Raw genomic sequence first — 72,089 nt, 5'->3', positions numbered from 1 at the left:
TATCGTTGTCACTATTTAAAGATTGGAGCAGAAGCTGTGTTCCACTCACCAGCAGTCTCTAAATCCTGCGGCGGGGGTCGTGGGTAGCTGACGGTACCCCGGTGCTGGTCCAGCCGGAAGAGGCCTGTGGTCCTACTCAGGCCGTTTTTCTGCTTCCCTAACTAATGCAGTCTCTGGTCCCGCGTGCAATTGGATTGGAGCAGAAGCTGTGTTCCACTCTCCAGAAGTCTTAAGATCCTGTGGTGGGTGTTGTGGGTAGCTGGTGAGTGTCAGCCGACCCTGCGCCCCAGCTGCCCCGGTGCTTTTCTGACCGGAAGAGGGTTGTGGCCCTATGTAGGCCGGATTTCTCTCTCCCCAACCAGAGCAGTCTCAGGTCCCGCGTGATTGGACTGGAGCAGAAGCTGTGTTCCACTCACCAGCAGTCCCAAAATCCTGCGGCGGGGGTCGTGGGTAGCTGGCGGGTGTCAGGCAATCCTGCGCTCCCGCTACCCTGGCGCTGATCCGGCTGGGTGAGGCCTGTGGCCCTACTCAGGCCAGTTTCTGCTTCCCTAACTAATGCAGTCTCAGGTCCCGCGCAATTGGATTGGAGCAGAAGCTGTGTTCCACTCTCCAGAAGTCTTAAGATCCTGTGGCGGGTGTTGTGGGTAGCTGGCGAGTGTCAGCAGACCCTGCGCCCCAGCTGCCCAGGTGCTTTTCTGACCGGAAGAGGGTTGTGGCCCTATGTAGGCCGGATTTCTCTCTCCCCAACCAGAGCAGTCTCAGGTCCCGCGTGATTGGACTGGAGCAGAAGCTGTGTTCCACTCACCAGCAGTCCCAAAATCCTGCGGTGGGGGTCGTGGGTAGCTGGCGGGTGTCAGGCAACCCTGCGCTCCCGCTACCCCGGCGCTGATCCAGCCGGATGAGGCCTGTGGTCCTACTCAGGCCGGTTTCTGCTTCCCTAACTAATGCAGTCTCAGGTCCCGCGCAATTGGATTGGAGCAGAAGCTGTGTTCCACTCACCAGCAGTCCCAAAATCCTGCGGCGGGGGTCGTGGGTAGCTGGCGGGTGATATTATGCCTCTTTATTTCCATGCTAAGAATCATTTTTGAGGAGTGGGTGGAAAGATTTTAAGAGCCAAAAATTTTGGATAACTATAGAAAAACAATGTTTTCAGGACACAAAAGAATGAGTGAAAATAAGATCTCATGTTAGCTATGATTGAATGCACAATCTCAAACCAGACAAAAATTCTAGCATGGAGAGAAAACAAGGGCATGAAGTTCAAAGGTGGCTTAGGATATTTTGTCAGCCAATATCTTCTATGGGAATGAAATTCAGCTTTTTTTTTTTTTTATGATGGTGTGGTTTCTCGTAGAACAACCATGCTTCAGTGGAAGCCTAAATACCTAAGTATCTATAGGTAGCACAACATAGAATTGCAAAAAAGGAATAATTGGGTATGTAGCAGAGAGAGTTATACTGAAAAGAGTTGTGAGTGAGGTTGAACACAGTAAAAATACACTGTACAAAGTTTTCAAAGTCACACCAAAATATGCAAAAAGGAAATGCAACAGAATGCGATAGCTACGAATACTGGGAGTACAAGGAGAGAGGGAGAGGTAGAGTAAGAAGAAGGTGAATAACAAAACCTCAGAGGACAGTCCCACTGTCTTGAGTAATTGTCATTGTTATATTAAGTTTTATAAAACAATATATTACTCTGAGAAAACATTTTCTTACCAAGATGACTCCTCAGAGCCCCCTTAATCTCATTATTCCTGAGGCTGTAGATGAGGGGGTTCAACATGGGAATTACCACCATATAGAACACAGACACTACCTTATTTTGGTCTGTGGAGTATCTTGACTTGGGCATTACATAAATGAATGTAATGGTTCCGTAGAACAGAGATACTGCAGTGAGGTGGGAGGTGCAGGTGGAAAAGGCTTTGTGTCGACCCTCAGTGGAGTGCATCTTCAGGATGGTGATGAGGATATAGGTGTAAGAAATGGCTATGACCAACACTGTTAGCATAGTAACTGCCAGCAGAAAATGAGGTAACAAGTACAGAGATCCTGACATCAGAACAGGAAAGCTCAATCAAAGGAGCAAAATCACAGAAAAAGTGATTGATTATGTTTGGTCCACAGAAGAACAAGAATAAAAAAGAAACTGTGGCAAAGGAAGCATTAAGAAAACCTCCTATATAAGATCCTACAACCAACTGGAAAGAGACTTGTGTGGACATTTTAGTTGAATAGAGCAGTGGGTTGCAGATTGCTACAAAGCGATCATAAGCCATGACAGCCAGAAGGAAGCATTCAAGTCCTCCAAAGAAAGCAGCTGAGCCAAACTGTATAGAACATCCAATGTAGGAGATGATATTTTGCTTTACAAGGAAGTTGACAAGCATATTGGGTGTGACAGAAGATGAGTAGCCTATGTCAGCAGAAGCCAAGTGGCTGAGAAAAAAGTACATGGGGTGATGGAGCTGGGAAGAGACTGTGATGAGAAGGATGGTGCTGAGGTTCCCAGACAGTCACCAGGTAGATGCACAGGATGATGGTGAAGAGGATGATTCTAAAGACTGGGTCATCTGTTAATCCCAATAAAATGAACTCTGTCACTGCAGTGTGGTTCCCATCCTCAAGGAAAGCCATGGGACAATGTAGCTGCTGCTAGATTGAGGCTGTTATGGATACATTACAGGGAGAGATTTATAATAGGTTATGTCATTTCATATGATACACACTTGGAGAATAATACAAGTGAACATATTATCCAAAAATTGGAGCAACAATCAATGTTATATTCAAGATTTTCATTTTTTGAATATTAAGTTCTTGAAATTACTCAATCCAAAAAAATCTAGAAATATGGTACAAATGATAAATAACTTTAATTTAAATTTATATGATAAAACATACTTAGTTGTTATTAAAGTTAAATATTTAAAGTCAGGATATATTTGGGTAGGATGAGTTGGCATTCTTTCTACCAAGCCTGACCTCTGAAAACCAGAGTTTTATTCCTGGAACTCACAACATGGGTGAAGGGAAGTAACTATTAGTTGTTGTTCTTTAGCACTCATGGGTTTTCCTGCATCGTTCTCCTCAGAAAAAAAATGAATAAATAAATGAATAAAAAATTATATGAGTCCTTTGAAAATAATATGTATTTATTATAACAAAGGAATGATGTGTAAAATCATAGAATTGTGTAACATAGACAAATAACTACTAAATTTATTTAATGCTTATGGAAGCTCCAGCATTGAATTAAAAAACTTGTATTTATTTATAATTCATATTTTTATTTCCATTAAATATCGGTTAGTTGTTTTTTGTGTTGTTGATATTTTTTTCTCAAGATAGGGTATACCTGTGTAATCCTGGCTCTCTCACTATGTAGGACAGGCTGGCCTTGAACACAGACATACACACACATACACACACACACACACACATACACACACATATATGTGTGTGTATATGTATGTGTACATATATATGCAAAATATGTGTGTATATATGTGTGTGTATATATACACATACATATACACATCTAATAAACACACATATACACACATGTATATATGAAGTAACATATTGTGAAATTCAGAGATTGTTTTTGGTATATGTGTACTGCCTGTACTTGAGGAGGATCTGTGTTTGGTTTTTAGCATCCATGTGTTTTTTCACAGCAGTCTCTTGTTATAGTTCTTGGGACCCAGTACCCTCTTCTAGGAATTTACATGGTGCCTGAATATACAGGAGGCAGCACTCATATGTACAACATAAAAATAACAAATTTTAAAAGTGTATTAGATATGAACACTAGGTAGGTTGAACTCAGTCTATTACTTTTAGTAAGCCCACTGCAAGTGAATGTTGGCAACATTGTTTAAAACATACACAAATCTTGTCAAATGCTTTTTCCGCATCTAACGAGATGACCATGTGGTTTTTGTCTTTGAGTTTGTTTATATACTGGATTACGTTGATGGATTTCCGTATATTGAACCATCCCTGCATCCCTGGGATGAAACCTACTTGGTCAGGATGGATGATTGTTTTGATGTGTTCTTGGATTCGGTTAGCAAGAACTTTATTGAGGATTTTTGCATCAATATTCATAAGGGATATTGGTCTGAAGTTTTCTATCTTTGTTGGGTCTTTTTGTGGTTTAGGTATCAGAGTAATTGTGGCTTCATAGAATGAGTTGGGTAGAGTACCTTCTGTTTCAATTTTGTGGAATAGTTTGTGAAGAACTAGGATTAGATCTTCTTTGAAGGTCTGATAGAACTCTGCACTAAACCCATCTGGTCCTGGGCTTTTTTTAGTTGGGAGACTATTAATGACTGCTTCTATTTCTTTGGGGGATATAGGGCTGTTTAGATCATTAACCTGATCTTGATTCAACTTTGGTACCTGGTATCTGTCTAGGAACTTCTCCATTTCATCCAGGTTCTCCAGTTTTGTTGAGTATAGCCTTTGGTAGAAGGATCTGATGGTGTTTTGGATGTCTTCAGGATCTGTTGTTATGTTTCCTTTTTCATTTCTGATTTTGTTAATTAGGATGCTTTCCCTGTGCCCTCTAGTGAGTCTGGCTAAGGGTTTATCTATCTTGTTGATTTTCTCAAAGAACCAGCTCCTTGATTGGTTGATTCTTTGAATAGTTTTTCTTGTTCCACTTGGTTGATTTCACCCCCTGAGATCCAACACCCATTCATGATAAAAGTCTTGGAAAGATCAGGAATTCAAGGCCCATACCTAAACATGATAAAAGCAATCTACAACAAACCAGTAGCCAACATCAAAGTAAATGGTGAGAAGCTTGAAGCAATCCCTCTAAAATCAGGGACTAGACAAGGCTGTCCACTTTCTCCATACCTATTCAACATTGTACTTGAAGTCCTAGCCAGAGCAATTCGACAACAAAAGGAGATCAAAGGGATACAAATTGGAAAAGATGAAGTCAAAATATCACTTTTTGCAGATGATATGATAGTATATATAAGTGACCCTAAAAATTCCACCAGAGAACTCCTAAGCCCGATAAACAGCTTCGGTGAAGTAGCTGGATATAAAATTAACTCAAACAAATCAATGGCCTTTCTCTACACAAAGAATAAACAGGCTGAGAAAGAAATTAGGGAAACAACACCCTTCTCAATAGTCACAAATAATATAAAATATCTTGGCGTGACTCTAACTAAGGAAGTGAAAGATCTGTATAATAAAAACTTCAAGTCTCTGAAGAAAGAAATTATAGAAGATCTCAGAAGATGGAAAGATCTCCCATGCTCATGGATTGGCAGGATCAACATTGTAAAAATGGCTATCTTGCCAAAAGCAATCTACAGATTCAATGCAATCCCCATCAAAATTCCAAATCAATTCTTCAACGAATTAGAAAGTGCAATCTGCAAATTCATCTGGAATAACAAAAAACCTAGGATAGCAAAAACTCTTCTCAAGGATAAAAGAACCTCTGGTGGAATCACCATGCCGGACCTAAAGCTCTACTACAGAGCAATTGTGATAAAAACTGCATGGTACTGGTATAGTGACAGACAAATAGACCAATGGAATAGAATTGAAGACCCAGAAATGAACCCACACACCTACGGTCACTTGATCTTCGACAAGGGAGCTAAAAACATCCAGTGGAAGAAAGACAGCATTTTCAACAAATGGTGCTGGCACAACTGGTTGTTAACATGTAGAAGAATGCGAATCGATCCATTCCTATCTCCTTGTACTAAGGTCAAGTCTAAGTGGATCAAGGAACTTCACATAAAACCAGAGACACTGAAACTTATAGAGGAGAAAAGCCTTGAAGATATGGGCACAGGGGAAAAATTCCTGAATAGAACAGTAATGGCTTGTGCTGTAAGATCGAGAATTGACAAGTGGGACCTCATGAAACTACAAAGCTTCTGCAAGGCTAAAGACACCATCAATAAGACAAAAAAACCACCAACAGATTGGGAAAGGATCTTCACCTATCCTAAATCAGATAAGGGACTAATATCCAATATATATAAAGAACTCAAGAAGGTGGACTCCAGAAAGTCAAATAACCCCATTAAAAATGGGGCTCAGAACTGAACAAAGAATTCTCACCTGAGGAATACCGAATGGCAGAGAAACACCTGAAAAAATGTTCAACATCCTTAATCATCAGGGAAATGCAACTCAAAACAACCCTGAGATTCCACCTCACACCAGTCAGAATGGCTAAGATCAAAAATTCAGGTGACAGCAGATGCTGGCGAGGATGTGGAGAAAGAGGAACACTCCTCCATTGTTGGTGGGATTGCAAGCTTGTACAACCACTCTGGAAATCAGTCTGGCGGTTCCTCAGAAAATTGGACATAGTACTACCGGAGGATCCAGCAATACCTCTCCTGGGCATATATCCAGAAGATGTCCCAACCGGTAAAAAGGACACATGCCCCACTATGTTCATAGCAGCCCTATTTATAATAGCCAGAAGCTGGAAACAACCCAGATGTCCCTCAACAGAGGAATGGATACAGAAATTATGGTACATTTACACAATGGAGTACTACTCAGCTATTAAAAAGAATGAATTTATGAAATTCCTAGCCAAATGGATGGACCTGGAGGGCATCATCTTAAGTGAAGTAACACAAACACAAAAGAACTCACACAATATGTATTCATTGATAAGTGGATATTAGCCCAAAACTTAGGATACCCAAGATATAAGATACAATTTGCTAAACGCATGAAACTCAAGAAGAATGAAGACCAAAGTGTGGACACTGTGCACCTTCTTAGAATTGGGAACAAAACACCCAGGGAAGGAGTTACAGAGACAAAGTTCGTAGCTGTGATGAAAGGATGGACCATTTAGAGACTGCTGTATCCAGGGATCCGTCCCATAATCAGCTTCTAAACGCTGACACCATTGCATACACTAGCAAGATTTTGCTGAAAGGACCCAAATATAGCTGTCTCTTGTGAGACGATGCCGGGGCCTAGCAAACACAGGAGTGGATGTTCACAGTCAGCTATTGGATGTATCACAGGGCTCCCAATGGAGAAGCTAGAGAAAGTACCCAAGGAGCTAAAGGGATCTGCAACCCTATTGTTGGAACAACATGATGTACTAACCAGAACCCCGGAGCTCTTGTCTCTTGCTGCATATGTATCGAAAGATGGCCTAGTTGGCCATCAATGGAAAGAGAGGCCCATTGGACTTGCAAACTTTATATGCCCCAATATAGGGGAATGCCAGGGCCAAAAGAATGGGAATGGGTCGGTAGTGAAGTGGGGGGCGCTATGGGGGACTTTTGGGATAGCATTGGAAATGTAATTGAGGAAAATATGTAATAAAAATATTAAAAATCAAAAAAAAACATACACAAATTAGGGGAAGACAGAAGGGTAGTATTTCAGCTTTCTCATTTTTAGTACAGAGAAAGTTGCTTTGTTGTTGATTTCAAAGTCTGTAAAACTGAATAAAGATCCCATTAAATTTACAAATTGTGTTTACTATTGTAATCATATTAGATAGTTTACATTTAAAATAATTTAAATATTTAAAATAATAGGTCAATGTTTAATGTTATTTGAAATAACAATTTTATTATCATGTAAAATATAAATATTTAACACATAATTAGTAGTTATTCGTTTAGACAGGGCAGCTCCTTACCTAGTATCACAGTGTTTCCTAAATGGAGTTTGACATAATGAATTCAACAGAGGACACTGATCACTATTCATCTTCAGAAGTTAAAAGGTTTAACAAGGCTTACTCAGCAAAGGAGAGATTCCCTGTCATCCCTCACATACCACACTTACATCCTCATTTGTCTACAGTGATGCCTGTGAGACTGTCACATTCAGTTCATAAGCAATGCTGGTCTTGCGTAGGATATCCCCTCACAGTAAGCCTCCAAAGCATTTCCAAGCTTGTGAAATTGTTAGCCTGTTGGTGAATGCTACATGTACACAGCTATGAAGGTCTGTCTTACTTATAAATGGATAAATAAGGAATCTATGAAAAGTTCCTATTATGCCTGATCATTCAGAACAGTTTGCTAATGAAATACAAGGTGATTATTTGAAGGTTTGTTTTTCTCCCTTCTGTTATTTAATTGCATAATTCCATCTGACATGTTTTAACATCATGGTTTATACATACACTACATGTCAAAGAAAAAAATCTCTGTTTACCAACAAATTCAAAAAGCTTACCTCTTGAAATCATAATTCATTTCAAATTAAGACATTCAAAGTTACTATGATTTTATAGGTGCAAGGCTGTTTCCTACTGTCATTGTTTGTCTTTGAGGATAAGTCCCTGCAGAAACTCTGGATTCCAATGTGAATACAAAGCATCAGGGATCATTACCTATTTCCCAGAAAGTGCTGAGCAGTTCATTTAACACAAGCACAATTAATTTTTAAGGAGTCCAGCAATCTCAGGCAATCTATTGCTTTTCAAATTTTGTGACTATTGGTGCACTTTCAATCAGTAATTATGGGAGGTACAGGATCACAAATTCTCTTAGGTTAAAAACCCCTGCAAGTCAATATTTGTTTTAAGTCAGGGCAAGTTAGAAAATCTTGAACTAATCATTAAAATGGACGACATTGGCTTCTTTCATTCGATCTGTATAAGTTTTCATTTTACTCTTTTTGTGCTGGTTAATAATAAAATCTATTAGGTACTTTGGTGAGTATAGGCAGGGATGAGATGTTTAGTTAAATAACAGTTACTATAGGTACTCCCATTTTATAGGCAAGATTATAAAATATTGTTGTTAAATAGAAAAGAATGAGTACAGAGTAATATGGATGATTTCCAGGTAAAAACAAACATTTTATAGCTCATACCTCAAAAAGTAGCCATTGGTGTCAGCTTATATAATATAGTGTAGAACATAAAGCATGGCTGACCTGAAGAGACAGCTCAATTCTCTTGCTAATTTTAATTCCATTAAGTTCTACATTGACATGAACATGTTCCTTTAATCTTTGTTGGTGACACCATTTCTGTTTTCATGCTATATTTGTGTATTTAATTGTTTTTACTTTTAATTTTGTAACAGATATTCTTGAACATTGTCACAAATGAATTGACTCTGCAACATCAAGAGACGTGACATACAGCATGCATTCAAGTCTGATGCCCAATGTTCCTCATCTTTTACATGGCAGAATGATGACCTTCACTGATGAGCTTATCTAGAAGGAATAAAGGGGAGGAATGCAATTAGACGTTTGTAAAAACTTGTATGAGCTTTTCATCATTTATTGTTGTACTGTACACGAAATGTAACAAAAGATGGAGGTAGATAACACAAATTTATATCAGCATACGTTTGTGTTATGTGCAAATATGACATAAGTAAAGTGGGATTGCGAAAGGAAAGCAAAGGATTAAGCATTGCATCAATTCCTGTTATTTGTCACTCGGTGGCTGTGGGATATAGGTGAAGTTGTGGACTCATATTCCACAATTTATGTTGATGTTAAATCTATATTTCTGATTTCTTGCTGCCTACCACAGCTTTCTGTGACAGTAGATTATTTTCTGTGTACTGAGGCCCTCTTCTCTGTACACTGAAATTTGCAATCAGTTGTCTAGACAGGTACGTTTATCTATATTATGGAGAGTATCCAGGATTATTACTAGGCTGCCTAACATTTCAACTTGAGGATATAAGAAGGAAAACAAGAAAACTGAGATCTATATAGGTTGAGGACCACCACTCTTTATACTTTCATCATCTCTTAAGTATTAATCAACCACATAGAGGAAGACACTTCAGTGATGTTTGAATTTTCACCATTTATTGGCAGATAAATGACTCCAGAGGTTGTTCTTCCTGCTGGCTTCAGGCTCAAATAACCAGATTTGATTTAGACCATCAACTGTGTTTGTGCAATTTGCTGTCTGACCTAAGAATTCTGCAATCTTAACTTTTATCTTGTTAGTGTTTTGTCCTTCTTTTTATACAACGACCTTCCAGGTTTGTTGATCACTGTGGAACCATAGAAGATTAATTTAGTAATCTCCTTTAGCAATCTCCTACTTGTGGTTGTACCATCCTCTCAGGACCCCAAGAGCCCCTTAGTTTTCAGCTACAGGTTGTAAATCAATATGATGCCTGACCATTGTTTTGTGAGCCATATAGAATGACAGATGAGATCTCTTGCTACCGGCGATCCTTTGGTCAGAGAAAACAGTCTTTGAAAACCAGCAAGTGGATTTGAAATCTGTGAGGGCCCTGATCTTGTCTTGCTGATGGAACCATCAGTTCTTTTTACCAGGGATGCCTGACTTATCTGTTGAAGAAATTCCTGATCCCTCTATTCTGATGTGGGTATCTAGTTGCTGAAGCTGTGTTCTGATTTGTTCATTTGATTTAGCTCTTTCACCTGTGTTTTTAAATCATTTCTTTTATTTTGATATTATAATACAATCATGTACTTTCTCCTTCTCTTATGTTCTTGCAGTTCTTCCCATATACCATTACTTGCTCTATTTCCAATTCATCGCCTCATTTTCATTACTTGTTGATATATATGTATATATATATATATATATATATATATATATATATATATATATGTGTGTGTGTGTGTGTGTGTGTGTGTGTGTGTGTGTGTGTGTGTTTGTGTGTATTTCCTATTTGCTCAATTTTTAAAACTACCTACTCAATGTTGTGTGTAATTTTAAAAATGCAGGCTTCCTCTTTTGCCTAAGGCCAAGCTCTCAGTCTATATCTGAGATCACATTCCTGCCAGCCCATGTTCTGCCAATGGCCAGCTGACACCTTTCCTGAGACAGCTGTGAGCTGCTGTCCAGGACTTCACCAGCTGTCTTCACCAAGCTGCCATCAACTACCCCTGTTGTTCTTTTTCTCCTCTAGCTTTGCAGAAGAAAAACATTAGATCACTTTATTAGCTTAATACTAGACATCTAACACAAATGCTGGGCGAAGAATCTCTTGCCCTAACCTTATCAGCTAGCCTAATTCAGTCAACTACTAATGGCAGAGGCTGCCGTTTCCAGCCACCCAAGATCTTACATGGTTGTTGTGTGTCTCCTATTCCAAAACCTGCTGAAAAGGCCTCCTCTTTCCCTTCATCCCTATTATTCCTCTGGGACCCAGAAATCCCACCTATTTTCCCCTTTCCCAGGAACTGGCTCTCACCTTCTTTATTGATCAAATCAAGAACCAATTAGGAAACCAGATTTTAATATCAGCTTCTCCACCTACATATCCAAAATGTATAAAGAACTCAAAAAGTTCTACTCCAAAAAATTAATAATACAATTTTAAAATGGGTATTGGGTTAAAACGAGAATTCTCAAAGAGGAATCTTGAATGGCTGAGAAGCACATAAAGAAATGTTTAACAGCCTTAGTCACTGGAGAAATGCAAATAAAAAAGACCCTGAGATTCCACTTTAAACCCACCAGAATGGCTAAGATCAAAAACTTAAATGACAGCGCATGTTGGCAAGGATATGGAGAAAGGGGAACCCTCCTCCATTGCTGGTGGAATTACAAACTTGTACAACCACTCTGAAAATCAATCTCGTGGTTCCTCAGAAAATTGGAAATAATTCTAACTGAAGACCCAGCTCTATTACTTCTGGGCATATATCCAAAAGTTGCTCTCCCCCCCCCCCATCACGAGGACATGTTCTTCACTATGTTGGTAACAACCTTATTCATAATAGCCAGAAGCTGGAAGGAACCAGATGAGAACACAAATTCCAGCCCAGGCTACTAAACCCAGACAAACTCTCAATTACCATAGATGGAAAAACCAAAGTATTCCACGACAAAACCAAATTCACACATTATCTTTCCACGAATCCAGCCCTTCAAAGGATAATAACAGAAAAAAACCAATACAAGGACTGAAACCACGTCCTACAAAAGCAAAAAGGTAATCCCTCAACAAACCTAAAAGAAGACAGCCACAAGAACAGAATGCCAACTTTAACAACAAAAATAATAGGAAGCAGCAATTACTTTTCCTTAATATGTCTTAATATCAATGGACTCAACTCCCCAATAAAAAGACATAGAATAACAGACTGGCTACACAAACAGGACCCAACATTTTGCTGCTTACAGGAAACTCATCTCAGAGAAAAAGATAGACACTACCTCAGAATGAAAGGCTGGAAAAAAATTTTCCAAGCCAATGGTATGAAGAAACAAGCTGGAGTAGCCATTCTAATATCGAATAAAATTGACTTCCAACCCAAAGTCATCAAAAAAGACAAGGAGGGACACTTCATACTCATCAAAGGTAAAATCCTCCAAGAGGAACTATCAATTCTGAATATCTATGCTCCAAATACAAGGGCAGCCACATTCATTAAAGACACTTTAGTAAAGCTCAAAGCACACATTGCACCTTACTCAATAATAGTGGGAGACCCAACTCTCACCAATGGACAGATCCTGGAAACAGAAACTAAACAGAAACACATGGACACTAACCAAAGTTATGAAACAAATGGATTTAACAAATATCTACAGAACATTTTATCCTAAAACAAAAGGATACACCTTCTTCTCAGCACCACGTGGTACCTCCTCCAAAATTGACCACATAATTGGTCACAAAACAGGCCTCCACAGATACAAAAATATTAAAATTATCCCATGCATCCTATCCAATCACCACAGATTAAGGCTGATCTTCAATAACAGCATAAATAATAGAAAGCCAACATTCAAGTGGAAACTGAACAACACTCTACTCAATGATACCTTGGTCAAGGATGAAATAAAGAAAGGAATTAATGACTTTTTAGAGTTTAATGAAAATGAAGCCACAACATACCCAAACTTATGGGACAGAATGAAAGCAGTCCTAAGAGGAAAACTCATAGCCCTGAGTGTCTCCAAAAAGAAACTAGAGAGAGCATACACTAGCAGCCTGACAGCACACCTAGAAGCTCTAGAACTAAGGAAGCAAATTCCCCCAAGAGGAGTAGATGTCAGGAAATAATCAAATTCAGGGCTGAAATCAACCAAGTGGATACAAAAAGAACTATTCAGAGAATCAACCAAACCAGGAGCTGGCTTTTTGAGAAAATCAACAAGATCGATAAACCCTTAGCCAGACTAACTAGCGGGCACAGGGAAAGTATCCTAATTAACAAAATCAGAAATTTAAACCGTGACATAACAACAGAACCTGAGGAATAACAAAACATCATCAGTTCCTACTATAAAAGGCTATAATGAACAAAACTGGAAAACCTGGATCAAATGGACAACTTCCCAGACAGATACCAGGTACCAAAGTTAAATGAGGATCAGATTAATGATCTTAACTGTCCCATTTCCCCTAAGAAATAGAAGCAGTCATCAATAGTCTTCCAACCAAAAAAAGACCAGGACCAGATGAGTTTAGTGCAAAGTTCTATCAGACCTTCAATGAAGACCTAACTCCAACTCTCCTCAAACTATTCCACAAAATAGAAACAGAAGGTATTCTACCCAATTCTTTCTATGAATCCACAATTACTCTGACATCTAAACCACGCAAAGATCTAACAAAGAAAAAGAACTTCAGATCAATTTCCCTTATGAATATTGATGCAAAAATACTCAATAAAATCTTCACAAACCAAATACAAGAACACATTAAAATTATCATCCATCATGACTAAGTAGGCTTCATACCAGGGATGCAGGGATGGATTAATATACAGAAATCCATCAATATAATCCACTATATAAACAAAATCAAAGACAAAGACCACATGATCATCTCGATAGATGTTGAGAAAACATTTGCAAAATCCAACACCCCTTCATGATAAAAGTCTTGGAAAGATCAGAAATTCAAGGTCCATACCTAAACTTAATAAAAGCAATACACAACAAACCATTAGCCAACATCAAACTAAAGGGAGAGAAACTCAAAGCAATCCCACTAAAATCAGGGAGTAGACAAAGCTGCCCACTTTCTCCCTACCTATTCAATATGGTTCTTGAAGTCCTATCCAGAGCACATCGACAACAAATGAGATTAATGAAGAAAAGCGAAATTGCAATCAAATTGGAAAGGAAGAAATCGAAACATCACTATTTGCAGATGATATAATAGTATATATAATTGACCCTAAAAATTCCACCAGAGAACTCCTAAACCTGATAAACAACTTCAGTACAGTAGCTGTATATAAAATTAACTCAAAGAAATAAATGGCCTTTCTCTACACAAAGGATAAACGGGCTGAGAAAGAAATTAGGGAAACAACACCCTTCACAATAGTCACAAATACTATAAATTACCTTGAAGTGACTCTAACGAAAAAATTGAAAGATCTGTATGATAAGAATTTCAAGTCTCGATCGGGGTACAAGTCCCTTCCCGTCCACTGCAGCACCGGAGTTCCTGGTCCTGGGAATCTCCGGACACCCGAAAGGACTCACACAGAATCCCCCACGGGATCCTAAGACCTCTGGTTAGTGGAACACACCTTCTGCTCCAATCCAAATTCATGGGACCTGAGACTGCATTAATTAAGGAAGCAAATAACCCAGCCTGATCAGGGGTACAAGTCCTTTCTGGTCCACTGCAGCACCGGGGTTCCTGGTCTGGGGAGTCTCTGGACACACCCAAGGTCCTCACAGGACCCTCCACGGGATCTTAAGACCTCTGCTAAGTGGAACACAACTTCTGCCAGGAGGCAGGTTCGAAAACCAGATATCTGGGCACCTTCCCTGCAAGAGGACAGCTTCCCTGCAGAGAGTACTCTGACCACTGAAATTAAGGAACGAGCTAGTCCCCCAGGTCTGCTGATAGAGGCTAACATAATCACCTGAGGAACAAGCTCTAACTAAAGACAACTATAACAACTAGCTCCAGAAATTACCAAATGGCGAAAGGCAAACATAAAAATCCTACTAACAGAAATCAAGACACTCACCATCATCAGAACGCAGCACTCCCACCCCACCTAGTCGTGGGCACCCCAACACAACTGAAAAGCTAGACCCAGATTTAAAAGCATATCTCATGATGATGGTAGAGGACATCAAGAAGGACTTTAATAACTCACATAAAGAAATACAGGAGAACACAGCTAAAGAGTTACAAGTCCTTAAATAAAAACAGGAAAACACAACTAAACAGGTAGAAGTCCTTAAAGAAAAACAGGAAAACACATCCAAACAGGTGATGGAAATGAACAAAACGATACTAGACCTAAAAAGGGAAGTAGACACAATAAAGAAAACCCAAAGTGAGGCAACGCTGAAGATAGAAACCCTAGGAAAGAAATCTGGAACCATAGATTCGAGCATCAGCAACAGAATACAAGAGATGGAAGAGAGAATCTCAAGTGCAGAAGATTCCATAGAGAACATCAGCACAACAATCAAAGAAAATGGAAAATGCAAAAAGATCCTAACTCAAAATATCCAGGAAATACAGGACACAATGAGAAGACCAAACCTACTGATAATAGGAGTTGATGAGAATGAAGATTTTCAACTTAAAGGGCAAGCAAATATCTTCAACAAAATTATAGAAGAAAACTTCACAAACCTAAAGAATGACATGCCCATGAACATACAAGAAACCTACAGAACTCCAAATAGACTGGACAAGAAAAGAAATTCCTCCTGACACATAATAATCACAACAACAAATTCACTAAATAAAGATAGATTATTAAAAGTAGTAAAGGAAAAAGGTCAAGTAACATATAGAGGCAGGCCTATCAGAATTACACCAGAATTTTCACCAGAGACTATGAAAGCCAGAAGAGCCTGGGCAGATGTTATACAGACACTAAGAGAACACAAATGCTACTATACCAGGTCAAACTCTCAGTTACCATAGATGGAGAAACCAAAGTATTTTATGACAAAACCAAATTCACACATTATCTTTCCACGAATCCAGCCCTTCAAAGGATAATAACAGAAAAAGAACAATACAAGGACGGAAATCACACCCTAGAAAAAGCAAGAAAGTAATCCCTCAAAGAACCTAAAAGAAGACAGCCACAAGAACAGAATGCAAACTCTAACAACAAAAATAAAAGGAAGCAACAATTACTTTTCCTTAATATCTCTTAATATCAATGGACTCAATTCCCCAATAAAAAGACATAGACTAACATACTGGCTTCACAAACAGGACCCAACATTCTGCTGCTTACCGGAAACTCATCTCGGGAAAAAAGACAGACACTACCTCAGAGTGAAATGCTGGAAAACAAATTAGCAAGCAAATGGTCTGAAGAAACAAGTTGGAGTAGCCATTCTAATATCGAATAAAATCGATTTCCAATCCAAAGTCATCAAAAAAGACAAGGAGGGACACTTCATACTCATCAAAGGTAAAATCCTCCAAGAGGAACTCTCAATTCTGAATATCTATGCTCCAAATGCAAGGGCAGCCACATTCATTAAAGACACTTTAGTAAAGCTCAAAGCACACACTGCACCTCACACAATAATAGTGGGAGAGTTCAACACACTACTTTCATCAATGGACAGATCGTGGAAACAGAAACTAAACAGGGAACAGTGAACCTAACAGAAGTTATGAAACAAATGGACTTTACAGATATCTACAGAACATTTTATCCTAAAACAAAAGGTTATACCTTCTTCTCAGCACCACGTGGTACCTCCTCCAAAATTGACCATATAATTGGTCACAAAACAGGCCTCCACAGATACAAAAATATTGAAATTGTCCCATGAATCCTATCAGACCACCATGGACTAAGGCTGATATTCAACAACAACATAAATAATTGAAAGCCAACATTCACATGGAAACTGAATAACACTTTTCTCAATGATACCTTGGTCAAGGAAGGAATAAAGAAAGAAATTAAAAACTTTTTAGAGTTTAATGAAAATGAAGCCACAACATACCCAAATATATGGGACACAATGAAAGCATTTCTAAGAGGGAAACTCATAGCTCTGAGTGCCTCCAAAAAGAAACTAGAGAGAGAGCACACACTAGCAGCTTGACAACACATCTAAAAGCTCGAGAAAGAAAAAGGAAGAAAATTCACCCAAGAGAAGTAGATGGCAGGAAATAATCAAATTCAGGGGCAAAATCAACCAAGTGGAAACAAGAAGAACTATTCAAAGAATTAACCAAACAAGGAGTTGGTTATTTGAGAACAATCAACAAGATAGATAAACCCTTAGCTAGACTCACTAGAGGGCACAGGGACATCATCCTAATTAACAAAATCAGAAATGAAAAGGGAGACATAACAACAGATCCTGAAGAAATCCAAAACACCATCAGATCCTTCTACAAAAGGCTATACTCAACAAAACTGGAAAACCAGGACGAAATGGACAAATTTCTAGACAGATACCAGGTACCAAAGTTAAATCAGGATCAAGTTAACGATCTAAACAGTCCCATATCCCCCAAAGAAATAGAAGCAGTCTTTAATAGTCTCCCAGCCAAAAAAAGCCCAGTAGCAGATGGGTTTAGTGCAGAGTTCTACCAGACCTTCAAAGATCTAATTACAGTTCTGCACAAACTATCCCACAAAATAGAAGTAGAAGGAACTCTACCCAACTCATTCTATGAAGCCACAATTACTCTGATACCTAAACCACAGAAAGATCCAACAAAGATAAAGAACTTCAGACCAATTTCCCTTATGAATATAGATGCAAAAATCCACAATAAAATTCTCGCTAACCGAATCCAAGAACACATTAAAGCAATCATCCATCCTAACCAAGTAGGTTTTATTCCAGGGATGCAGAGATGGTTTAATATACAGAAATCCATCAACATAATCCATTATATAAACAAACTCAAAGACAAAAACCACATGATCATCTCGTTACATGCGGAATAAGCATTCAACAAGATCCAACACCCTTCATGATAAGAGTCTTGGAAAGGTCAGGAATTCAAGGCCCATACCTATACATGATAAAAGCAATCTATAGCAAACCATTAGCCAACATCAAAGTAAATGGTGAGAAGCTTGAAGCAATCCCACTAAAATCAGGGACTAGACAAGGCTGCCCACTCTCTCCATACCTCTTCAACATTATACTTGAAGTCCTAGCCAGAGCAATTCGACAACAAAAGGAGATCAAGGGGATACAAATTGGAAAAGATGAAGTCAAAATATCACTTTTTGCAGATGATATGATAGTATATATAAGTGACACTAAAAATTCCACCAGAGAACTCCTAAACCTGATAAACAGCTTCAGTGAAGTAGCTGGATATAAAATTAACTCAAAGAAGTGAATGGCCTTTCTCTACACAAAGAATAAACAGGTTGAGAAAGAAATTAGGGAAACAACACCCTTCTCAATACTCACAACTAATATAAAATATCTTGGCGTGACTCTAACTAAGGAAGTGAAAGATCTGTATGATAAGAACTTCATTTCTCTGAAGAAAGAAATTATAGAAGATCTCAGAAGATGGAAAGATCTCCCATGCTCATGGATTGGCAGGATCAACGTTTTAAAAATGGCTATCTTGCCAAAAGCAATCTACAGATTCAATGCAATCCCCATCAAAATTCCAACTCAATTCTTCAACGAATAAGAAGGTGCAATCTGCAAATTCACCTGGAATAACAAAAAACCTAGGGTAGCAAAAACTCTTCACAAGGATAAAAGAACCTCTGGTGGAATCACCATGCCTGACCTAAAGCTTTACTACAAAGCAATTGTGATAAAAAAAAAAAAAAAAAAAAAAAAAAACACCAAAACTGCATGGTACTGGTATAGTGACAGACAAGTAGACAAATGGAATAGAATTGAAGACCCAGAAATGAACCCACACACCTATGTTCACTTGATCTTCGACAAGGGAGCTAAAACCATCCAGTGGAAGAAAGACAGCATTTTCAATAAATGGTGCTGGCACAACTGGTGGTTATCATGTAGAAGAATGCAAATTGATCCATTCCTATCTCCTTGTACTAAGGTCAAATCTAAGTGTATCAAGGAACTCCACCTAAAACAAGAGACATTGAAACTTATAGAGGAGAAAGTGGGTAAAACCCTCGAAGATATGGGCACAGGGGAAAAATTCCTGAATTGAACAGCAATGGCTTCTGCTGTAAGATTTAGAATTGACAAATGGGACCTCATGAAACTGCAAAGCTTCTGCAAGGCAAAAGACACTGTCAATAAGACAAAAAGGCCACCAACAGACAGGGAAAGGATCTTTACCTATGCTAAATCAGATAGGGGACTAATATCCAATATATATAAAGAACTGAAGAAGGCGGACTCCAGAAAATCAAATAACCCCATTAAAAAATGGGGCTCAAAACTGAACAAAGAATTCTCACCTGAGGAATACCAAATGGCAGAGAAGCACCTGAAAAAATGTTCAACATCCTTAATCATCAGGGAAATGCAACTCAAAACAACCCTGAGATTCCACCTCACACCAGTCAGAATGGCTAAGATCAAAAATTCAGGTGACAGCAGATGTTGGCAAGGATGTGGAGAAAGAGGAACACTCCTCCATTGTTGGTGGGATTGCAAGCTTGTACAACCACTCTGGAAATCAGTCTGGTGGTTCCTCAGAAAATTGGACATAATAGTACCAGAGGATCCAGCAATACCTCTCCTGGGCATATATCCAGAAGATGTGCCAACCGGTAAGAAGGACACATGCTCCACTATGTTCATAGCAGCCTTATTTATAATAGCCAGAAGCTGGAAATAACACAGATGCCCCTCAAAAGAGGAATGGATACAAAAAAAAATGTGGTACATTTACACAATGGAGTACTACTCAGCTATTAAAAAGAATGAATTTATGAAATTCCTAGGCAAATGGTTGGACCTGGAGGGCATCATCCTGAGTGAGGTAACACATTCACAAAAGAACTCAAATGATAAGTACTCACTGATAAGTGGATATTAGCCCAGAAACTTGGTATACCTGAGATATAAGATACAATTTGCAAAACACATGAAACTGAAGAAAAACGAAGTCCAATGTGTGGACACTTTGCCCCTTCTTAGAATTGGAAACAATCACCCATGGAAGGAGTTACAGAGACAAAGTTTGGAGCTGAGACAAAGGATGGACCATCTAGAGACTGCCATATCCAGGAATCAATCCCATAATTAGCCTCCAAACGATGACACCAATGCATACACTAGCAAGAGTTTGCTGAAAGGACCCTGATATAGCTGTCTCTTGTGAGACTAGGCCGGGGCCTAGCAAACATAAGTGGATGCTCACAGTCAGCTATTGGATGTATCACAGGGCCCCCAATGGAGGAGCTAGAGAAAGTATCCAAGGAGCTAAAGGGATTCACAACCCTATAGGTGAAACAACATTATGAACTAACCAGTACCCTGGAACTCTTGACTCTAGCTCATATGTATCAAATGATGGCCATCACTGGAAAGAGAGGCCCATTGGATATGCAAACTTTATATGTCCCAGTACAGGGGAATGCCAGGGCCAAAAATTGGGAATGGGTGGGTAGGGTAGTGGGGGGGGGGCAAGGGCATGGGGGACTTTTGGGCTAGCATTGGAAATGTAATTGAGGAAAATACATAATAAAAAAAGATTTTTTTAAAGTAGAAAATCCCGGCTTGTTGGGTCCACTTAGGGCACAGCCAGCAGAGATGAACTGAATGGTGCCCCCAGAGCTCTACCACTTCCTTCCAGAGGAGACCTGCCAGGCCCGAGGAATAACCAGGTGAATATCTAGGTGAGAGCCCCCCTCCTGCCCTTCCCCTGCTTGCCATGTCAACTTGGAAGTCAGCCAGTTGAGGTAAGCTACTTGCTGTCCCCTCAGCTATATCATCAGACCTTCTGCCTCCATTACCAAGGAAGCCTACAGAACCCCAGAAATATTCAGTTCCACCTGGATCATAGCCAGCAGAAATGAGCAGTTTGTTGTTTCCTGAGGTCTATTGTTAATCCCAAGGCTCTGTCTGCCTTCATTAAGAGTCCTGTGGGGGGCAGAAACATCCAGCCAACACCAGAGACAACCAGATGGCTAAAGATAAGTATAAGAACAACATCAGGAAGAGGCAGGGCAATATAGCACCACCAGAGCCCACCTATCCTATTATCGAAAAGCCTGGACATCCTAACATCCAAGGACAAGAAGATGACCTTAAATCCAATTTTATAAAGAGGATAGAGGCCTTTAAAGAGGAAATGAATAAATCCCTAAAAGAAATACAGAAAATAGAACCAAACAGGTGAAGAAAATTAATACAACTGTTCAAAAACTGAAAATGGAAATAGAAGCAATAAAGAAAGCACAAACTGAGGAAAACCTGGAGATGGAAAACCTAGGTAAGAGAACAGAAACTGCAGACTCAAGCATCACCAACAGAATAGAAGAGATGGAACACAGAATCTCAGGCATAGAAGACACAATTGAAGAAATCAATACATCAGTCAAAAAAAAATGTTAAATCTAAAATGTCCATGACTGAAAACACCCAGAAAATATGGAAAATTACAAAAAGATCAAATTTATGAATAATAGGAATAGAAGGACAAGACCCCCAACTCCAAATCCAAGAGAATATTTTCAACAAAATAATACAAGGGTACTTCCTTAACCTAAAGAAAGAGATACATATAAAAAACATACAAAACACCAAATAGATTGGACCAGGACAGACTCTCAACACATAATTATCTAAACACTCCATGTCGAAACAGAGAAAATACATGAAAAGCTACAAGGGAAAGAAGGTTATAGAACATATAAAACCAGAACTATCAGAATTACACTTGACTTCTCAACAGAGACTCAAAAGGCAGTAAGAATCAAAACATTCAATGTGCAGAAGAAAAACAGTATATTAAAAGCTGCAAGGGATAAAGACCAAGTAACATATAAAGCCCATACATTAACAGTGGGAGATTTGAACACCCCACTCTCACAATACTAGGCCTCCTTCACATATGTGGCACATTTGCAGTTTAGTTTTCATGTGGCTGCCCTAACAATTGGAGCAGGGGCTATCTCTGACTCTCTTGTTTGCTTTTGGATCCCTTTCTCCTAGCTGAGCTGTCTTGTCTGGCCTCAGTGGGAGAGGATGTGCTTAGTTCTGATGCAACTAGCTGTGCCAGGGTGGGTTGGTACCTGGAGAAGGGAAGCACTCTTCTCCTTAGAGAAAGAGGAGAGAATGGAAAAACTTTGATGAGAGGGTAGGACTGGGAGGAGAAGATGGAAGGGGGCTATGTTTTGGATATAAAGTGAATAAATAAATAAATACATTGTAAAGTAGAAAAAAAAACCTTCAAAAGAGACCTTTGTAAATGTAGTGCAGAGTACGTTTAGACATAAGAGATTTAGGGATCATTTTATTTTTTTGTGGTGTGGCAGGATTTCTTACTATATGAGAGAATTTGAAAAATTGTGGCTATTGATCAAACTGTATTGAGATCAAGTCCAAGCCATTTGCAGTAAGAGAGCAGGGCTTTAATAAAATCCAAGAAGAAAAAATGAGAGTGTCATAAAATGCTCAGGAGGGTGTAAGGAAGGAAGAGAGAATTCCAGAGGGACATACTGAAGAGACAGAACAGGTAGCTGCAAGGAGAAAGTCAGAAAAGAGGAGGAGAGGAAACTCCAGGAGGGATTTGCAAACAAGTCTCAAGAGGAGTTGAGGAAGAGATTGCAGTCCCAGGAGTGCATAAGGAAGCTGCAGGCCTTCCTGGAGGCAGGTGAGAGGGAATGAGGTTTAAGTCTAGGAACTCTGCTGGATGGAGAATTCCTATATCATAGAGGCTAAGCAGGGTATAGAGAAGCTATGTAACTGCAGCTCCTAGAAAGATGCCAAGAAACTCTAGGAAGAACCTGGAAACAAAGGGAAGAGAAGGGGTAGATGCTGAGGTGACAAAAAAAAAACAAATCAATCTGGAATTTGTCCCCAAGAGGACTGAGAGACTTCACAGAGAAATGTCTTCAATTACAGATAGGCATCCCTTTCCACATGATAGGGTGAAAGGAGCATTATACATACTAAGGTGACTTTTGAAGTACTAGGAGTGTTGCCTTATCTGAGAGAGAAGAAGTAAAAGCAGCTGAAAAAGCAGACTGGAGGAGGCTTTTGGGAAAAGGGAGGGTGTAAGTGTAAATGTCCAGACAAGCACCTTGGGAGGGCATAGGATGCTGTAGGAATCAGAGAGACTGAAATGAATGAGAAATGCACAGGAGACATAGCAACCTATAGGAGCTAGAATAATTTACTGAGTAGATGAGGTGAGATGAATGGTTATAGGAGGTGGAGGGAAGAAGGTGATGAAAAGAGAGACTCTAGAATTTGGAGTCTAATTTGGTGGGTCTCAGAATCAAATGATCTGTACATACCTTTGGGGAGTCATATCAGCAGCTTGCTTTGCAGAGACAGAGTTCCTTGCACCTTGGAGAGGTGCACCAGAGAAATGAAAATGAGAATGTGACCACTCCTGTGTGTGGTTGAAGATAAAGTTTTATTTTGTATATGAGGGACAGCCCAACCAAAAGTATATGAAAGGTTCCAGACTGAAACACATAAGAGAACTGTACTAGGCCATTATGAGAGAGAGAGAGAGAGAGAGAGAGAGAGAGAGAGAGAGAGAGAGAGAGAGAGAGAGAGAGAGAGAGAGAGCGCATCAGAGTGAGGGAAGAAAAAAAAGAGAGAAGGAAAATTTTGGGAAAGGAAGCTTAAATGACAAGATCTTTGTGATACACCAAGAATCCGGTTAGTTCATAAAGGGAGACCGCAACAGATATGATACTAAGGAGTTGGGGATGCATTTCAAGGCATCTGTTCTGGAGGATAGAAGGAGAGGTAAATATCTGCAGTTGGCCTACAGAATTTCCTGGTAGGAGATCATTATGTTAGTATTAACTACCTGCTAGTGCAGGAGTAGGGCTGGGGCATGGGGCAGATAAAGAATCAAGTAGTTAGGAGGGGTAGGAAGAGAAAATTATGAGATCTACAGTAAATGGGTACAAGTACACAGGGAAGGATATATAACTGATGTTGCAGAGCTAGGGATGAGACTAGGGGATTGAATTTGGAAGAGAAGAGAAAATGGAGAAGGATTTCAGTTAACTTCCCTGTTTCTGTGACCTTATCAGCTAATGTGTTCAAATCCATACTGCACAACAAAGCCAAATTTAAACAATATTTATCTACAAATATCACCCTATGTGTTAGCATTTTGTCTAGGTTTCACCCCACAGATACCTGCCAACAGCCAGGTATGCCTGACTCACTATAAAATGGGTTGCCTGCCCCTTCCTCTCTCTCTTGCCTTCTAGTTCTTCCTCTGTATCTTGTCCTGCTATCCTCTCTCTCTACATTCCCCTCTGCCCTCTCCCTCTGCTCATGGCTGGTCTCTAATCCTCTTCTCTGTCTGTCTGTCTGTCTGTCTGTCTGTCTGTCTGTCTGTCTCTCTCTCTCTCTCTTTTTCTCTGTCTTTACTACTTTCTCAACTCCCCTCCTCATAACCTGAATAAGCTCTATTCTATACTATGCCTTCATGTTGCTGGTCCCTGAGGGGGAAGGGATTCTTCATCTTGGACCCTTAGAGGCACCCCTTTCCTCCTCACCTCACCATACCCCCACCAAACTAATTCCTTCTCTTTTTATTTTTATAAAACATAACACTATGAAAGGTGATAAAAGTAAAATTTCAACCTAAAGAGGTTAATTAAACTATAAAAAGATAGGAAATAAATAACCTCAGACCACCACCATAACTACCCCCCATACCAATACCAACTACAACAACAGAATAAGAGATATAAATCATCCTTGGTCATAATATCTTGTAATATCAATGGTATCAGTTCTCCAATAAAAAGGCACAGACTAAGAGTATGGATTAAAAAACAGGATCCACCCTTCTGTTGCATCCAACAAACGTATTTTAACATCAAAAACAGGCATTACCTCAAGTTAAGGGACTGTTAAAAAGATATTACAAGCAAATGAACCTACGAAGCAAGCTGGTATAGTTGTATAGATTTTAGTATACAAATTTCAAACCAAGATTTTCAGGAGCAATAGGTAAGAACACTAACTAGTAATCAAAGGAAAAGTCAACCAAGATGGCATTTCAATTCTCAACATCAATGCCCAAAACAGAAGGGCACCTAAGTTTGTAGAATAAACACTATGACAGCTTAAGTCACATATTGTCTCTCACACTAAGAGTGGCAATCCTCAGCACACCAGTCTGGCCACCTTTTTGAACAAATAAGTTAGCTTCTCCCCTATGACACTGACTCCCCTTCTCTGAGGTCAGAATGTGCAGCTGTTTTTGTTTATATTGTGTGTGTGTATATTACTATCTTAGCATTAATAATTGTGAGTAAAACACAAACCATCAGTAAGAAATGATAATTTACATATCCATGAAGAATTTCTTTTTGAGATGTTTGAAGATAGTTTAGAAAGATAGGGAAGAATGGCAGTTTGGAAAGGTAGAGGAAGGAGTTGGGCCCGCACAGGAGAGCACATGGGCCACAGAAGCAGCAGAACTTTTCAGACAGGGTCCCTTCAGGCCTTAATCCTTAGCCAGGAGGCAGAGCTGATCCTCAGAGCTCTGTGCACCTTCTCTGCCAGAGGAGAGTTGGCATCCAAGGAGTGCTCTGACCCCTGGCTTCAGGTGTGATCACCATTTTCTATAGGGGTCTCTCTGAGTCAGGTCTGCAAAGGAGAGCACTCAGGCCTCAGAAGCAACAGAGCTTCTCAGACAGCTACCCTTCAGGCCTTCTTCCTCAGACAGGAGGCAGGGCTGATCCTCGACCTGCCCACTAGAGGAGAGCTTGCCTATAGGGAGTGCTCTGACCCATAGGACTCAGAAGAGATCTGGTCTCCCAGGAGTGCTGACAGAGGCTAACAGACTCACAGGAGGAACAAGCTCCAGCCAGAGAAAGCTAGAACATCTAACACCAGAGATTACCAGATGGCAAAAGGCAAATGTAAAAATCTTACTAACAGAAACCAAGATCACTCATCATCATAACTCAATACTCCAAACATGGTGAGTCCTGGATACCCCAACACATGGGAAAGGCAAGATTCAGATTTAAAAATCATACCTCATAATGTTATTAGCAGATTTTAAGAAGGACATTAATAACTCCCTTAAAGAAATACAGGAGAACACAGCAAAACTGGTAGACGTTCTTTAAGAGGAAACAAAAATCCCTTAAAGAATTACAGGAAAGCACAAGCAAACAGTTGAATGAATTAAAAAAAAAATTCAAAATCTAAAAATGGAAGTAGAAACAATAAAGAAAACCCAAAGGGAGACAACTCTGGAGATAGAAGTCCTAGGAAAGAAATCAAAAACCATAGATGTGAGCATCAGCCACAGAAAACAAGAGATGGAAAAGAGAATCTCAGGTGCAGAAAATTCCATAGAAAACATAGACACAACAATAAAAGAAAATGCAAAATGCAAAAAGATCCTAACTCAAAACATCCAGGAAAACCAGGACACAAACCTATAAATAACAGGTGTAGATAAGAAAGAAGATTTTTAACTTAAAAGGCTAGCAAATATGTTCAACAAAATTATAGAAGAAAACTTTCCTAACCTAACAAAAGAGATGCCCATGAACATAAAAGAAGCTTACAGAACTCCAAATAGTCTGGATCAGAAAAAAATTCCTCCTGACCCATAATATTCAGAACAACAAATGCAATAAATAAAGATAGAATATTAAAAGCAGTCAGGGAAAACGGTCAAGTAACATAAAAACCCAAACCTGTTAGAATTATATCAGACTTCTCACCAGAGAATATGAAATCCAATAGATCCTGGACAAATGTTATACAGACTCTAAGAGAACACAAATGCCAGCCCAGGCTACTATGCCCAGCAAAACTCTCAATTATCATAGATGGAGAAACCAAAGTATTCCATGACAAAAGCAAATTCACACAATATCTTTCCCCAAATCCAGCCCTTCAAAAGATAATAAAGGGACAACTCCAACACAAGGCAGAAAACAATACCCTAGAAAAAGCAAGAAAGTAATCCTTCAACAAACCTAAAAGAAGATGAGCACAAGAACAGAATCCTAACTCTAATAAGAAAAATCACAGGAAATAACAATTACTTTCCTCAATATCTCTTAATATCAATGGACTCAATTCCCCAATTAAAAAACATAGACTAACAGACTGACGACACAAACAGGGCATAACATTTTGCTGCATACAAGAAACCCACCTCAGGGGCAAAGATAGACACTACCTCAGAGTAAAAGGCTGGAAAACAATTTTCCAAGAAAATCGTCCCAGGAAACTAGGTGGAGTAGCCATTCTAATATTGAATAAAATTGACTTCCAACCTAAAGTTATCAAAAAAAACAAGGAGGGGCACTTCATATTCATCAATGGTAAAATCTACCAAGATCAACTCCCAATTCTGAACATCTATGCTCCAAATGCAAGGGCATCCACATTTATTAAAGAAACTTTAGTAAAATTCAAAGCACACATTGCACTGCACACATTAATAGTGGGAGACTTCAACACCCCACTCTCATAAATGGACAGATCCTGGTAATAGAAACTAAACAGAGACACAGTGAACCTAACAGAAGTTATGAAACAAATGGATTTAACAGATATCTACAGAACATTTTATCCTAAAACAAAAGGATATACCTTCTTCTCAGCACCTCATGGTACCTTCTCCAAAACTGACCATATAATCAATCACAACACAGGCCTCAACAGATACAAAAATATTGAAATTATCCCATACTTCCTATCAGATAACCACGGACTAAGGATGATATTCAATAACAACATAAATAATAGAAAGCCAACATACACATGCAAGCTGAACAAAACTACTCAATTATAACTTGGTCAAGGACGAAATAAAGAAAAAAACAAAAGACTTTTTAAAGTTTAATGAAAATGAAGCCACAACACACCCAAACTTATGGGACACAATGAAAGCAGTCCTAAGAGGAAAACTCATAGCTCTGAGTGCAACCAAAAAGAAACTGGAGAGAACTTATACCAGCAACCTGACAGCACACCTAAAAACTCTAGAACAAAAGGAAGCAAATTAACCCAAGAGGATTAGATGGAAGGAAATAACCAAACTCGGGGCTAAAATCAACCAAGTGGAAACAAAAAGAACTATACAAAGAATCATGAGCTTAACTAGAGGACACAGGGACAGTATCCTAATTAACAAAATCAGAAATGAGAAGGAAGACATAACAACAGAATCTGAGGAAATCTAAAACATCATCAGATCCTACTACATAAGCCTATACTCAACAAAACTGAAAAATCTGGATGAAATGCCCAATTTTCTAAACAGATACCAGGTATTAAAGTTAAATCAGGATCAAATTAATTATCTAAACTTTCCCATATCCTCTAAAGAAATAGAAGCAGTCATTAATAGTCTCCTGACAAAAAAAAAAAAAAAAAAAAAAAAAAAAAAGCCCAGGATCAGATGGGTTTAGTGTAGAGTTCTATCAGACCTTAAAAGAAGACTTAATTCCAATTCTCCTCAAACTATTCCACAAAACAGCAAGAGAAGGAACTCTACCCAATTAATTCTATGAAACCACAATTACTCTGATACCTACACCACAAAGACCCAACAAAGAAAACATCAGAATAATTTTCCTTATGAATATCAATGCAAAAATATTCAATAAAATTCTTGTAAATTGAATCCAAGAAAACATCAAAACGATCATCCTTCATGATCAAGTAGGCTTCATCCTAGGGATGCAGGGATGGTTTAATATATGGAAATTCATCAAGTAATCCACTATAGAAACAAACTCAAAGCCAAAAGCCACATGATCATCTCATTAGATGCTGAGAAAGTATTTGATAAAAACCAACACCCATTCATGATAAAAGTCTTGGAAAGATCAGGAATTCAAGTCCAATACCTAAACACAATAAAAGCAATAAAAGCAATATACAGCAAATTAGTAGCCAACATTAAACTGAATGGAGAGAAACTTGAAGCAAACCCACTAAAATCAGGGAGTATACAAGACTGCCCACTTTCTTCCTACCTATTCAATATAGTACTTGAAGTTCTAGACAGAACAATTAGACAACAAAAGGAGATCAAGGGGATACAAATTGAAAAGGAAGAAGTCAAAATATCACTTTTTGCAGATGATATGATAGTATATATAAGTGACCCTAAAATTTCCACCAGACAACTCCTAAACCTGATAAACAACTTCAGTGCAGTAGCTGGATATGAAATTAACTCAAACAAATCAGTGGTCTTTCTCTACACAAAGGATAAACAGGCTGAGAAAGAAATTAATGAAACAACACCCTTCAAAATAGTCACAAATAATATAAAATACCTTGATGTGACTCTAGTGACAGTAATGAAAAATCTGTATGATAAGAACTTCAAGTCTTTGAAGACACAAGTCAAAGAAGATCTCAGAAGATGGAAATATCTCCCATGCTCATGGATTGGCAGGATTAATATAGTAAATATTTCTCTCTTGCTGAAAACAATCTATAGATTTAATACAATTCCCATCAAAATTCCAAATCAATTCTTCACTGAGTTAGAAAGACCAATTTGCAAATTCATCTGGGATAACAAAAAACCTAGGATAGCAAAAACAATAGAAGAATAAATAATATCAATAATAAAAGAACCTCTGGTGAAATCACCATTCCTGTCCTCAAGCTGTACTACAGAGCAATTGTGATAAAAACTGTATGGTACTGGTACAACAACAGACAGGTAGATCAATGGAATAGAATTGAACACACAAAAATTAACCCACACACCCATGGTCACTTGATTTTTGACAAAGGAGCCAAAACCATTCAGTGGAAATAAGACTGCATCGTCAACAAATGGTGCTGGCTCAACTGGTGGTTAGCATGTAGAAGAATTCGAATTGATCCATTCTTATCTCCTTGTACAAAGCTCAAGTATATGTGGATCAAGGAACTCCACATGAAACCAGAGACACTTAAACTTAAACTGGAGAAAGAGGAGAAGAGCCTCAAAGATATGGGCACAGAGGAAAAATTTCTGAATGAGGAAAATACCCAATTAAAAAAAAAAACTATCAAACACACACACACACACACAAGAAACCAGATGTAACTCAACAGAGCCATGGATACAGAAAGTGTGGTACATTTACACAATGGAGTACTACTCAGCTATTAAAAGCAATGGATTTATGAAATTCTTAGGCAAATGGATGGATCTCAAGAGAAAACACATGAAATAAACTCACTGATAAGTGGATATTAGCCCAGAAACTTTTGAATACCCAAGAAACAATTTGCAAAACTCTTGAAACTCAAGAAGAAAGAAAACCAAAGTATGGTTACTTCATTCCTTTTTACAAGGGGGAACAAAATACCCATGGAAGGAGTTATAGAGACAAAGTTTGAAGCTGAGACTGAAGGAAGGATCATCCAGAGACTGCCCCACCTGGGAATCCATCCCAGAAACAACCACCAAACCCAGACACTATTGCATATGCCAGAAAGATTTTCTGACAGGACCCTGATATAGCTGTATCCTGTGAGGCTATGCCAATGCCTGGCAAATACAGAAGTGGATGCTCACAGTCATCCATTGGCTTGAGCACAAGGTCCCCAATGACAGAGCCAGAGATAGTACCCAGGAAGCTGAAGGGGTCTGAAGCTCCATAGGAGGAACATCAGTATGAACTAACCAGTATCCCCAGAGCTCCTTGGAACTATACCACCAATCAAAGAAAACACATGATGGAACTTGTGGCTCTAGATATAGTCTGTCATCGATGGGAGGAGAGGCTCTTGGTCCTGTGCAGGCTCTTTGCCTCAGTATAGGTGAATTCCAGGACCAGGAATGGGAGTGGGTGGGTTGGGGAGCAGGGGGAAGCAGAGGAGATAGAGGATTTTTGGAGGGGAAACTAGGAAATGGGATAACATTTGAAATATAAATAGAGAATATATATATATATATATATATATATATATAATTGAAATGTCATCTTGGTTGATTTTTTTCCTCTGATTACTATGTAGTGTTCTCTTCTATTTCTTCTAATAACCTTGCTTTGAAATCCATCAAATCAGATACTACAATATATACAAATACACCAGCTTGCTTCTTAGGTCTATTTGCTTGTAATATCTTTTTAACATCCCCTTACTCTGAGGTAATGTTTCTCCTTGATGTCAAAAGATGTTTTTGGATGCAGCAGAGGATGGATCTTATTCCATTCTCTTAGTCTGGACCTTTGTAGTGGAGAATTGATTCCATTGATATTATAATATATTAATAACCAATGATGTTTTATACCTCTTATTTTATTGTTGTAGTTGGTATTGGTAGTGATGATGGTGGTGATGGTGGAGTGTGTGTTTGTATACTTTCCTCCTTTGGTTTTCTGTTCTGAGATTATTTATTCCTTCCCTATCTTTTCATAGTTTAGTTAACCTCTTTGGGTAGAAAATTTCCTTTTATAGCCTTCAATAAGGTGATAGTTATAGGTGGATATTGTTTAAATTTGGCTTTGTTGTGCAATATGGATTTGAACACACTAGCTGAAAAGGCCATGGAAACAGGGAAGCTAACTGAAGACATTCTCCATTCTCTCTTCTCCTCCAAATTCAACCCCCTAGTCTCATCGCTAGCTCTGCAACACCCTCTATAGCCTTCTCTGCCTACTTGTACCCATTTACTGTGGATCCCATAATCTTCTCTTTCTATGCCTCCTCTTACTACTTTACGCTTTATTCCAGCCCCCAGCTCTAACAGACATTAACCATTAACTCAATGGTCACTCATGCTAGGAAATTATGTAGGCAGACTGCAAATATTTACCTCTTCATCTGTTCCATCAGGACAGATCCTCTAAACGCATCTCCATCTCCTTAGTGGAATACCTGTTTCCGTTTTTCTTTTTGAATTAACCTGATCCCTAATGGATCACAAAGATCCTCTCCTTTAAGCTTCCTTTCCCCAAATTTTCCCTTTTGGGTTTGTTTCATTTTCATTTCATTTCATTTCGTTTCGTTTCGTTTCGTTTCGTTTCGTTTCGTTTCGTTTCGTTTCGTTTCGTTTTGTTTTCCCCTGACTCTGATGCTCTCTCTCTCTCTGTCTCTCTGTCTCTCTGTCTCTGTCTCTGTCTCTGTCTCTGTCTCTCTGTCTCTCTGTCTCTGTTTCTGTCTCTGTCTCTCTGTCTCTCTGTCTCTCTGTCTCTCTGTCTCTCTGTCTCTCTGTCTCTGACTCTCTCTCTCTCTCTGTCTCTCTCTGTCCCTCCCTACCCCCTCTAATGGCCTGGTTCAGTCTAGACCCTTTCAGACTTACCTGTCCATCATATCTATAATAAAACTTTATTCTCAACCACACCTAGGAGTGGTCACATTCTCACTTGCATTTATCTGGTGCATATGTGTGTGTGTGTGTGTGTGTGTGTGTGTGTGTGTGTGTGATATTTGAGTTTCTCTCCACGGTGCAAAGAACTTGCCCTCTCCAAACCGAGCTGCTGATTTGACTCTCCAAAGGTACGCGCCAATCATTTTTTTCTGTGACCCACCAAATTAGACTCCAAATTCTAGAGTCTCTCTTTTCATTGTCTTCCCTCCATTGTCTTCTAACTACTCAGTAAATTGTTTTAGCTCCTACAGGTTGCTATGTCTCCTGCTCATTTCTCATTCATCTCAGTCTCTGGCCCTTATAGCCTATTATGCCCTCCCAAGGTGCTTGTCTGGGCATTTCTTTGGCCTGCTGTGCCCTCTTGGACTTCTATTCTAAGGCACTTGCACAATCCCTTTCCCCTAAAGCCTCTCCCAGTTTGCATTTTTAGCAGTTTTCATTTCTCCTCTCTTGGATAAGTGCCCCTTTGTCTACTATTGCTATAAAAGCCACACTAGTATGTACCACAATGCTACTTTCACCCTAGTGGGCCCATATCATGTGAAAAGAGATGCCTATCCTCCATAATTTGGGATATTTCTCTGTGACGAGTCTCTCTGTCCTCTTGGAGATACCCCAGATTGAACACTTATTGACTATATATAAGTTGCACAAGGTCCACAAAATGATACAAAATCTAACACCACTATCAGGGCCAAAACCTAAGGTAGACAAGACATAGAATCTAGAAAATAACCTACCACCATTAGTTTGATAAATAGACATAGTATCAAACCAATTTGCAATGACTTGTCATTATACTCAGGATTAGTTCATCTTCCAACCATTATCAGATCAGATTCTTTGTATAGTAGTTGATGATTAACTTACTGATTTGAAGAGAATTAGAGACTGAAATGCTCAGTTATGAATGGAACATCTATATCACACACTCTTCTCTCCAAGATTAACAATTATTGTGACAGACTAGGTAGAGATAGTGGAAAAACTGGAGGTGGTAGATGACTACAAGGAAACATTGCTTTTAGGACATAAAAGAATTGTCGTAGGTATGACTCATGGTAGTAGTATCAGTGTCTATAAGCACAAAGGCAGAAACTATACTGCCATAGAGAGAGAGGAGCTGGGAATAGTGTTCAACTCTTGCTGAGGTTTTACTGGTAATTGATATTTTCCAGAAGAATGAGAGTCAATTTCCTTTAAGAGTGTCTTCCCAGCAGGCTAATCATGCATCTATAGATACCTACAAACATAAAAGTATACAGAAAACCCAAATTGCAACATAGTGTTTATTTTATATGATATGGGGATACAGGGCTGAGAGTAGCTGGGATGAGGGTAAACATGTTCAAATATATTCTATTAGGTTTGCTAAGGTACATTTGAAAATATAAACAGAAGAATGCAATAAAATACAATAGCTATACATACTGGAAGAAACAGATTAGGGCCACAGGAGAAATGCTAAGACTTATAACCAAACCTGATATGATGGTTACAGCAGTCTTGCAGGATTAAAATTATTATATTAAGTTTTACCAACAACTGGTTGCTCTATAACAATGTTTTCCTATAAAATTGTCTTTTCAGGGCATCCATAATCTCATCATTCCTGAGGCAGTAGATGAGGGGATTCAACATGGGGATTGCTACCGTGTAGAACACAGACACCACCTTGTTCTGGTCCCCGGAGTAGGTGGATTTTGGCATCACATAAATGAATGTGGCAGTTCCATAAGAAAGAGTGACTGCAGTGAGGTGGGAGGTGCAGGTGGAGAAGGCTTTTTGGCAACCCTCAGTGGAGTGCATCTTTAGGATGGTAATGAGGATATAGAAATAAGATATGACTATAACAAACAATGTGGTCATAGAGATCGAACCAGCAGTAAATGAGATAACATTTCTAGAGACACTCACATCAGAACAGGAGAGTTCCATCATAGGAGGAAAATCACAGAAAAAGTGATTGACTCTATTTGGTCCACAGAAGAAAAAAGAAAAAAAGAAATGGGTTACAAATGAAGCATTAAGGAAACCCCCTACATAAGATCCTACAACCAACTGGGTACAGACTCGTGTGGACATTTTGGTGGAATAAAGCAGTGGGTTGCAGATTGCTACGAAGCGATCATAAGCCATGGCAGCCAGAAGGAAGAATTCAACTGCCCCAAAGAAAGCAGCTGAGCTGAGCTGGATGCCACATCCAAGGAAGGAGATGGTATGTCTCTCAGTCAGGAAGTTGACAAGCATATTGGGTGTGACAGAAGATGAAAGGCCCATGTCAACAGAAGCCAAGTGGCTGAGAAAAAAGTACATGGGGTGATGGAGCTGGGAAGAGACTCTGATGAGAAGGATGGTGCTGAGGTTCCCAGACACAGTCACCAGGTAGATGCACAGGATGATGGTGAAGAGGACAACTCTGAGGACTGGGTCATCTGTTAATCCCAATAAAGTGAACTCTGTCACTACAGTGTGGTTCCATTGTCCAGGAAATCCATAGGATATCATAGCTGCTGCCAGATCAAGGCTGCTATGGAGACAGTTCAGAAAGGGATTTATAAATAGGTCACTTCATTTCATATAATATACACATGAAAGCATTAAAAGTAAAAATACTATCCAAAATTTGGAGCAACAATGGATGTTATACTCAAGTTTTCCTTGTTCATATACAATAATCTCTTCAAATATTGCAATCAGAAAAGCTAGAAATGTGGTGTAAATAATAAATAATTTTTATTTACAATTTTTATAATAAAACATATGAAATTGCCATTATAGTTAGATATATAAAAGCATGCTATGTTAGGGTAAGATGGGTTGGCAGGTAAAAATTCATTCTACAAAGCCTGACCTCTGACATCCAGAGTTTGATTCTTGGAACTCACAAGGTGGAAAAAGAGCTCTAACTCCTGGATGTTGTCAATTGACACTCACACCTATGCATATACCTGCATCACTCTCTTCTGACAGATAAATAAGTGAATGAATATAAAATTATATGTGCCCTTTCAAAATAATAATTTATTTATTGTAACAAAGAAATAAATGTAAAATAGTATATTGAGGACTTAAAAATTATTGCTAAATATATATTGAACCACCAGCACAGGTTTAAAAAAAACTTGTATTTGTTTATAATTTATATTGTTATTTCCACAAAATATCAGTTAATTGATTTTCTTTTGTCTTGCTTTTGTTTTTGATTTGTTTTTATCAGGGTAGGGTTTTTCTTTGTAGTCCTGGCTATCTTGTTATGTAAACCAGTTTGACCTTGAACACACACACATCCCATCATATATATATATATATATATATATATATATATATATATATACGCACACACACACATATATATATATATATATATATATGCATTCCCACATCTAATACATACATACTTACATGAAGTAATATATTGTGGAATTCAGAGATTGTTCTTGGGATAAGTGCAATGAGTATATTCGAAGAGGACCTGTGTTTAATTCTCAGCATGCACATAGTTTTTCGAAGATGTTTGTTTTTACAGTTCTTAAAGCACAATGCCGTGTTCTGATCTTCATCAAAACTAGGAATTCAAATGGCACATGTATATACAACAGGAAGCACTCATATATATTAAATAAAAATAATAAAATTTAAAATAATATTAGATATGAACATCAGGTGGTTGAATTCAGTCTATTGCTCTTAGTAACTATACTGTAAGTGAACAATGGCAATGCCGTTCAAAGCATACACAAATCTGAGAAAGACAGAAGGATAATACTTCAGCTTTCTCATGTCTAGTACATAGAAAGGTGTTTTGTTGGTGATACTAATCTCAAGAGTTTGTAAAACTCAATAAAGGTCATATTAAATTTACAAGTTGAATTTACTACTGTAAACTCATTAGATATTTTAAATTCTAAATAGAGCATTGTTCTTTAAAGTATTTTGAAATATCAATTTTCTTATCTTGTGAAATGTATTTAACACATTATTAGTTTAGACACAGCAGCTCTTTACCTAGTATCACAGCTTTTCTAACTGGAGTATGATAGAATGAATTCAACAGAGGATACTGCTCAATATTCAATCTCAGAAGTTAAGAGATTTACCAAGGTTCACCCACAAGGGGCAGATTGACTGTCATCCCTCACATTCTATACTTACATTCTCGTTTGTCTACAGTGATGCCTGTGAGACTGACACATTCAGTCAATAAACAAGGCAGGTCCTTACACAGGATATCCCCTGACAGTAAGCAACCAAAGTATTTCAAGGCTAGTGAACTTCTTAGGCCTTTAGTGAATGCTACGTGTACACTGCTATGAAGCTCTTAATTATGGATGGACAAATAAGGAATCTATGAAAACTTTGCTTTATGCTTGATAATTCTGAACAATTTACTAAAGAAATACAAGGTGATAACAGGAAGGTTTGTTTTTCTTCCTTCTGTTATATAACTTCATAATTCCATCAGATATATTTCAACATCAGGGTTTATAAAAACACTACATGTCAAGGAATAAATCTCCATTTACCTACAAAGTCAAAAATCTTACCTCTTGAAATAAGAATTCATTTCAAATTCAGATGTTCCAAGTTATGACTTTATAGCAAACCTGTTTCCCACTGTCATTGTAACTGAGGATAAGTCCCTACAGAAGCTCTGGATACCAATGTGAATTAAAGCATCAGGGATCATTACCTATTTCCCAGTGAGTGCTGAGCAGTTCATTTAACACAAGCCAATTAATTTTCAAGGAGTCCAGCAATATCAAGCAATCTATTGCTTTTCAATTTGTGTGAGAATTGGTGCACTTTCACTCAGTAATTATGGGAGGTACAGGATCACAAATTATCTTAGGAAAATACTCCTGCCAGTTGATATTTGTTTCGGGTAAGGCCAAGTTAGGAAATATTGAACTGATCACTAAAATGGACTACATTGGCTTCTTTTATTCAATGTATATTAATGTTTGTTATACTCTTGTAGTGATTTTTTCTTTTTTCTTTTTTTTTCTCTTTTATTTTTTTAATTAGGTATTTATTTCATTTACATTTCCACTGCTATCCCAAAAGTCCCCACACGCATCCCCACCCACTCCCCCACCCACCCATTCCCACTTCTTGGCCCTGGTGTTTCCCCTGTACTGAGGCATATAAAGTTTGCATGACCAAGGGGCCTCTCTTCCCAATGATGGCCTATTAGGCCATCTTCTGATACATAATTCAGCTAGAGACATGAGCTCTGGAGGGTACTGGTTAGTTCATATTGTTGTTCCACCTATAGGGTTGCAGATCCCCAGCTCCTTGGGTACTTTCTCTAGCTCCTCCATTGGGGGCCCCGTGATTCATCCAATAGCTGACTGTGAGCATCCACTTCTGTGTTTGCTAGGCCCCAGCATAGTCTCACAAGAGACAGCTATATCTGGGTCCTTTCAGCAAAATCTTGCAAGTGTATGCAATGGTGTCAGCGTTTGGAAGCTAATTATGGGATGGGCCTATCCCACATGCCATATTCTGATGTATACTACCTTGCTTTACACTGGCTAGTGATTTGCTGTTTGTACTCATTGTTGGGGCAAAGGCACTGACAGGTAATGGTTTTCTACTTGTAATTGATTCTTTCTGGGATAGGGAAAATTACTCTTCTTCAATGGAGTGACACTATCCATGTACAGAAGTATGGGACCAGCATAAAACAGGCTTTATGACTTTTGTTTTATATTTATATATTCTATTTATTTTTGTTTTGAGATAGAAATAGAGACAGAGGACATGAAATTGTGTGATTCTGGAGGTGAAGCAGATCTAGAAGGAGCGAACAAAAGAATATGATCAATATATAATGTATGAATTTTTAAGTTAATAGTAAAAAATTGAGAGAAAGGAAAATATTTTAAAAATATAATAGAAGACAAGAAGATAAAGAAACAAAGAAAGAAAAGAAGAAAATGAAATGAAGCAAGGTAAGAGTATAAAACAAAAGGACTAGGGGACAGCAGATCTGGCGAGGATGTGGAAAAAGAGGAACACTCTTCCATTGCTGGTGGGATTGCAAGCTGGTACACCACTGTGAAAAGCACTTTGGTGATTCCTCAGAAAATTGGACATAGTACTACCCGAGGATCCAGATATACCACTCCTGGGCATATACCCAGAAGATGCTCCAGCATGTAATAAGGACACATGCTTCACTATGTTATTTATAATAGCCAGAAGATGGAAAGAACCTAGGTGTCCCTCAACAGAATAATGGATACAGAAAATGTGGATTACTGCACAGCTATTAAAAATGAATTTATGAAATTCTTAGGCAAATGGATGGATTTGGCAGATATCATCCTGAGTGAGATAACCCAATTAAAAATGAACACACATGATATGCACTCACTGATAAGTGGATATTAGTCCAGAAGCTCGGAATACCCAAGATATGATTTCAAAACACATGAAACTCAAGAAGAAGGAAGACCAAAGAGTAAATACTTTGATACTTCTTAGAAGGGGGAACAAAATACCCATGGAAGGAGTTACAGAGACTAAGTGTGCAGCAGAGCCCGAAGGAATGATCATCCAGAGAGTGTCCCACCTGGGGATCCATCCCTTAAACAACCAAGAAATCCAGACACTATTGCAGATGCCAACAAGATTTTGCTGACAGGAGCCTGATATAGCTGTCTCCAGAGAGGCTCTGCCAGTGCCTGGCAAATACAGAAGTGGATGCCCACAGCCATCCATTGGATGGAGCACAGGGTCCCCAATGAAGGAGCTAGAGAATGTACCCAAGGATCTGAAGGAGTTTGCAGGCACATAGAAGGAACAACAATATGAACTAACCAGTATCTCCAGAGCTCCCTGGGACAAAACCACCAATCGAAGAAAACACATGGAGGGATTCATGGCTCTAGCTGCATATGTAGCAGAGGATGGCCTAGTCAGTCATCGATGGGAGGAGATGTTCTTGGTCTTTTGAAGGGTATGTGCCCCAGTATAAGGAATGCCAGGGCCAGGAAATGGTAGTGGGTGGGTTAGTAATCAGGGGGAGGCGGAGGGGGCTGCCGATTTTTGGAGAGGAAATTAGGAAAGGGGATAACATTTGAAATGTAAATAAAGAAAATTTCAAATAAAAAAGAAAAAATGTTAAATGTGTAATGAATATAGTGAAAAGATTCCTTTTAGACATGTAAAAATAAGTTAGCTAGAATCCCACTAGACCCAATGCTGCACCTGATAATCAAAACTCATGCCATCACCCACTTAAAATAACCAAATACAGTCCTAGAATCCCATGACACCCATTGGGCAGTATATAGGCAAGATAAAAGCAATATTCTGTTCTGTATATCTAGAAAGATAGCACCTTAATCTTCCCTGTGGCTGTCAAGTCTCTCACAGGATCCTGACAGTTTGGTTTCAGACTCTGGGAAAATGGACTGAGGTGCATATTTCACAAAAGCACACCTGGCCTCCAGGTTCTCCCAGCATCCCTCAGTCCCAACCTGGCATACCCTGTCCAGTACCCTGAACTCTCTAGACAAGGGGCTGGGATGCCCTTCCCCCAGAGACTCCTCCCTTATAATTCAGACATTTTACTCTCTTTTCATCCCTCTCCCTGTCCTTCCCCATCTCTTCTTCTCTCTCCCTCTCCCTCTCTTCTTCTCTCTCCCTCTCTTTTTATCTCTCCCTCTCCCTCCCCCTCTCCCTCCTCCTCCCCCTCCTCCTCTCTCTATATATGTGTGTCTGTGTGTCTGTCTGTCTCCCTCTCTCTTTCTTCTCTTCTCTTCCTCCTCCTCTTCTCTCTCTTCTTCTCCGCTTCCTCTTATCTTTTTCTACACCTCTTCTTTCTTCTCTTCTTCTCTCTCAATGCAAGTGACTTTCTCTCTTTTTATCCCCTCCCCTATCTCCCTACCCTTTCTCCATAGTGACTTTCTAGGTCTCCATCCTTGGGACCCATGAAGCCTCCCACCCCAGAGCAACTTCTCAATAAACCTGCCTTTAACATAATCTAATTTGGTTTAAATTGGCTCATTTCACTGGTAGTGAAGAAATAACCTATCACTGACCCTACAATCAGAGAATTGTTTTAGAGTGGGGACCTGACATTTAGCTAAGACATGTAGCACAGGTAGCCTTGGTGAGATAGGCTTAGTACCATAATTAGGAACTTAAAGTATGAACCTTGTGTGTTTGATGACTCTCAGCATCATAAAATATAACTTTTGTTTAAAAAAAAAAGAAAGAAAACAGAGGAAAAGATAAAATATTACTAAATATTTTCTAAATTTGTAAATGAGTTATGTGCAACAATGACATAAGTAAAGTAGAACTGGAGAAGGAAAGCAAAGGATTAATCATTGGATCTGTTCCTGTTATTTGTCACTGGGTGGCTTGGGACATAGGAGAATTTGTGAACTCATATTCTATGGTTTATATTGGTGCTGAATCTATATTTCTGATTTCTTGCTGCCTACCACAGCTATCTATGACAGTATATTATTTTCTGTGCACCGAAGCCCTCTTCGAGGTACATTGTAGTTTGCAATCAGTTGTTTAGATAGGTACTTTTATCTACAATACAGAGAGTCTCAAGGATTATTACTAGGTTGTCTAACATTTTAGTTTGAGGATGGAAGGAAAACAAGAAGACTAATATCTACATAGGTTGAGGACCAGACTTTATACTGTCAACATCTCCTAAATATTAATCAACTACATAGAGGGACATACTTCAGCGATCATTGAATTTTCACCATTTATTGGCAGACAAATGACTCCAGAGTTTGTTCTACCTGGCTTCAGGCTCAAATAACCAGATTTGATTCAGACCATCAAGTGTGGTTGTGCACTTTGCTGTCTGACCTAAGAATTCTGCAACCTTAACTTTTATCTTGTTAGTGTTTTGTCCTTTTTCCAAAACTACTTTCCAGGGTTTTTGATTACTGTGGAACCATGGAAGATTAATTTAGCAATCTCCTACTTGTGGTTGTACCATGCTCTCAGGACCCTGTATATCAAGATGGGGCCTGACCATTGTTTTTCTGAGCCATATAGAATGACAGATGAGATCTATCTCTACTGACAATTCATTTGTAAGAGAAAACAGTATATGGAAATGAGCAAGTAGATTTGATATTTGTGAGGGCCATGGTCTTGTCTTGCTTATGGAACCATCAGTTCTTTTCAAAAGGGCTGCCTCACTTATCTGTTAAAGAAATTCCTTCCCCCTCTGTGTTCTGATTGGCTCATTTGTTTTAGCTCTATCACCCATGCTTATAAAATCATTTCTTTTATTTTGATATTATAATACAATTGAGTAATTTCTCATCCCCCCTTTCTTCTTGCAATTCTTTCCATGTAAACATTTCTTGCTCTATTTCCAATTAATCGCCTCAGTTTCATTACTCTGTTTTTTATTTGCTCAATTTTAAAACTGCCTGCTCAATCTATCAATGTTTCTTGTATGCAGGTTTTTAAGGCAGAAAATTTGCCTGGGTAGGACCATTTCTTTTACTCTCAGTCTCTTGTGGGTGACTGTGTTTTTTTTTTTTAATTAGGTATTTTCCTCATTTACATTCCCAATGCTATCACAAAATTCCCCCATACCCCCCCCCACTACCCTACCCACCCACTCCCACTTTTTGGCCCTGGAGTTCCCCTGTACTTGGGCATATAAAGTTGGCAAGTCCAATGGGCCTCTCTTTCCAGTGATGGCCAACTAGGCCATCTTTTGATACATATGCAGCTAGAGTCAAGAGCTTCAGGGTACTGGTTAGTTCATAATGTTGTTCCACCTATAGGGTTGCAGATCCCTTTAGCTCCTTGGGTACTTTCTCTAGCTCCTCCATTGGGGGCCCTGTGATCCATCCAATAGCTGACTGTGAGCATCCACTTCTGTGTTTGCTAGGCCCTGGCATAGTCTCACAAGAGAAAGCTATATCTGGGACCTTTCAGCAAAATCTTGCTAGTGTATGCAATGGTGTCAGCATTTCGACGCTGATTGGTCTAAATTTCTAAGATTTGTGTAGCCACTTAATTTGGTTTTTACTGGTCTTAAAGGTGTAAATATGCTCTGCATGTCTTGGTCATAAAATATTGGCTTATAAATTATTGGGTATGATAAAAAAATGTGTACCATTGATAACAAAAAAGTTAGCTTTAAATTGGTAACTCAGTTTTGGAGTCATTTTAAATAAAAACACGTGGCAAAAAAAAGCCCAGAAAACTAGGCCTCTAAGATACTTCTAAATTGAGATAATATTTAATTAATTATTATCCTAGAAAGTAGACTTATAGAGATAAGATTTAAAACAATGTCTCTTTAATGAAGCATTAAAATTTGCACTGTCATGCATTCATATGTATAAATTGGCAGCCAAACTTTGTAACATGAAATTGATCTTTCTAGTATTGATTTTAAAGATGATAAATTGTTTAAATTGGGTTTTGCTCACCAAAAGTAAAATATATTCTAACGTTGCATTAAAAAACTTAAATTATAGTTAAAATTGCCCATGTCCCATTGATTGCAGCTTGCAGTTTGATTGCAAATTTAAGATCTTTAATTCACCTATATATTGTCATTAGGATAATTACAAGAGTAATCATCTTATGAGAGCACTAACATAGCTCACTGGGGCCATACAGCCATACAAACTCAGAACAGCCTCAGCAGGGCTTGTGTGGCTTTCTTTTGTTTTGCAAACAGTGCCTAGGGAAGTTCTTGCCTGCCTTCAGGGAAATTTCTTTTTAGGAAAAAAAAAAAAAAAAAAAAAAAAAAAAGAACTTTGTTACAGATCTATCCAGATGTTGTTCTAAATAAAGTTAAAATTCAGAATTTATAAAAAGTCAATCAGGCTGTAGATTTTATAAAGACATTACAATCTGACTTGCCTACTTCATATAAAATTATTATAGATTGAAAACTTTAATTTTTCCTTTGCATTCTGATAATTGTAAAGGGTTTGCTTCTAGTGAACTGGTGATCACTGGAAAATTTTGCTTCTAGGTATGACTAATATAGCTTTACATTATATAAGAAAAATTTTTATTGTCTCTGCTTCAATACACTAAGCTAAGATTTTGAGTCTTTCAATGTATATTGTTTCCTAAGTGGAAAGTATTTTATTAGCTAATGCCTCTAAAAGGAAGTTTACTTCATAGCTTTGCTCTCAAAAAAGTAGCTTTAAATTTCTGGGGAGTAGATGTTGCTCCAGAAAAGGTTCAGAAGCAATATATTTATAATATTTAGGGTTTTAGTTATACTAGAAAATTGTGGTACAGAAAATCTAAGAAAGAAAAATTGATTTGTTTTAAAATTTTATTTTCAAAAGCTTCCAGGAGATGTTAATTGGCTAAGACCTCACCTTAAGGTCTTAAAATGACTTAAACCTTTGTTTCATGTAATCCTGAGAGAAACAGATTAAATAATAAAGAAGAAAAGGCTTTTCAGAAAATAAAGGAAGCTTTTATAATTGTTATCAATATAATCAATGGTAATTAAATATTAGCTGCTTATTTTAGTTATGGTTATTAAATGTGCCCACAGCAATTCTTTGGCAAGAGAAAACATTAATGTAAAATCATCTTTCTTCACCTAAAAGTAAAGTTTTAATATCCTATTTTAAGACTGCTGTGGTGCTAAAAAAGAATTGTAAGGTAATTCATATATTTTCCACTTTCTCCATACCTATTCAACATTGTACTTGAAGTCCTAGCCAGAGCAATTCGACAACAAAAGGAGATCAAAGGGATACAAATTGGAAAGGATGAAGTCAAAATATCACTTTTTGCAGATGATATGATAGTATATATAAGTGACCCTAAAAATTCCACCAGAGAACTCCTAAGCCTGATAAACAGCTTCGGTGAAGTAGCTGGATATAAAATTAACTCAAACAAATCAATGACCTTTCTCTACACAAAGAATAAACAGGCTGAGAAAGAAATTAGGGAAACAACACCCTTCTCAATACTCACAACTAATATAAAATATCTTGGCGTGACTCTAACTAAGGAAGTGAAAGATCTGTATAATAAAAACTTCAAGTCTCTGAAGAAAGAAATTCTAGAAGATCTCAGAAGATGGAAAGATCTCCCATGCTCATGGATTGGCAGGATCAACATTGTAAAAATGGCTATCTTGCCAAAAGCAATCTACAGATTCAATGCAATCCCCATCAAAATTCCAAATCAATTCTTCAACGAATTAGAAAGTGCAATCTGCAAATTCATCTGGAATAACAAAAAACCTAGGATAGCAAAAACTCTTCTCAAGGATAAAAGAACCTCTGGTGGAATCACCATGCCGGACCTAAAGCTCTACTACAGAGCAATTGTGATAAAAACTGCATGGTACTGGTATAGTGACAGACAAATAGACCAATGGAATAGAATTGAAGACCCAGAAATGAACCCACACACCTACGGTCACTTGATCTTCGACAAGGGAGCTAAAAACATCCAGTGGAAGAAAGACAGCATTTTCAACAAATGGTGCTGGCACAACTGGTTGTTAACATGTAGAAGAATGCGAATCGATCCATTCCTATCTCCTTGTACTAAGGTCAAGTCTAAGTGGATCAAGGAACTTCACATAAAACCAGAGACACTGAAACTTATAGAGGAGAAAGTGGGGAAAAGCCTTGAAGATATGGGCACAGGGGAAAAATTCCTGAATAGAACAATAATGGCTTGTGCTGTAAGATCGAGAATTGACAAGTGGGACCTCATGAAACTACAAAGCTTCTGCAAGGCTAAAGACACCATCAATAAGACAAAAAAACCACCAACAGATTGGGAAAGGATCTTCACCTATCCTAAATCAGATAAGGGACTAATATCCAATATATATAAAGAACTCAAGAAGGTGGACTCCAGAAAGTCAAATAACCCCATTAAAAAATGGGGCTCAGAATTGAACAAAGAATTCTCACCTGAGGAATACCGAATGGCAGAGAAACACCTGAAAAAATGTTCAACATCCTTAATCATCAGGGAAATGCAAATCAAAACAACCCTGAGATTCCACCTCACACCAGTCAGAATGGCTAAGATCAAAAATTCAGGTGACAGCAGATGCTGGCGAGGATGTGGAGAAAGAGGAACACTCCTCCATTGTTGGTGGGATTGCAAGCTTGTACAACCACTCTGGAAATCAGTCTGGCGGTTCCTCAGAAAATTGGACATAGTACTACCGGAGGATCCAGCAATACCTCTCCTGGGCATATATCCAGAAGATGTCCCAACCGGTAAAAAGGACACATGCTCCACTATGTTCATAGCAGCCCTATTTATAATAGCCAGAAGCTGGAAAGAACCCAGATGTCCCTCAACAGAGGAATGGATACAGAAATTATGGTACATTTACACAATGGAGTACTACTCAGCTATTAAAAAGAATGAATTTATGAAATTCCTAGCCAAATGGATGGACCTGGAGGGCATCATCTTGAGTGAAATAACACAATCACAAAAGAACTCACACAATATGTATTCATTGATAAGTGGATATTAGCCCAAAACTTAGGATACCCAAGATATAAGATACAATTTGATAAACGCATGAAACTCAAGAAGAATGAAGACCAAAGTGAGGACACTATGCACCTTCTTAGAATTGGGAACAAAACACCCAGGGAAGGAGTTACAGAGACAAATTTGGTAGCTGTGATGAAAGGATGGACCATTTAGAGACTGCCGTATCCAGGGATCCATCCAATAATCAGCTTCTAAACGCTGACACCATTGCATACACTAGCAAGATTTTGCTGAAAGGACCCAAATATAGCTGTCTCTTGTGAGACGATGCCGGGGCCTAGCAAACACAGGAGTGGATGTTTACAGTCAGCTATTGGATGTATCACAGGGCTCCCAATGGAGAAGCTAGAGAAAGTACCCAAGGAGCTAAAGGGATCTGCAACCCTATTGTTGGAAGAACATGATGTACTAACCAGAACCCCGGAACTCTTGTCTCTAGCTGCATATGTATCGAAAGATGGCCTAGTCGGCCATCAATGGAAAGAGAGGCCCATTGGACTTGCAAACTTTATATGCCCCAATATAGGGGAATGCCAGGGCCAAAAGAATGGGAATGGGTGGGTAGGGAAGTGGGGGGCGCTATGGGGGACTTTTGGGATAGCATTGGAAATGTAATTGAGGAAAATATGTAATAAAAATATTAAAAATCAAAAAAAAAAAAAAGAAAAAGAAAAACTATAACAAAAAATTGTTTCTTAAAAACCTGACAAAATGTCTGTTCCTTGTTCTAAACAGCAATTAAATTGGTTATTGCAGAATATTGATATTTGGCCTATTGCATACCATCATTTTAAATAAAATTGATAATCACTATCTAAAAGATAAGTTAAAAATTGTTTTTATGCATGCTTTTGTATCTTCTATAAATTCATGCATGTATGCATGCATCCCATTTACTGCATTTAAAAACAACCCTCTATGAGAAAAAAGCTTACAATTGCTTAAAATTGTTTGTCCCTCAGATACTATAAATTCTCAAATTTCCAATTGTTTATGGACATACAACTCATAAGTAAAAATGCTGTTCTTTTAAGAAGACTGTCTTTGGATATTTAAGAATTTGTTCTAGATTGCCTGGACAAGACCTCTTAAAGCAATGACATGCTAGATTTCTATTCCAGGCAGATTATAGACTTTATACAATAATTGGCCATATAATCTCATTCTTTATCATAAAAACAGTAATGACTTAAGATAATATTTGGTATTTTTAGAGAATGTGCATGTCAAATTGTAAAAATTTGTTCTTAGTGTCCTCAGTTTCTAACTGTTTCCACATTATGGTGTTTGTTCTTGAGGACTTATACTTAATCAATTGCTGCAAATGGAAACTCTTATTTCTGACTAATAAATAAATTATATACATGTGACTATTAATATTTTTTCAAGCTTTCTAGTTATAACTGCTCTACAAAATAAACAACTAAACGTGTAGTTAGCCATTGCCTATGTTAAATTTTTTTTTACTATATACTTGGTGTTCCAAATTAAATTACAACAGATAATGGAACTGGCTATAACAGTCAAGTATTTGAGATGTTTTTTTCAACATTTTAATGTTACCCATGCTACTGAGACTTTTTATAATTCTCAAAGACAAGGTATTGTGGAACTTTAAAAACTATATCTTCTTAAAAAACAAAGAAGGGGAGGAGTTATATCCCCGTGTACATTATTTAAATCACATTTTTATTTTAAAAATTTTAAGATTTAAAATTCTCGATGTCAAAGAACTTAATAAATGCCTTATAGTATCTTAAAACTAGACATAATCATGTCTAGGTGAGATGAAAAGGATCTACTTATTGGCATATGTCTTGATCCTGAACAGCTACCCTATATGGGGAAGAGGGAAAGCTTAGGTTTTCTCCACAGAATGTTGCAGAAGCATGACAACTGCCAGAATGATTCCTGTGACAGGCTGACCTGTGAGTTCGCTGAGTGCCCTGACTGTGGTGACAAGAAAGCTGATTTGGGTATATGTTTTTTGACCCACCTTTGCTTGCCTTTGTCCCAGATTGGACAAGCTAATCTGCCTTGCTTCAAGCTTTTTAAACTTATGGAACAGAAAACATTAGACACCGTGGAATCTGACTTTAGAAAGATTAGTCATAAGAAGGAGTTATAATGATTCTTCTCTTTCCTTCAATGGTCAATGTGACCAGTTATTCTAACTCAATCTTGGACTGCTCTAGTAATAATTTCAATATTGGAGATTCCTATTGAAGAAAGCTAAAAATCTTTATTAGCTAGCAGAGTTAACTTGGAGCTTAGCCTATTTACATGAGAAACAGCCTTTCTGTTGATTCTCAAAGTCACTTCCCCCACACCTGGAGGCCAGAGATTGAGCTTGAGATTGCAACTGAGTACGGGACTTCCCCAAAGAAGCTTTTATCCTGTTGCTTTTCAACTATCTTGACTTTGTTTTTCAAGCAGGTCAGTCAAAGCCATACAGCCTGTCTTCAGCAAGCATGCAGCAGCCTCACAGATGGCAGAAATTCATCAATATAAAGAAACATATTGAATATATATATTGAATATATATATATACATATATATATATATATATATATATATATATATATATTGTGGCTTTGGTCTGATTGGAATAAGGTGTGCTATGAAGCTGGTTAGCAATGACGGGCAACCAGATTTTTGAACTATATCAATCTAAGACAGAGGTATATGCCAAGAGGCTGTGGTTTATTAATAATACACCACAGAGCCATGTTTGTGCAAAATAAGCACAAACAAGCTGCATATGTTCTCCTTGATGGATAAGAATAATTCGTGGAAAATCTGAGTCACTGAGCCAGGCACGGCCTCCAGCCACCATAATTCCCAAGCAGGACTATGGAGCATAAATAAGCTTTATGCCCCAGTCCAGCTAATTTTTATTGTATATTTAGGGAGGAATTGTAGCCTCGCCCAGCGTTGAAGCAGGCTGATTCAGACCTTGCTGAAACTGTGTATGAGATCACCTGGGGTGGAGCCTTCCAACTTAGATGGCTCTATTGTTCTGTCATCTGCTGCTGCACTTCTCCAAGACACTGCTACCTGCTGAGAGGCCCTTGAGAAATTCCAGACACAGCATCCAGCATATCAGCCTGCAAGCTGGCAACAGGCACCAAGAATGGATTGGTGGGGGATGGGCCTCCTCCTTTATAAGCACAGACTCTTAGTGAATTTTGTGGGTCTTGAACAGAAACATGTCTTGGCCTCCATTATTCCTCTCGATGTTCTCTCCCATACAGCCCCTGCCTCCCACTCAGGAATCCTGTTAGTGTGGCCGCAGGCAGCTACAGAAAAACACTACCTAGTAATCAAAAGAAAAATCAACCAAGATGGCATTCCAATTCTCAACATCAATGCCCAAAACAGAAGGGAATCTCAGTTTGTATAATAAACACTACAACAGCTTAAGTCACATATTGTCACTCACACTGAGAGTGGCAATCCTCAGTATACCAGTCTGGCCAACTTCGGAATGAATAAGTTAGCACCCCCTGCCCCAATAACACTGAATCCCCTTCTATGAGGTCAGAATGTTCAGCTGTTTTTGTTTGTTTTGTATATTACTCTTTGAGAATTAATAATTGTGAGATAAAACACAAACCATCAGTAAGAAATGATAATTTACACATCCATAAAGATTTTCTTTTTGAGATGTTTGAAGATAGTTTCAAAAGAAAGGAAAGAATGGCCATTTACAAAGATAGAGGAAGGAGTCAGGTCCACACAGTAGAGCACATGGGCCACCGAAGCAACATAGCTTCTCAGACAGGGTTCCTTTGGACCTTCATCCTCAGCCAGGAGGCAGAGTTGATACTCAGACTTCTGTGCACCTTTCTCTGACCCCCAGGAATCAGAAGAGAGCTGTTCTCCCATGAATGCTGCGAGAGGCTAACAGTCTCACAGGAGGAACAAACTTGACCTAGAGACAGCTAGAACATCTAACACCAGAGATTACCAGATGGTGACAGGCAAATGTAAGAATCTTACTAACAGAAACCAAGACCACTATACATCATCAGAACCCAGTACTCCCACCACAGCGAGTCCTGGACACCCCAATTCACCTTAAAGCAAGATACATATTTAAAATCATATCTCCTGATGCTGGTAGAGGATTTAAGAAGGGCATTAATAACTCCCTTAAAGAAATACAGGAGAACACACCTAAACAGGTAGAACTCCTTAAAGAGGAAACACAAAAATCCTTTAAAGAATTATAGGAAAACACAATCAAACAGGTGAAGCAATTGAACAAAACCATCCAAGATCTAAAAATGGAAGTGAAAACAATAACATAAACACAAAGGGAGACAACTCTGGAGATTGAAATCCTAGGATAGAAACCAGGAGCCATAGATGTGAGCATCATCAATAGAATAAAAAAGATGGAACAAAGAATCTCAGGTGCAGAAGATTCCATAGAAAACATGGAAACAACAATCAAAGAAAATGCAAAATGCAAAAAGTTTCTAACTCAATACATCCAAGAAATCCAGGACAGAGTGAAAAGACTAAATCTTTCCTATATGAATTTCAATGAAAAAATGCTCAATAAAATGCTCGCAAACCAAATCAAAGAACACATCAAAAGGATCATCCATCATGATCAAGTAGGCTTCATCACAGGATTGCAGGGATGGTCTAAAATATGGAAATCCATCAGCATAATCCACTATATAAACAAACTTAAAGACAGAATCCACATGATCATCTCATTAGATGCTGAGAAAGCATTTGGCAAAATCCAACACTCATTCATGATAAAAGTCTTGGAAAGAACAGGAATTCAAGGCCCATACCTAAACATAATAAAAGCAATATACAGCAAACTAGTAGCTAACATAAAAAAAATGGAGAGAAACTTGAAGAAATCCCACTAAAATAAGAGACTAAACAAGGCTGCCCATTCTCTCCCTACCTATTATTTAATACTTGAAGTCCAATCCAGAGCAATTAGACAACAAAAGGAGATCAAGGGGATAGAAATTGGAAAGGAAGAAGTCAAAATATCACTATTTGCAGATGATATGATAGTATACTTAAGTGACCCTAACAATTCCACCAGAGAACTCCTAAACCTGATAAACAAATTCAGTGCAGTAGCTGGTATAAAATTAACGCAAACAAATCAGTGGTCTTTCTCTACACAACGGATAAAAATGCTGAAAATTTTAGGAAACAACACCCTTCAAAATAGTCACAAATAATATAAAATACCTTGAAGTGACTCTAACTAAGGAAGTGAAAGATCTGTATGATAAGAACATCAAACTTTTGAAGAAAGAAATAAAAAAAGATCTCAAAAGATGAAAATATCCATGTCTTGCTTTTAAGTGGATATTAGCCCAGAAACTTAGAATACCCAAGATGCAAATTGCATAGTATATGAAACTCAAGAAGAACAAAGACCAAAGTATGAACACTTCGCCCCTTCTTAGAATTGGGAACAAAGCACCAATGGAAGGGGTTACAGAGACATAGTTTGGAGCTGAGACAAAAGAATGGACCATCAAGAGACTGCCCCACCCAGGATCCATCCCATAATCAGCCACCAAACGCAGACACCATTTCAAACGCCAGCAAAATTTTGCTGAAAGGACCCTGATATAGCTGTCGCTTGTGACGCTATGCCAGTGCCTGGAAAACAGAGAAGTAGATGTTCACAGTCAGCTATTGGATGGAACACAGGATCCCTAATGGAGGAACAAGAGAAAGTACCCAAGATGCTGAATGGGTCTGCAACTCTATAGGTGGAACACCAATATGAAATAACCAGTACCCCCAGAGCTCGTGTCTCTAGCTGCATATGTAGCAGAAGATAGCCTAGTTGGCCATCATTGAGAGGAGAGGCCCCTTGGTCTTGCAAACTTTATATGCCCCAGTATAGGGGAACACCAGGGCCAAGAATTGGGAGTGGGTGGGTGGGTGGGGGGAGAGTATAGGTGAATTTTGGGATAGTATTTGAAATGTAAATGAAGAAAATACCTCATAAAAATTGGAAAGAATAAAAAAGATGGAAAGATCTACCATGCTCATGGATTGGCAGGATTAATATAGTAAATGAGGCTATCGGGCCAAAAGCAATCTACAGATAAAATGAAATCCCCATCAAAATTCCAACTCTGTTCTTTACAGAGTTAGAAAGGGCAATTTGCAAATCCATCTGGAATACCAAAAAATCTAAGATAGCATTCTCAACAATAAAAGAATCTCAGGTGGAGCCAGGCGTGGTGGAGCACACCTTTAATCCCAGCACTCCGGAGGCAGAGGCAGGCTGATTTCTGAGTTTGAGGCCTGCCTGGGCTACAAAGTGAGTAAGTGAGTTAGTTCTAGGACAGCCAAGGATACACAGAGAAACCCTGTCTCGAAAAAAAACAAAAAAAGAAACAAAAGAAAAAATAATCTCAGGTGGAATCACGATCCCTCACCTCAAGCAATTATTATAAAAATGTAAGATCAAGAATCTACAAATGGGGGGGGGCAGAGACCTATCAGAGGGATAGGGCCGCAGCATGGTGGCTGGCAGTGCACCACCCTGCCCTCTGCCCTCCTGTCTCAGCAGCTTGGACCCTGTGGTCCTAGAGTGCTTGCTGTGAGCCAGCAGCACGTCAGCTGCAACACCCCTCCCACCAACCCCTGTCTGCCTGCCCTCCTTCCCTTGTATCCTCTGTCAGCCCGGAGAGCTGCCAGATGTACAGCGCCCACCCACTAGGGCCCTGGGACCATGAAGGAAGGCCGGGGAAACTGAAGTTCTCCTAGCTTCCGCAGTGCAAAGAGGATGCTGAGGAGTGGACTTACCCTATGAGACAAGAGATGCAGGAAGTTTTGCCTGGATTGTTCTTAGGCCCATACTCTTCTGCTATGAAAAGCAAGCTACCTATACTTCAGAAACATGGCATAACTCATATAATTTGCATATGGCAAAATGTTGAAGCAAACTTTATTAAACCAAACTTTCAACAATTATTTAGATATTTAGTTTTGGATATTGCTGATAATCCAGTTGAAAACATAATACCTTTTTTTCCCTATTACTAAAGAGTTTATTGATAGAAGCTTACAAAATGGAGGAAAAGTTCTTGTCCATGGGAATGCAGGCCTTTGTCATTGCATACATCATGGAGACGTTTGGGATGAAATACAGAGATGCATTTGCTTATGTCCAAGAAAGGAGATTTTGTATTAATCCCAATGCTGGATTTGTCCACCAACTTCAGGAATATGAAGCCATCTACTTAGCAAAATTAACAATACAGATGATGTCATCACTCCAAATAGAAAGGTCCGTAGCTGTTCATTCTGGTACCACAGGTAGTGTGAAGAGAACACATGAAGAAGATGATGACTTTGGAAACATGCAAGGGGCAACCCCATAGAACGGCTGACCTGTGAGGACTGTTAATTGCACAGGTTGGCTGACCTATGAGGAGTGTTACATGGGTGTGAGCTTCCATCTGGAAAGGAGAGGATCCTAGTGATGATAATGTGAAATGGTAAACTCACAAATACTTTCTTTTCAATTATACATTGCTTCCAGACATGTTTCTGTGCAACACTTTAAGATGTTGGACTTATGCAGTAGATGACACTTATGGGTGATGGGTTTACTTTAAAAAAAAAAAAGAAACAAAAAAAACTTTATGGTTTTATTATAAACCAAGAATTTTGGACTTGCAAAGAGATATTATTGCAATAATGCACTTTTCATACTTGAAATTTATTTGTATGATATAAACTTATTACTTTAAATAAAATACAAGTTAGGGGGATTTGTTTATAGATTTTGGATAATTTATAACAAACAAATTTCCTAAAAACTCATTTTGTGTTATATATATTACATTTAAAGTAATTTTACAGTTCAATTTTATGATGAAGCCTCTTACAGAAACATTAACAAAATGTCGAACTTGTCCACATTTTTTTAGTATAATTCAGTAACTTGATTACCATTTTTTAAAACTTCTTGGTCCCATATCTTTAAATCATGACTTTAGCCAACTTGCCTACTTTACAATTTAATACAGTTAATACTTCCTTTCTAATTCCCTCCCTTATTCTAAATGAGAAAAGTTGAAATGATCAAAGAAAGAGGTCTTACTTTCTAAAACCAGATACTCAAAAAAATAAGAATAGTGTTATATTTTCCACATGACTTTTTTCTCTTTGCTGTTTAAGCCAAATGTAGACTTGGTCTTTTTAGAGTTGCCAAGCTCTTCTAACTTTTGTCCAAAATGGTTCAAAGTAGACCAAACCAATATAGCACTGTTTCTTCAATATGAATGCCCCAAAAGAAAAGTGCCTTGCGTCAACAAACAAGCAAATCCTCATGACTTCTAAATTAGTATATAAAGCAGTCAACAGCTATTAACGTTTTTCTGTAATTTCTTGTTTTAAAACTATAAATTAAATCTGATGCTTGAAGAAAGTAAATTATTTTGAATGAGACACTTCTATTTTCTGTTGTATTACTTCTCTGAGGTTCAGCTGACGGCTTTGCTTTGAAGATGTACCCATTGAGGAAAGCAATTTGTGGGTGGCTTCAGTGTATTAACTTGTTCCTAAATTAACTCAAATTTATACCATAATTTGCAAAATCACTTTATGGCTCTTTAGTTTTCCATGTTTTTATCTATATGTATAAAAGTTGTTCTACAAAACCTTTTACTACTGTAAATGTGATGTGCAGAAGAGAGAAGTGTTTTTAACTTTTGTATATGATGACTTTAGGGTAGCACAAACACAGCTCCTTTATAGCTCATGTTTTTCAGTTCTCTTTCGAGGTGCTTTACCATTGGGAATGATGCTCGCACACTTCCAGGGTACCATGAGGCACTGTGTAAGGTAACAGGTTACACTTAAGTTCCTTGCTTTGCTCACCACCCTATGACATCAACAGTATAGAAAGATTCTTTGTCCTTCACAGTAGGAGCCTGAATATAAACCAGAATTACTGTTACCTTGATCTCTAGCCTCTTCTGGTTTCCCATCCCATCTCACTTCTTTCAGCTCTGAAAAACAGCATTGCTTTTAATTCTGTTGTGACACAGGCATGGTGGTCTAGTAGATCCAAGATTATATTAGGTATTCAAAAATCCCTGTATACATACAGGCCAACAAAGATATCTCTTGGAGTTAACCCACAATCTATGGCTCATTAAACAGAAATTAAAGCAATCTCTATTAAAAAATGGTTTTTCAAGATGAGACATGTGAAGTAACTTTTTAAAATAATTTTTATAAAAATACACGTTCCTCTTTAAATAGGAGTCTGTCCAAAAATAGAGGTTATTGACATTCATTTGTAGCTGGTAATTTTCCATTTTTCTAACCACTGTCATTTTTTTTCATCTCACATGAAGTGCCTATCCAGCATGATATACTAGAGACAGTCTCAGACACTAGGGACTGCCACCAAGTTGAGCACAGTTGATGTGGACAGATGAAGTTTGTACTTTCATAAGAAGCCTCCAAGTTTCTTTTCTTCCTCTGTATTTACTGTCAGTACCTGTCTTAGGTTCCATTTCCAGTGATGTTTTGTAAGTTAACTATGATAAATTTATCCAATTATGATTTATTCTCTAGACAACTTGAATAATGTATGAATGTCCACCCAGTTTCAATATTAAATATGAAAGCTGGGCTCATAATTAAAACTATACATTTTCTTATCAAAACATAGGGAACTTCATTACTCCCCATTTGAAAGTTTGAGACAGCTCCTGGAAACTGGAGTGGAGAAGAGAGTCTTCTCCTAATTTAAATGATTCATGCTAGTTTCTTGTCTATTAAATGTTATACCAACTCTATAGTAGGAATGTTCAAGTGTGATAACTTTGCTACCAACTTTCAACCACTTGTAGAACAGAATATTCATTTGAAGGGGTGTAGGGTTGTACTTAATCTGAGTCTAGAAGTAATGTCAGAAAATGCTAAGCATGTCCTTTATAATAAAACATAAGGCTCTTAATTGTTTAACTGCTATGGAATTCAAATGAATTAGAAGTATTTAAGTGCAATCTTGAATTATGAAGTTGAGATGTATATATTAGGATGTCAACTTGATGTAAAGTAAATGAGCAGTTACCTGATGGATCTTTTTAAATAACTGGTTTAATTTACAATCCTAAAGCATAGCTTCACTTCAGTATTTACAGTATCTTTGTTCACTCAACAACACTCCAATGAGGAAATAGTAGGAAATAGCTGAGAATTACTCAAGGGTTGTATTTATTTATTTTTATTAGGAAAAAAAGTTTCTAGAGTCTTGAGTACTGGATAATTCTTTTGTCTTTCCCATCCATGGCAGCTAAAAAAATATCACTCAAAATATTAAGGTTTACATGTTCTGCTCTCTTACAGGGAGCTACCATACCTCACAGTTCAAAGTGTTTTTTCAATCAGTAACATGATACTGACATGTAATTGTAATTTACTATGCAGCAAAAATGACTCAAGAACAGTAACACATGTGTCTATTTACGTCTGTATAGGCAATTGCTTATGTTATTCTACTTTTAACATTTGTACTCAGATAAAATGCTTATGTATGTATAGAAATGCCACAGTGCAAGATGCTGCTAGCCTGGGCACAAAGTATTAAAATTATCTTATGAAAAAAAAAAAAAGAATCAACAAATGGGACCTCATAAAATTGCAAAGCTTCTGTAAGGCAAAAGATACTGTCAATAAGACAAAAAGGCCACCAACAGATTGGGAAATGATTTTTACTAATCCTAAATCTGGTAGGGGCTAATATCCAATATATACAAAGAGCTCAAGAAGTTGGAATCCAGAAATTCAAATAACCCCCTTAATAAATGGGGTACAGAGCTAAACAAAGTATTCTCAACTGAGGAATACCAAAGGGCTGAGAAGCACATGAAAAAAATGTTCAACATCCTTAATCATCAAGGAAATTCAAATCAAAACAACCTGAGATATTCCACATCACACCAATCAGAATGGCTAAGATCAAAAAGTCAGTTGACAGCAGATGCTGGCAAGGATGTGGATAAAGTGGAACACTCCTCCATTGCTGGTGGGTTTGCAATATTGTACAACTACTCTGGAAATCAGTCTGGCAGTTCCTCAGAAAATTGGACATAGTACTACAATACCAGCAATACCTTTGCAAAGAAATAATTTGCAAAACACAAGAAAGTCAAGAAGAAGGAATACCAAAATGTGGATACTTCCCTTCTTCTTAGAATGGGGAACAAAACACCCATGGAAGGAGTTACAGAGACAAAGTTTGGAGCTGAGACGAAAGGATAGACCATCCAAAAACTGCCCCACCCAGGGATCTATACCATAATCAGCCACCAAATGCAGACACTATTGCATATGCCAGCATGGTTTTGCTGAAAGGACCCTGATATACCTGTCTCTCGTGAGGTTAGGCCAGTGCCTGGCAAATACAGAAGTGGATGCTCAAAGGCATCTATTGGATGGAACACAGGGCCCCCAATGGAGAAGCTAGAGAAAGTACCCAAGGAGCTGAAGGGGTCTGAAACCCTATAGGTAGAACAACAATATGAAATAACCAGTACCCCCAGAGCTTGTATCTCTAGTTGTATATGTAGCACCAAGAGGTGAGAATGGGTGGGTAGGGCAGTATGGCAGGTGGAAGGTAGAGGGGAATTTCAGAATAGCATTTGAAATATAAATGAAGAGAATATCTAATAAAAAATTGATATATAAAAAAAGAATTCTCAACTGCAGAATACTGAATGGCTGAGAAGCACCATAAAATGGTTCAATAACCTTAATCATCAGGGAAATACAAATCAAAGCAAACCTGAGATTCCACCTCACACCAGTCAGAATGGCTAATATCAAAAATTCAGGTGACAACAGATGCTGGCAATGATATGGAGAAAGAGAAACACTCTTCCATTGTTGGTGGGATTGCCAGCTGGTACAATCACTTTGGAAATCAGTCTGGTGGTTCCTCAGAAAATTGTACATAGTACTACTGGAAAATCCAGCAATACCACTACTGGGCATATACCCAGAAGATGCTCCTGCTTGTAATAAGGACACATGTTGCACTATGTTCATAGCAGCCTTATCTATAATAGCCAGAATCTGAAAAGAGCCCAGATGTCCCACAACAGAAGAATAGATACAGAAAATGTGGTACATTTATGCAGTGGAGTACTACTCACCTGTTAACAACAATGAATTTATGAAATTCTTAGGCAAATGGATAGATATTTTACTGCTGTGAACAGACACTATGACCAAGGCAAGTCTTATAAAAACAACCAACATTTAATTGGGGCTGGATTACAGGTTCAGAGGTTCAGTCCATAATCATCAAGGTGGGAGCATGGCACAGGCAGAGCTGAGAGTTATACATCTTTATCCAAAGGCTGCTAGTGGAAGACTGACTTCCAGGCAACTAGGGTGAGGATCTTAAGCTCACACTTACAGTGACACACTTACTCCAACCAGGTCACACCTACTCCAAGAAGGCCACACCTAAAATGGTGCTACTCCCTGGTCCAAGAATATACAAACCATCACAGTAACCCAATCACAAAAGAACACACATGGTATGCACTCACTGATATGTGGATATTAGCCCCAAACTTAGAATACCCAAGATAAAAATTTCAAAACTCATGAAACTCAAGAAGACCAAAGTGTGGGTGCTTCATTCTTTCTTTGAGTAGGGAACAAAATACCCATGGGCAGAGTTACAAAGACAAAGTTCATAGCTGAGACTGGAGGAGTGACCCTCCAGAGACTGCCCCTCCTGGGCATCCAATCCATAAACAACCACCAAATGAAGACAGTATTGCATATACTAACAAGAATTTGCTGACAGGACCCTGATATAGCTGTCTTTTGTGAGGCTCTGCCAGTGCCTGGCAAATACAGAAGTCGATGCTCATAGTCATCTATTGGATGAAACACCGTGTCCCCAGTGAAGGAGCTAGTCAAAGTACCCAAGGAGCTGAAGGGGTTTGCAGCCCTATAGGAGGAACAACCATATGAACTAGCCAGTACCCCCAGAGCTCCCTGGGACTAAAATAATCAATCAAAGAAAACACATGATGGGATTCATGTCTCTAGTTGCATATGTAGCAGAGAATGGCCCAGTTGGCCATCAGTTGGAGAATGGTCCTTGATTATGTGAAGATTCTATGCCCTAGTATAGGGAAATGCCAATGCCAGGAAGTGGGAGTGGGTCGGTGGGGGAACAGGGGGTAGGTGGAGGGTATACGGGATTTTAGGAAAGGAAACTAGAAAGGGAATAGCATGTGAAATGTAAATGAAGAAAACATTTAATAAAAAAAAAAAAGAAAGGTAGAGGAAGGTATCATAAACCAGTCTTCAGGATGTCAAATTCTTTGTGGAATAGTTTGTCAAAGATTGGAATTGTTATAGGTAGATACAAGATTTCCATTGAACAATTCACTCCATCTAGATATTGTGTATTTATGGTATTACATAAACAAGTAGATACTAAAGAAATGTTGCTGAATTAAATAATTCTCATGAAATAATACTTTAATGGATAGTACATTTGAAAATAGTCAACATTTTAATACTTAGATCATTTTGGAGAAGAATATATGGAACTATTATGAGTGGTAAAGATAAATGTGGAGAGTGGTAAAGGGACAGTGTTTGTAGCTTACGTAGGCTAGCAGTGAAATCCCTATTGGGCAAATAATATTTGATCTGGAAACTGAGATGGGATCACAAGTATGGAGCATAAGCTAAAGTGTGCAATAGAAAATAGGAAGTACACTGATCCTGATAATTTCAAGAAATAAAAGGGAAGTCAGGAAAATCAAAGGAGAGAAACTTGGAAGAAAGGAGAGTAAATGAACTACACTGTGAAGTGAAGGGAAGCAATTAATATTTGTATATAGTAATAGTGCAATCATGAACATATTTATAAACATGGCTATAATATAGACACTTTATATCATGAAAGTTACAAGCTAAAATAACCACCAGCCTGAGAAGAAATGCCTACTCTTGTTAATAGTGGCACAAATATCATGGGAGCTACCAAACACTTATTGACTGGATCTAAGTTGCACAAGGTCTACAAAATGATACCATACCTAACACCACTATCAGGGCCAAAACCTAAGGTAGAGAAGTCATAGACCCTAGAAGAAGCAAAATACCACCATTAGTTTGATAAATAGGTATAATATCAAACCAATTTGCAATGACTTGTCATTATACTCCGGATTAGTTCATTTTCCAACCATTATCAGAGGAGATTCTTTGTGCAGTAGATGGTAATTTACATACAACTTAACCAGTGTGAGGATAATTAGAGACTAAAATGTGAAGTAATGAATAGAACATGTATATCACACACTCTTCGCTCCAAGATTAACAATTATTGTGATAGACTAGGTGGAGATACTGGAAAAGCTGGAGGTGGTGGATGACTACAAAGAAACATTACTTTTAGGACATAAAAGAATGGTTATAGGTATGACTCATGGAAGTTGTATCAGTGTCTATAAGCAGAAAAGCAGAAACAACACTAGCGTAAAGAGAGGAACTGGGCACAGTGTCCAACTCTAACTGAGGTTTTACTGGCAATTGAGTCATTTCCTTTAAGAGTGTCTTCCCAGCAGGCTAATCATGCATCAATAGATACCTACAAACCTAAAAGTATACAGAAAGTCCAAACTGAAACATAGTGTTTATTTTATAGGAGATGGGGCTACAAGGCTGAGCAGAGCTGGGAATGAGGGTAAACATGTTCAAATATATTCTATTAGGTTCAAGAAGGTACATTTGAAAATATAAAGAGGAAAATGCAATGAAATATAATACCTATACACACTGGAAGAAACAGATTAGGGCCAAAGGAGAAATACCAAGGCTTATAACCAAACTTGATATGATGGTTACATTGGTCTTGCAGGATTAAAATTATTATATTAAGTTTTACCAACAACTGATTGCTCTATAACAATGTCTTCCTATAAAATTGTCTTTTCAGGGCATCCTTAATCTCATTATTCCGAAAGCTGTAGATGAGGGGATTCAACACGGGGATCAACACCATGTAGAACAGAGACACTACCTTGTTCTGGTCCCTGGAGTAGGTGGACTTTGGCATCACATAAATGAATATGATCGTTCCGTAGTAGAGAGTGACTGCAGTGAGGTGGGAGGTGCAGGTGGAGAAGGCTTTTTGGCGACCCTCAGCGGAGCGCATCTTCAAGATGGTGATGACGATATAGATATAAGACATGACTATAACAAACAATGTGGTCATTGTGAATGAGCCTGCAGAAAATGAGATAACAATTTCTGAGATACTCACATCAGAACAGGAGAGTTCCATCATAGGAGATAAATCACAGAAAAAGTGATTGACCCTATTTGGGCCACAGAAGAGAAAAGAAAAAAAGAAATGGGTTACAAATGAAGCGTTAAGGAAACCCCCTACATAAGATCCTATAACCAACTGGATACACACTTGTGTGGACATTTTGGTGGAATAAAGCAGTGGGTTGCAGATTGCTACCAAGCGATCATAAGCCATGGCAGCCAGAAGGAAGAACTCAACAGCCCCAAAGAAAGCAGCTGAGCTGAGCTGTATGCCACATCCAAGGTAGGAGATGGTGTTTTTCTCAGTCAGGAAGTTGACAAGCATATTGGGAGTGACAGAAGATGAAATGCCTATGTCAACAGAAGCCAAGTGGCTGAGAAAAAAGTACATGGGGTGATGGAGCTGGGAAGAGACTCTGATGAGAAGGATGGTGCTGAGTTTCCCAGACACAGTCACCAGGTAGATGCACAGGATGATGCTGAAGAGGATGACTTTAAGAACTGGGTCATCTGTTAGTCCCAATAATATGAACTCTGTCACTGCTGTCTGGTTACCGTTGTCCATGAAAGCCATAGGATAATATAGCTGCTGCAAGATACAGGCTGTGATGGAGATAGTACATAGAGGGATTTATAAATAGGTCACTTCATTTCATATAATGAAGTGAAAGCACATGAAAGCATTAAAAGTAAATATACTATCCAAAATTTGGAGCAACCATGGATATTATACTCAAGTTTTCATTGTTTATATATTTCTATACAATAAGTTCTTCAAATTATTCAATCAGAAAAGCTAGAAATGTGGTATAGACAATAAATAACTTTTATTTACAATTTTTATAGTAAAACATATGAAATTGTCATTATAGTTAAATATATAAATGAATGCTATGTTCGGGTAAGATCGGTTGGCAGTTATAGATTCTTTCTACAAAGCCTGACCTCTGACATCCAGAGTTTGATTCTTGGAACTCACAATGTGGAAAAAGAGCTCTAACTCCTGGATGTTTTCCTTTGACACTCATACCTATGTATTTACCTGCATCACTCTCTTCAGACATATAAATAAATGAATGAATATAAAATTATATGAGCCCTTTCAAAATAATAATTTATTTATTACAACCAAGAAATAAAATGTAAAATAATAGAATTATGTAATGAAGACTTAAATTATTTCTAAATATATTGAACCACCAGCACAGGATTTTTTTTAAAAAAGAACTTGTATTTATTTAAATTTATATTTTTATTTCCACGAATTATCAGTTAATTGTTTTTCTTTTGTGTCTCAGCTTTTGTTTTTGTTTTTTTTCCCCCTGATAGTGTTTTTCTTTGTAATCCTGGCTCTCTCGTTATATAAAACAGGCTGACCTTGAACACACACACATGCACACACACACACATGCACACACACACACACACACACACACACACACACACACACCATCACATGTGTATACATATACATTTCCACATCTAATGCATACATGGTTACATGAAGTAACATATTGTGGAGCTGAGACTGCTCTGCGATTAGCACACTGACTATATTCAAAGAGGACCTGTCTTTAATTCTCAGCATCCACATGGTTTTTCACAGCAGGTTGTTTTTTACAGTTCTTAGGACAAAATGCCCTGTTTTTATCCTCATCAAAACCTGAAATTCAAATGACACATCTATATACAACAGGAAGCAAACGTATATATTAAATAAAAATAACAAATTTTAAGAGAATATTAGATATGAACATCAGGTGGTTGAACTCAGTCTATTGCTCTTAGTAACTTCACTGTAAGGGAATGATGGCAATGGTGTTTGAAGCATCCACAAATCAGGGAAAGACAGAAGGATAATACTTCAGCTTTCCCATGTTTAGTACATAGAAAAGTGCATTATTGGTGATACTAAATCTCAAGAGTTTGTAAAACTCAATAAGGGTCACATTAAATTTACAAGTTGAATTTACTATTGTGCACTCATTAGATATTTTAAATTCTTCTAATTAGATCACTGTTCTTTAAAGTATTTTGAAATATCAATTTTATCATCTTGTGAAATATAAATATTTAACACATCATTGGTTTAGACACAGCAACTCCTTACCTAGTATCACAGCTTTTCTAACTGGCGTATGATAGAATGAATTCAACAGAGGATACTGTTCAACATTCAATCTCAGAAGTTGAGAGATTTATCCAGGAGGGGCAGATTGACTGTCTTCCCTCACATTCTACACTTACATCCTCATTTGTCTACAGTGATGCCTGTGAGACTGGCAAATTCAGTCCATAACAAAGCAAGTCCTTGCACAGGATATCCCCTGACAGTAAGCAACCAAAGTATTTCAAAGCTAGTGAACTTGTTAGCCATTTGGTGAATGCTACACGTACACAGCTATGAAGGTCTTACTTGCAGATGGATAAATAAGGAATCTATGAAAACTTCGTTTTGTGCCTGATAATTCTGAACAATTTACTAATGAAATACAAGGTGATTACATGAAGATTTGTTTTTCTCCCTTCTGTTATATAACTACATAATTCTATCAGACTTGTTTCAACATCAGGGTTTATAAATACACCACATGTCAAGGAAAAAAAATCTTCATTTACCATCAAAGTCAAAATCTTACCTCATGAAATAAGAATTCATTTCAAATTAAGACATTCAAAGTTACTATGACTTTATAGCAAACCGGTTTCCTACTGTCATTGTCACTGAGGATAAGTCACTGCATAAGCTCTGGATTCCAGTGTGAATTTAAAGCATCAGGGATCATTACCTATTTCCCAGAGAGTGCTGAGCAGTTCATTTAACACAAGCACAATTAATTTTCAAGGAGTCTAGCAATCTCAAGCAATCTATTGCTTTTCAAATTTTGTGATTATTGGTGCACTTTCACTCAGTAATTATGGGAGGTACAGGATCACAAATTATCTTAGGAAAATACTCCTGCCAGTTGATATTTGTTTCAGGTTAGGTCAAGTTAAGAAATATTGAACTGGTCACTAAAATGGACTACATTGGTTTCTTTCATTCAGTGTACATTAATTTTTGTTTCGCTATTTTAGTGGTGGTTGATGCAACATACTCTATTAGGTATTTTGGTGAGTATAGGCAGTGATGAGATGTTTAGTTGAATAACAGTTATTATAGGTACTCACATTTTTGTAGGCAAGAGTATAAAATACTATTGTTAAATAGAATATAAAGAGTAGAAAGAGATATGGGTGATTTCCGGGTTGGAGTAAACATTCCATAGCTCTTACCTCAAACAAGAGACAATTAGTGTCAGCTCTTATGATATAATGTAGAACATAAAGTATGGTTGACCTGAAGGGACAGCTCAATTCTCTTGATAATGTTTATACCATTAAATTCAACATTGTATTAGTTCCTTTAATCATCATTGTGGATACAGTTTCCATTTTCATGCTACATTTATCTATTTAATATTTTGACTTTTCATTTTATAACAGACAGTCTTCAACAATATGAATTGACCCTGCAACATCAAGAGACATAATATACAACATGCATTCAAGTTTGATACCTAATATGTTCCTCATCTTTTACATGGCAGAATGATGACCTTCACTGATGAACTTATCTGGAAGGAATAAAGGAGAGGAATAAAATTAGATGTTTGTAAAAACCTATACAAACTTTTCATCACTTATTGTTGTACTGTACACGAAATGTAACAAAAGATGTAGGTAGATAACACAAATTTATATCAGCATAAGTTTCTACAATATTTACAATCCTGATGAACTTCAGTAGAATTTTAACAGGGAGATTAGGTATTCAAGGCGGTTTATCCCGTATGCTACATTCTGATATATGTTACCTTGCTTTACACTGGCTAGTGATTTGTGGTTTGTACTTACTGTTGAGGCAGAGACACTGATGATTTTCTTCTTGCAATTGATTCTTTCTGGGATAGGGCAAATCACTTTTCTCCAATGGAGTGACACTAGATATATCAACCACACTTCATGGCAGTATCCATATATAGAAGTATGGGGCCAACATAAAACAGACTTTATGATTTTTGTTTTGTTTTTATATTTATATATTTTATTTATTTTTGTTTTGAGATAGAAACAGAGACAGAAAGGACATGAAACTGTGGTTCTGGAAGTGAATCAGATCTGGAAGAAGTGGGCAAAAGAACATGATCAATATACGATGGATGAATTTTTAAATTAATAATAAAAATGAGAGAAAAATATTTTTAAAATGTAATGGAAGACAAAAAGATAAAGAAATGAAGAAAGATAAGAGTATAAAAGAAAAAGGACTCAGGGGACAGCAGATGCTGGTGAAGATGTGGAGAAATAGGGACACTTCTCCATTGCTGGTGGGATTGCAAGTTGGTACAACCACTCTGGAAATCAGTCTGGAAGTTCCTCAGAAAATTGCACATAGTACTACCAGAATATCCAGCAATACCACTCTTGGACATATACCCAGAAGATGCTCTAACTTGTAAGAAGAACACATGCTCTACTATGTTCATAGCAGCCTTATTTATAATAGCCAGAAGCTGAAAAGGACCCAGATGTCCCTCAACAGAGGAATAGATACAGAAAATGTGGCACATTTACACAATGGAGTACTATGCATCTATTAAAACCAATTGAGTTTATGAAATTCTTAGACAAATGGATAGATCTGGAAGATATCATCCTAAGTGAGGTAACCCAATCACAAAAGAACACACATGATATGAACACACATGATATAACCCAGAAGTTCAGAATACCCAAGATACAATTCGCAAAACACATGGAACTCAAAAAGAAGGAAGACTAAAGTTTACATAGGTCAATCCTTCTTAGAAGGGGGAACAAAATACCCACTGAAGAGGTTTGTAGCCCAATAGGAAGAACAACAATATGAACTAACCAGTACCCCCCGACTAAACCACCAATCAAAGAAAACACAATGTGAGATTCATGGCTCTAGTTGCATATGTAGTAGAGGATGGCCTATTAAGTCATCAATGGGAGGTCCTTTGTACTATAGATGTTCTATGCTCCTGTATAGGGGAATGCCAGGGCCAGGAAGCAGGCATGGGTATGTTGGGGAGCAGGGGGAGGGTGGAGGGAATAGAGGATTTTTGGAGGGGAAACTAGGAAAGGGGACAAAATTTGAAGTGTAAATAAAGAAAATATCTAATAAAAAAGGAAAAAATTCCTAAATATGTAATGAGCATAGTGAAAAGATTCATTTTAGACATGTAAAAATAAGTTAACCAGAATCCCACGAGATACAATTCTGTACCTGATAATCAAAACCCAGTGACATCACTCAGTTAAAATAACCAAACACAGTCATAGAACCTCATGACACCCAGTGGACAGTATATAAGCAAGATATAAGTAATAGTCTGTTCTACATATCTATAGAGATAGCACCTTAATCTTCCCTGTGGCTGTCAAGTCTCCCACAGGATCCTGACAGTTTGGTTTCAAACCCTGGGAAAAGGGACTGGATTGCATATTTCACAAAAGCACATCTGGTCTCCAGTTTCTCCCAGCATCCCTCAGTCCCTATCTGGCATACGCTGCTCAATATCCTGAACTATCCAGACCAGGGGCCCGGCTGCCCTTCCCTCAGAGGCTCCTCCATTATAATCATTATAATCCATACATTTTATTCTCTTCTTTTCCCTCTCCCTCCCTCTGTCTTTCCCAACTCTTCTCTCTCCCTCACTCCCACCCTCCTTTCCCCCTCTCTGTATGTGTTTGCCTGTCTGCCTCTTTGTCTCTCTCCCTCTTTCTTCTCTTCCTCCTCTTCTCTCTCTTCTTCTCTTCCTTTTCTCTTTTCTTCATGTCTTCTCTTTCTTCTTGTCTTCTCTCTCAATCCACAGCTCTTTCTTTCTTTCTTTCTTTCTTTCTTTCTTTCTTTCTTTCTTTCTTTCTTTCTTTCTTTCTTTCTTTCTTTCTTCCTTCCTTCCTTCCTTCCTTCCTTCCTTCCTTCCTTCCTTCCTTCCTCTCTCTCTCTCTCTCTCTCTCTCTCTCTCTCTCTCTCTCTCTCTCTCTCTCTCTATCTCTCTCCCTTTCTTTCTTTCTCCCTCACCTATCCCCCCACCCTTTCTCCATGGTGTCTTCCTAGGTCTCCATCTGTGGGGACCCATGAAGTTTCCCACCTCAGAGCAGCTTCCAAATAAAAATGCCTTTAATATAACCTAATCTGGTTAAAATTGGCTCATTTCACTGACAGTGATATTTCACTGACCTATTACAGATTCTACAATCAAAAAATTGTTTTAGAGACTGGACCTGACCTTCAGCTAAGACATGTAGCACAGGTGAGTAGCCTTGGGGATATGGGCTTAGTACCAGTACTTAGTCCTTCTTTTTATATATCTATTTCCAATTAATTTCCTTATTTTCATTATTTGTTGATATCTATCTATCTATCTATCTATCTATCTATCTATCTATCATCTATCATGTTTTCTGTTTGCTCAATTTTAAAAATTACCTGCTCAATCTATATAATTTTTCTTGTATGCATGTTTTTAGGGCAGAAAATTTGAATTTAGACTAAAAATTGTACTTTCCCCTGGGGATGACCATTTCTTCCACTCTCAGTTTCTTCCAGGTGACTATGTTTCTTTATATAGGATTGAGACCTCATGCGATATTCTCTACTCACTTTAGTGAATTCCCTGTTATTATCTTTTTTCAGTTTGGTCAATTGTGTTGGTGAGACCATATGTGTATTGCTTCTTTTGTTACTGTCAGGCAGTTTTACAACAGACTCCCCATTCCTCTGGCTCTCACAATCCTCCTACTGTCTTTTCCACATACTTGCTTTTTCTTTTTCTCATTAGTTTCTAGGTTTCCTATTTTTGCCTTTGTGATGCTTTTAATCTTTTCCTCTCTGTCATTAGAAAAACAGCGTATTCTTCCTTATACTGAGCCCTCTTTTTATTAAAAGGTTATTATGATATTTGTTAATAATATTTTCTGCTCTCCTGGTTTGTCCCAGATCATTCCCACCTCTAAACACATTCACCTTCATATGATCATTAGTTCTCTCTTTAAAAAAATATCCAAGAATCAAAACCAAAATTATAAATCCCAAAGATGCCATACCATCCCATATCAGCCTTATTTGTAATAGCCAGAAGCTGGTAACAACCCAGATGTCCCACTACAGGAGAATGGAAACAGAAAATGTGGTTCACTTACCTAACGGAATACTATTCAGCTATTAAGAACAAGGATATCCTGATTTTTGCAGGCAAATGGGTGGGACTAGAAAATATCATGCTGAGTGAGGTAACTCATACCTTAAAATACACAAACAGGACCCAACATTTTGCTGCTGACAAGGAGGGGCACTTCATAGTCATCAAAGGTAAAATCTTCCAAGAGGAACTCTCAATTCTGAATATCTATGCTCCAAATGCAAGGGCAGCCACATTCATTAAAGAAACTTTAGTAAAGCTCAAAGCACACATTGCACCTCACACAATAATAGTGGGAGACTTCAACATCCCTGTCATCAAAGGACAGATCGTGGAAATAGAAACTAAACAGGGACACAGTGAAACTAATAGAAGTTATGAAACAAATGGATCTAACAGATAGCTACAAAACATTTTATTCTGAAACAAAAGGATATACCTTCTTCTCAGCACCTCATGGTACCTTCTCCAAAATTGACCATACAATAGGTCACAAAACAGGCCTCAACAGATACAAACTTATTGAAATTATCCAATGAACCCTATCAGATCACCCTGGACTAAGGTTGATCTTCAATAACAAAATAAATAATAGAAATCCATTGTTGGTGGGATTGCAAGCTTGTACAACCACTCTGGAAATCAGTCTGGCGGTTCCTCAGAAAATTGGACATAGTACTACCGGAGGATCCAGCAATTCCTCTCCTGGGCATATATCCAGAAGATGTCCCAACCGGTAAAAAGGACACATGTTCCACTATGTTCATAGCAGCCCTATTTATAATAGCCAGAAGCTGGAAAGAACCCAGATGTCCCTCAACAGAGGAATGGATACAGAAATTATGGTACATTTACACAATGGAGTACTACTCAGCTATTAAAAAGAATGAATTTATGAAATTCCTAGCCAAATGGATGGACCTGGAGGGCATCATCTTGAGTGAAGTAACACAATCACAAAAGAATTCACACAATATGTATTCACTGATAAGTGGATATTAGCCCAAAACTTAGGATACCCAAGATTTAAGATACAATTTGCTAAACGCATGAAACTCAAGAAGAATGAAGACCAAAGTGTGGACACTGTGCACCTTCTTAGAATTGGGAACAAAACACCCAGGGAAGGAGTTACAGAGACAAAGTTCGTAGCGGTGATGAAAGGATGGACCATTTAGAGACTGCCATATCCAGGGATCCATCCCATAATCAACTTCTAAACGCTGACACCATTGCATACACTAGCAAGATTTTGCTGAAAGGACCCAAATATAGCTGTCTCTTGTGAGACGATGCTGGGGCCTAGCAAACACAGGAGTGGATGTTCACAGTCAGCTATTGGATGTATCACAGGGCTTCCAATGGAGAAGCTAGAGAAAGTAACCAAGGAGCTAAAGGGATCTGCAACCCTATTGTTGGAACAACATGATGTACTAACTAGAACCCCGGAGCTCTTGTCTCTAGCTGCATATATATTGAAAGATGGCCTAGTCAGCCATCAATGGAAAGAGAGGCCCATTGGACTTGCAAACTTTATATGCCCCAATATAGGGGAATGCCAGGGCCAAAAGAATGGGAATGGGTGGGTAGGGAAGTGGGGGGCGCTATGGGGGACTTTTGGGATAGCATTGGAAACGTAATTGAGGAAAATATGTAATAAAAATATTAAAAAAAAAAAAAAAAAGAAAGAAAGATGGCCTATTCGGCCATCACTGGAAAGAGAGGCCCATTGGACTTGCAAACTTTATATGCCCCAATATAGGGGAATGCCAGGGCCAAAAGAATGGGAATGGTGGGTAGGGAAGTGGGGGGCGGTATGGGGGACTTTTGGGATAGCATTGGAAATGTAATTGAGGAAAATATGTAATAAAAATATTAAAAATTAAAAAAAAATAAATAATAGAAAGCCAACATTCATGTAGAAACTGAACAACACTCTCCTCAATTGATACCTTGGTCAAGGAAGGAATGAAAAAAGAAATTAAAGACTCTTTAGAGTTTAATGAAAATGAATCCACAACATACCCAAACTTATGGGACACAATGAAAGCATTTCTAAGAGGAAAACTCATAACTCTGAATGCCTCCAAGAGGAAACTAGAGAGAGCACACACTAGCAGCTTGACAGCACACCTAAAAGCTCTAGAACAAAAGGAAGTAAATTTACCCAAGAGGAGTAGACAGCAGGAAATAATCAAACACAGGGACAAAATCAACCAAGTGGAAACAAGAAGAACTATTCAAGGAATCAACCAAAGGAGGAGCTGGTTCTTTCAGAAAATCAACAAGATAGATAAACTCTTATCCAGTCTCACTATAGGGCACAGGGACATCATCCTAAGTAACAAAATCAGAAAAGAAAAGGGAGACATAAAAACAGATCCTGAAGAAATCCAAAACACTATTAGATCCTTCTACAAAAGGCTATACTCAAAAAACCTGAAAACCTAGATGAAATGGACAAATCTCTAGACAGATACCAGGTACCAAAATGACAGATCAGATTAACTATCTAAACAGACCCATTTCTTCTAAAGAAATAGAAGCAGTCATTAATATTCTCCCAACAACAACAACAAAAAGTCCAGGACCAGATGGGATTAGTGCAGAGTTCTATCAGACATTCAAAGAAGATCTATTTCCAGTTCTTCACAAGCTATTCCACAAAATAGAAGCAGAAGGTATTCTACCCAATTCATTCTATGAAGCCACAATTACTCTTATACCTAAACCACAGTAAGACCCAACAAGGAGAGGAATTCAGACCAATTTCCCTTATGAATATCGATGCAAAAAATACTCAATAAAATTCTTGCTAACGAAACCCAAGAACACATCAAAACAATCATTCATCCTGACCAAGAAAGTTTAATTCCAGGGATGTAGGGATAGGTTAATATACAGAAATCTATCAAAGTAATCCACTATATAAACAAAATCAAAGATAAAAACCACATGATCTTCTCGTTAGAAACAGAGAAAGCATTTGACAAAATCCAACAAGCATTCAAGATAAAAGGCTTGGAAAGATCAGGAATTCATGGCCCATATCTAAACATGATAAAAGCAATCTACAGCAACCCAGTAGCCAACATCAAAGTAAATGGTGAGAAGCTGGAAGCAATCCCACTAAAATCAGGGACTAGACAAGGCTGCCCACTTTCTCCATACCTATTCAACATAGTACTTGAAGTCCTAGTCAGAGCAATTCAACAACACAAGGAGATCAAGGGGATAGAAATTGGAAAAGAAGAAGTCAAAATATCACGTTTTGCAGATGATATGAAAGTATATATAAGTGACCCTAAAAATTCTACCAGAGAACTCCTAAACCTGATAAACAGCTAAAGTGAAGTAGCTGGATATAAAATTAACTCAAACAAGTCAATGGCCTTTCTTTACACAAAGGATAAATGGTCAGAGAAAGAAATTATGGAAACAACACCCTTCACAATAGTCACAAATAATATAAAATACCTTGGCATGACTCTAACTAAGGAGGTGAAAAATCTGTATGATAAAAAATTCAAGTCTGTGAAGAAAGAAATTAAAGAATATCTCAGAAGATGGAAAAATCTCCCATGCTCATGGATTGGCAGGATCAATATAGTAAAAATGGCTATCTTGC

General features: G+C 38.1%; 2 protein-coding genes and 2 pseudogenes across 2 annotated transcripts; 1 reads left to right on the top strand and 3 right to left on the bottom strand.

Annotated features, from left to right (window-relative positions):
- Positions 1–1,672: 1,672 nt before the first annotated feature.
- LOC110287880 (olfactory receptor 5P60-like) lies at positions 1,673–2,640 on the bottom strand (annotated as a pseudogene).
- Positions 2,641–33,935: 31,295 nt separating this feature from the next.
- Positions 33,936–34,889, bottom strand: LOC110287816 (olfactory receptor 5P62-like). Its single transcript, XM_021154338.1, has one exon. The coding sequence runs from the start codon at positions 34,887–34,889 to the stop codon at positions 33,936–33,938; it is 954 nt and encodes a 317-aa protein (XP_021009997.1).
- A 15,299-nt stretch (positions 34,890–50,188) lies between these two features.
- On the top strand, positions 50,189–53,299 carry LOC147002896 (serine/threonine/tyrosine-interacting protein pseudogene; annotated as a pseudogene).
- Positions 53,300–60,876: 7,577 nt separating this feature from the next.
- LOC110298798 (olfactory receptor 5P62) lies at positions 60,877–61,821 on the bottom strand. Its single transcript, XM_021168267.1, has one exon. It carries the CDS (start codon positions 61,819–61,821, stop codon positions 60,877–60,879), a length of 945 nt encoding a protein of 314 aa, XP_021023926.1.
- Between the last annotated feature and the right edge of the window lie 10,268 nt (positions 61,822–72,089).

This window comes from Mus caroli, unplaced genomic scaffold, assembly GCF_978045245.1.
Source record: "Mus caroli unplaced genomic scaffold, Mus_caroli_1 scaffold_8, whole genome shotgun sequence".
Taxonomy (NCBI): Eukaryota; Metazoa; Chordata; class Mammalia; order Rodentia; family Muridae; genus Mus; species Mus caroli.
This window is presented reverse-complemented; position numbering and strand designations above follow the sequence as displayed.

Excerpts from the sequence above, each read along its gene's own strand:
- LOC110287816 (XM_021154338.1), bottom strand. The coding sequence starts at position 34,889 with ATGATATCCTATGGATTTCCTGGACAATGGAACCACACTGTAGTGACA.
- LOC110298798 (XM_021168267.1), bottom strand. The coding sequence starts at position 61,821 with ATGGCTTTCATGGACAACGGTAACCAGACAGCAGTGACAGAGTTCATA.